The following is a 63854-nucleotide window of genomic DNA, read 5'->3' as shown; positions in this document are numbered from 1 at the left end:
GCAAGTCCTGAGAGTCCTTGTGAGTGCTAGCTCCATGTGACCTGACCCTTCTGTGAAGGCCTAAAGTGTTCACCGTGTCCCCGTCTCTGAGACACTTCTCAGTCACAGGAATATAAATACCCTTGTTCATTGCCTTGGTCCCTCACCATCCCTGCTTGCCCTAGACTGGGCTCCAGGCACTGGCTCAGAGTCCTTCACTCCACAATCTTCTGCTTCAAGGACATCCTCACTGACCTAAGCTCACTCGGTTTTCATGTTGAGATCCAAGGCCCATGGCACCTCACCCCACATTTACCCAGGAACAATGGCCCAGTATTGGGTAACTGGGTTCTGGCAATGACTTTGCAACTTCTTTGAGTAAGAATTAACTGTCAGCCCAGCCAGTCTTCTATTGGGTACACATGTCCCAGGACATCTGTAGAGACAAGCCCATACACATTGAAGAGCGTACTCAAAACACTGTGAGTGGTTTTGCAATTTTAAAAGGCATTTATTTCTAAAGGATGTATGTGTTTCCTAGCACCGTGTAGCCTGTATGGAGGGTAGAGAGGGATGAGAGGGGCCTCCGCCTTTCTAAGAGAATGAGCCCAGAGGCCAACAGGCGCACATGGGGATCAGAGGGGGACTTGCAGGAGTCATTTCTCTCCTTCCAACGCGTAGGGGTTTGTAGATCAAACCAAGGTTGTCAGACTGGGCATGGCCTTCTCTTCTTAGCCATGCAGCCTGCCCCTGTGTGACTTTTAAAAAATAATTCAGTTTCAAAGTTCCTTAGTGTCAGAGATGACAGCATCATGTCACGATGTCAAAAGGTTGGGCACACCTGAGCTGACACATGCTTGCTTAGCCTAGGCCCCCTCTTACTAGCACAGCTTCTTGGAAGCACAGCTACTGCCTTCATCTGTCTGTCTGTCCGCCTGTCTATCCCCTATCTAGCTGTCATGTCCTGCTTCAATGCAAGCCCGAGGAGGCCTTGCCTATGCTAGGTGGTGTTTTGTCTACACCTCCCCACCCCCACTCTGCCCCGCCCCCATCCTCGGTCCTTGTCTCTGTATGCAGAGGGTGAGGATAGATTGATTCCCATGGTCGTTGGACTTCGTGGCTTCACTATCATCTCTGCCCACACCTTTGTAAACAGCGCCTTTCAGAGATCCCTTCTAAGGGCACCATCCCGGAATCCCGGCTAATGCTGGCAGGGTGTGGAGAAGATGAGCCCTTTTCTTTCTAGTGTATACGTAACAAACATAAGCATAGGCCATTTCTTCCCACCGGTCTCCAGTGACACATTACCTCCCCTCTCAGTGACACAGAAGCTCCCCTCCCAGCTAGCCGGCAGGACAGTCCTAGCCCTGAGACAGTGCTCTGACCCACAGCAGAATCCTTGGGGGCTCACTAGAAATGCAAGCAGCTGGGCGCCCTACCTCTGCTGTCTCTGAACAAAACCCTGAGATCTGTTCACATAAACCTTCCAGGTGATTCTTACCTACCCTCAAAACTGAGGACCACTTCCTGTGCGATTGGGCAGGCAGGAGAGGGCGAGGCCCCCAGCAGTTGCTCCGGACCCTTCCAGGGCCTCCTTCACCCCTACTGCCTGGCCTTTGTTTCTCTAGGCTGAGCCACAGTTAGGGACACATCAGAGGTTGAGTGCTGGATCCTTTGCCCTGACTGAGTGTGGCTGCTGCTCTGTCCACAGAGCATAGTAGTGCCTATAAGAAAGCACGGCTTGGCACTGAATTGTCAGGTCTCTCTGAGTTCAGACACAGGAGGAGAACAACATGAAGGGCAGCAGGACATACCACTCTAAGACACGCTGCTTTGGCCCACTGATGATTTTGAGACGGAAGCACTTGAGAAGAAAGCAGTCACTGGAGCACCTCTGCCTTCCCTAGGATCTCCCCCCAGCCCATCTCTCCTCCTCCCTCTCCTCTCCTTCCCTCCCCCCCCCTCTGCCTTCCCTGGGAGCACTCTGCCTGCTCCCCTCTCCTAAAGTAGGATATAAATGTTCCTCTGTCTCTCGCGCCATGATAATCATCCAAGCCCCAGGACTGAAGGAGTGGCCTTACGATCAATTTGCATGAACAATGTAAAGTAACCCTTCCTCTCCTGCCCACATATATTCCCTGTCTACATTGGACCACCTCTGGAGGCCCAAACACCTTTTCCTTTGTGTAGTTTCTTCTCTGCAATCCTTTTCCTTTTATTGAAATGTTTATACTAACTTTCACCTCTCTGTGAAGCCCTGCGTGAATAAAAGCATTATACTGATAAAGCGGACACCTTTTCATCTAATTATTGTCAATTTAACTTTGAGAAACTCGGCCACTAAACCAACAGGTTGGGGACAAGATTTTATCTTTCCCTATACTCTGAAAGAAGGAGGAATTTCTGTCTGCATTACGAACCTCCACCTCAGGGTGTCTATTGCTCTTACAAAGCCTTTCTTAGCTTTGTGACTTCAAAATGTGGGTTTGAGATGGATTAATAAGGCACACATAATACAACGTTAAAAAAAAAAAAGATAAACCAACTGGTGAGATTACCAAACAGGTGAAGGTGCTTTCCCCAGTAAACCTTTTTTTTTTCTTTTTTTTGGAGCTGGGGACTGAACCCAGGGTCTTGCGCTTGCTAGGCAAGTGCTCTACCACTGAGCTAAATCCCCAACCCCCCAGTAAACCTTAATTCCATTCCTGGAACCTATGGGAATTTGGACAGAATTAACTTCTCAGACCTGTTGTGTCACACACACACACACACACACACACACACACACACACACACACACGTACACATATATAAACACTCTCACACACACACGTGAACCTTTTCCTTCATATAGATCCACACCAAAATTTACTTTAAAAGAAAAGGGGACATAACATTTGACCGCAACATTTGATCTAAAGTTATACCTAAGGCAGTATTACTTAACAAGTCACCTAAAGTAGCTTATCAACAAACTAGGGGAGGTCTTTCTTCCATAGTGAGAAACTCGGCTCTGTTAAGGGCAGTCTGACTTTTGGAAGAAGCTTTGTATTACTGAGATAGGCCTGGCCTCAAACTTACTGTGTAAGCCAGAACCGAGTTGAATTTGTGATCTTTCTGCTTCCTCTAAACGAAGTTTTATGCGATGGTGGGGACTGACTCAGTGCCTCCTGCGTTCTAGTAATTGTGACTCACAGTCAACTGACAGGCTTTGGCTATAAAGGGGTTTCTTTAAAATACATGTGAGGCAAGGAGTGGAGGCAGAGACCCTCCTACTTTTACAGACTGCTCACGGACATGTGGTTTCCCCCAGTCTTTCCTTCTCACCCTTCTGCCCCTCATCCTCACCTTTTCTAAGTTGTGTTTGTTTGAGACAGGGTCTCACTCTGTAGAGCATTAGTCTCACTCCCAGCCTGTCCTTGAACTAAACAATTCTCCTGCAACAGTCTCTCCAGAGCCGGATTACTGCCACCGTTACCCGCTCTTTTCTTTTTCTATTCTCTGACTCAAGATATATACATATATGTGTATATATACCAACACCTATATATACGTATGTATATATGTATCAACACGTACACACACATATATATGTATATGTCTTGAACTGATGTAATTGTCAATTTGTAACATATCAGAATAGATTGACAACGCATTCAGCTGAACAAGAATAGGCTAATAGAAGCAGGTAGAACAATGGGAGGAGGAACATGAGTCTTTAGTGGGAAAATGATCAAGACAGTTCATAAAGTGTTGTATAATTGCTAAGGCCAAGCCTGGGACTTGGCCTTGAGCTTCAGAGCAGAGGGAACACGGAAGGAACAAAACAATTATAAGATTCATTCTGTGCACAAATTAGAAACACCCCAGAGGTTTTGCTTAACATCAGCACCACAGAGAGACAGCTGACACATGTCCCAAGGGACCTGCAAGAGGGGACAGGTTAGGCCAGGTCACCCTGCTCTGGGTTTGGTGTTTCCTCCTCACCCCTGTGTGGATGGACTTGATGATCAGCAGCTCTGGGATTGTCGGGTCCCAAACCCTAACTTTCCTTCCCTGAGTCCACAAGATGGACATAGATGAAGGGTTTGAGATCACCCTGACCTCAAGAGTTTTCTGAGGCGATGCTCACAATGAAGAGCCTCTCCAATTATGACTGCACCTTAGGTAACCTGAGAAGCACCACAACATTATGATCGTGTAGGTGCCACTCAGATGGACACTTCTGTGCGTCCTTACATGGATGGCCCCCAGTTCTGTACACATGGGCAATACTAGTTGGATTCAGTGGGAGTACACTTTTTTTTTTTAATTAGAATGAGACATGAAATAGGGAGGAGCCGTGAGAAGGGATGTGAGAGCAGTCGGAAGGGAGGATGTGTGGTATGGTTGAAATATACTCTATGCGTACGTGAAGTTCTCAGTGAGTAAATTAAAATATCATATTAAAAATTTAAAAATAGGGGTTAGGGATTTAGCTCAGTGGTAGAGCGCTTGCCTAGGAAGCGCAAGGCCCTGGGTTCGGTCCCCAGCTCCGAAAAAAAGAAAAGGAAAAAAAAAAATTTAAAAATAAACCGGGCAGTGGTGGTGCACGACTTTAATCCCAGCTCTTGGGAGGCAGAGGCAGATGGATCTCTGTGAGTTCAAGTCCAGTCCAGAACAGCCAAGCCTGCATTTGCACAGAGAAAGCCTGACTCAAAAAAACCATAGATAGATAGATAGATAGATAGATAGATAGATAGATAGATAGATAGATGGATGATAATCCTGTCGTGTTACAACAGGCTTACTTGAGAGCCACACATATTATAAAAAAAATAGGTCAGTTTTCGGACCTTCAGCACCTTGGATTCTTATGGAAGTTCTTATGCTAACAAGTATTAGTTTAAATATAGTCTAGTTGAATCCTGTATAAACCCACCTGCATTCTAATACCCAATGAAAATGGAGTCAAATATTCTCCCATGTTCTAAGATCACACACGTCATTGTCTCAGCCAGGCAGAGTGAAGTAACCCAGAATTTCGGGTTATCCGTGAAGGGACATGGGTTTCACACGTCAGTAAATGGTCAATATTTAGTGGCCACCAATGAACCCCTTTTTAGCTTGCTTCCCCAAATATGAGTAATTTTCAATCCACATGTGTGCCTCACCATGTGCACATTGATCTCTGTGCTGGAAATGCACATGCGTGAGCTCCAGCAGCTGACTTGTGGGTTTACTGAAGTGTGGAGCTCTAAACCATTTCACCAGTGAACACAGCAAACCACAGTGCTCCAGCCTGGAAGCAGGACAAAGCCCTGTCAAGATCTCTCCTCTGTAAAATCAGTGGATCACTGTGTCTGCGAATCCACTGCACGAAGAGGCCCTGGAGCTGTCGTTTGTCATAGAGAATCTCTGGGCCCAGGATACTTGAGAGGGAGAGTGCAGACTGACAGCCTCCTCAGGTGCCCGATGCAAGGTCAAGTATAATTCTCCAAGGCACTCAGCTATCAGAACTTTCCTATTCCCACTGTGCATAAGACTAGACGGAGCCCAGTCCCCATGGTCTACATTCTGTCCACCTGAGTGGCGCCTTGGTAGTCTGGAGGCTGTAAAGTTTCTCAGGTTATCCAAAGTGCCGTCATAATTGGAAATGCTCACCATTGAGAATGTTGGTCCAGAAACAAAGCACCCAGCTCAAAGTCAGGGTGATCCAAGCCTTTGTCTAGGCCCTTGCTTGTGGACACTGGGTTTGTAGAAAGTTAGGGTTTGGGCCCCCGAGGTATGGATCATCAAGTCCACCCACAGACTGGTGAGGAGGAAACACCAAACCCAGAACAGGGAGACTTGGGCTAACCTGTCCCCAGTTGCAGGAAGTGTCAGAAATCCCTCTGTAGTGCCGATGTTTCTAAGTTGTGCAGAGAAACAGAGGGACACAACTCTACAGAAAACCAACTCCCTGTCTCCTTTCAGCCCTCAACTGACAATAGTTCTTCAGCCAGGGGTGGGAGCTTGTATGCCCCTCCTCCATCCTGAAGCATGGATTTTATTAACCAAGAACATTAGACAGTTTATTGAAACCTTGGTAATAGAGATGTTCTTTTTTTTTTTTAATTCAAAGACAAAGCCTGATTTAGCCCACGCTGGTCTTATACTCCTGACTGAGAATGACCTTGAACTTCTAACTCTCCTGCTTCTATCCACCTAGGACTGGAATTACTGGCATGCATCACCACTAGTTGGAAATATCACTTTTCAACTAGCAACCAAGCCGTGACCTTGTTTATATAAAATGTCTGTGGTTAGTGCACACAGACCATACCGAGATAAGTGAAGTGGACATAGAGGGCAGCCGGGTCAAGGGCTAGGCTGGGGCTTGACTTTATTGCTGGCCTGGAACTCAATGTTTTCCTTGGCCAAGTCAGTCCTCTCCCCAGACCCTGCTTCTAGCCTGTAAAATGTGGGCCAGATGGTTATCTCTAATGTCCGTTCTCTCTCACACAGGCTTGGGGTGTCTGATTACAAACCAAATTCAGCAGTCAACAACTTCGAAACACTAAGGGGCATTTTTGGGGTGTGTATGTGTGGCAGAAAGAGGTCGTTTAGCTCAGTGGTTAGGAGTTTAGACTGAACATAAAAACCAAACAACTTACATGTCCTGTATCCACATGGAAATCTGGAAAACAAACAGCAACGAATGAGCAGCTGACAAATTCCATCGACAAGCCTTTCCTTCTACTGCTCCTTAGACCCGTGCTTGAGTTTCCTCTGATAACTCTAAAACCTAATAAGGCCTCTCCCTGGGCCAAGCATATACAAACCATCACATTCTACTTCCTGGCCCCCATAGACTTGTTTAAACACATGAGTCTATGGGGGCCACACCTAAACATAGCATAATGTAAAATACATTTAGTCCAACTTCCAGAGTCCCCATAGTCTAGAGCAATCTCAACAATGTTAAAAGTCCAAAGTTCTAAGTCTCTTCTGTGATTCATCCAATCATTTTATTGTGATTCCCCAAAGCAAGACAGGAACCAGCTGGGCAAACTCCAAACTCTGCATCTCCATGTCTGATGACAAAGTCTTTAGATCTCCAACTCCCTTTTCATCTTTGTTGACTGCAACAAACGTCTTTCTCCTGGGCTGGTTCCACTCCCTGTTAGCAGCTTTCCTCAGGAGATATCCTATGGCTCTGGTATCTCTAACATCTTGGGGTGTCCAGGGCAGCTTCAATGTTACAGCTTCTTGTTCTAGTGTCTGGGATCTACACATGAACTTCTGGCCTCCTCCACAGGGCTGGCGTCACTTCTCCAGCTCTGCCCTCTGTAGCCCTCTAGGCTCTGGTTGATCCACTCCACTGCTGCTGCTGTCCTTGGTGACCGTCCCATGGTACTGGCATCTCCAATGCACTGGGGTTTTCCGTTGCAACTAGGCTTCACCCATATCCTTTCATAGGCTCTCTTCATGATGCCAAGACTCAATTCCTTTGTATGACCATTTCAGTTCTGGGCCGTCAACTACAACTGAGGCTGCACCTTCACCAATGGCCTTTCCTGGCCTCTCACAGTGCCCAGCCTTAGTTGCTCTTCATGACCCCTTCATGTCTTCAAACCAGGATCACCTGGGTGACTTTTACACATTACCAAGTATATCTGCAGCATGAGGTACAACCTTGGTTATCTCTGGAACACAGCTTCTTTGTGCTCTCAGAAAACATTTCCCAGATTTCCCCTCAGTGATGCTGGTCTCTTCTTAATCACTGCTAATGTCTTAGCTCCAGCTGACCAGCATCAATTGTCCCAGTAGTCTCCTTCTATTTATCACTCTAAAGCCAGAGCCACATGGCCAAAGCTGCCGTGTTCTGCTGCTTGCTGGGGCTGGAACATCACCCCCACCCTTATTCTATCACCAGCTTTCTGTTTTCTGACTCCCTCTCTGCCTAAGCTTGGCTTTCCTGGAACTTGCTCTGTAGATTGACCTTGAGCTCAGAGATCTTCATGGCTCTGTCTTCTGTAATGCTGGGATCAAAGGCCTGTTCCACCATGCCTGGATTTAAGCTTTTCTTCACCTAAGGCCTGCTTTGTCCCAGGCTGGCCTTGAACTTACAGCTCTGTTTGAATTTATTTCCTGAGAATAAAGGTGTATACCACCATACCTGGATCTAAATTTAGCTTGGGTGAGATCCCACCTTCCTTTAATTCTATTTAATATCCATGAACACAGGATTCAGCTCCATTCTACTTCCTGGTCCCCCTTTAATATCTAAACCATATATTTTATATATTTCCTCCCTAAGCTTGCTATGCTTGTTCAAAACGCTCTTCATGAGACTTAACCAGAGAACAAAGTCTCTGCTGAGCTTTTTTGAAACTTCCTTTGTCAATGCAATTAGCATAAATCTTTTTACCTTAGCCTCAGGTAGACTCTGCAGGCAAGGGCAAAAAGCCACATTCTTCACCAAAATACCACAAAAACAGTCTCTAGACCACATACTGAAATTCTTCTCCTTTGAAACCTCTTGGGCTAGGTCTACACAGTCCTGATCACTGACAACAACAAAGTTTTCCATATTCCTACCGGGATGGCCCATTAAGCCCCACTTACAGCATTCCATCACCTTCCGAATCCAAAGCCCCCAAATCCACATTCTTCCAAGCAAAAGCATGGTCAGGCCTATCATGGCAATACCCCAGTCCCTGATACCAACTTCTGTCTCAGGGTTTTACTGCTGTGAGCAGACGCCATGACCAAGGCAACTCTTACAAGGACAACATTTAGTTGGGGCTGGCTTACAGGTTCAGAGGTTCAGTTCATTATCATCAAGGCAGGAGTATGGCAGCCTCCAGGCAGGCATGGTGCAGGAGGAGCTGAGAGTTCTACATCTTCATCTGAAGGCTGCTAGCAGAATACTGACTTCCAGGCAGCTAGGATGAGGGTCTTGTAGCCCACACCCACAGTGACACACCTACTCCAACAAGGTCACACCTCTAAATAGTGCCACTCCCTGGGCCAAGCATATACAAACCATCGCATGGCCATACACTCAATGTCTAGAGACCACAAAGGTGTGTGCACGGCCCTACAGTGACTGCCGGGGCTCAGGTCATGCTGGGGAGAGGAGAATTTGTTTCCTCATTTTTCAGCTCCAGGAGGTTAGTTGTGTGGCCTGTGGCTTCAAGGGACCTACCCTCTGCTTCTATTCCTCACTCTCCTGCCTCCTGCTTCTCTTATAAGAACTCTCATGTCCCCTACCCTGGGGAATCCAGGATAAGCTCCACATCCAGGTCCTAGGTACCTAGTTAGAAATCAGCAGGCAAAGGTTTTGGCGATGGGCCCCTCCCTCATAATTCCCAGGTATAAACCTGAAGGCTGGTGCATAAGAGGACACACACGCAATCATGAACTCACACCCAGAAGGAGCTCAAAGCCTGGCAGCTAGCTATCTGCCATTATCTCTTGGAGCTTAAATCTTTTATAAGATTGCTATAGAGCTGGAGGCCTTCTGATAAATAACAGAGATAACTCAGTCCCCTCTCAGATACGAGTCAACTGGAGCAGGCCTGCCAAAGACTTGCACAGGACAAAGACATCCCCCCCTCCCCCCAGGAAAAGTCTTTAGTATAGTGTCATGCTGGCCTAGAATGTGCTACCTGATGGTCTCTTTAGAAGCTGCCCACTCCCACCATTTATTCCACAATCACTCACATGTCTTGTCAGTACGACACTGTGTCCCTCATTTGAATTCTTTTCACAGCCAGAGAAGGCCCAGGGAGCTAAAGTTACTTCAGACAGACCTGGGAGAAGATCCCGGTGATATCTGCTTTTTCTTCCTAGTTTCAATTGGGTTTCCTTTGTCTTCACTGTGGCAAAGCGTGGATTTCTGTTCCTTGTATTGAGATCACGCGATTTCCTGCTCCTGTCAGGAAACTCAGAGTCTCCCTCGTTGGGTGCACTTCTATGCTTGGCTGCTGTTCTCCCTTGCTTTCTTATTTTAGAGATTATGCCTTAGGCTCCTTGCTTCTGCTCCAGTTATATTTCTGTGTCCTTCAATATCCACACTAACTCTACCGTAAGTCATGTGTTGTTCTCTTTCTCTCTTCTTTTCTTGTCCCTTTTTTTTTTTTTGTTCTTTGTTTTGTTTTGTTTTGTTTGTCGAAACAAGGTTTTTCTGTGCAGCCCTGGCTGTCCTGAAGCTCACTGTGTAGACCAGTCTGGCCTCAAAATCACAGAGATCTGGCTGCCTCTGCTTCCCAAGTGCTGGATTAAAGGTGTGCACCACCACTGCCTGGCTCATCTAAAGGGGACACTGGTGACTTATGCTCATGTAATAGTTCCTGGGTGTCCCTATGGCCATGTGATAAGGTCATTGTGGTGGATTACATTCGTAAATACTGGATTAAAGAGCTATGGCTAGGCCTCAGATGGTGAGTCCTTTTGTCTTTGAGGTACACTTACTCGGTATAAAGCACCACTACCTGGATCCTGAGAGGAGCTTAGAGATTCCTCCCCCTACAGGGGAGGGTCTGATGCTAACGTCCTGTTCCCTATTGGTTCTTCATTTGTCTGTAAAGAAAGCCTTGGGCAGAAGGTAGGGGTGGGGCTTTCAGGTCCGGGAGGCAGGAGAGGGACACCGGAAGAAGAGTTTTCTGCCTTGCTTTAGAGGAAGAAGAATGAAACAATCACATGAAGTCTGTGGCAGGGGTGCGGGTGAGGGTGGTGTGAGGGTGGGAGGAACTAGGGCCTGTGGCCACTAAAACATGCAGGCGGCCAAGGGTGGTTGGCAGGGGCTAGGTGGGCCTAGCCACTAAGTTTAGGGCAAGCAGAGAGACGGAGGTAATAAATTGCTAAGGGCACACTTTTCCAGGCGGAAGATGTCTGTGCCCAGTAATTGTGCCAAGAAGGCAAGTTGTAAAGGAACAGAGTGTGTGTCTTTTATCCATGGGTTCAAGGGTCTCTGGCGGGGCTGGTGACAGCAAAGGTGGTAACATTTAAAACTACACACGACATTCCCCTGTGGTCACCTGCTGCCAGCACATCATGACCAGGACATGTGGCTTTTCTTTTTGGGGGGGTTTCCTGTATATCTCTCCAGAGGAAATTCATAGGATCTATCTAAGAGAAGCAATTGTACCTTTACTGTGTACTAACGAAACAAAAGGATGAGGGCGGATGTGAAACTTGGTTTCAGTCAGCCAAAGAAATTCTGGAGTCAGGCAAGTCACATTACACCTGACTTCCAGACTCCTGATCGAAGGGGGAGGGGTGGTCCCACCGTTCACTGGTGGTTCGATGAGGCTCAAATGGAAGGATGTGTTCTCCGTGAGCATCTTGTACTCTTTCTCTACAAGATGGCAAACTCCCCACGAATCCCCATTTATTCCTCTCCAGAATACATCTGTCATAATAGCAACCGTAAGAACTGGAAGTTAACCTGACCTGAGACTTTCAGTTTTGTTTATCTCTTCTGTAAAAGCTTGGGTACGCATTCTAGAGCAAACAACCCAGATTCTCTCAGCGAACGAAAGCTAACCATTTAAGTAAGAGCAGTATGACCTGACAGCCTCTCCCAGCTAGAGCTGGCTCCTAAAGCGGTCAGATGTGCTCGTGGTTAGGGGTTTTTATTTGTTTGTTTTTTTTTTTTTTTTTTTTTTTTTGGTCGTAAGAGAAAACCAAAACACTGGGGATTTTAGAGCAGAAACACATTTTTGGTTAAAAACATAAAAATGCTTTTGGTTTAATATATGATAAAATATAGTTTTGTCCTATACAAGAAGAAGAATGTTCCAGGACGGAAGTAGAGAGTGGAGAGGTCAACACTAAGAGGCTGTTCCAAGAAGGCTTATAGAGATTAAGACTTAAGGAGACTGTGATGGAGTTGGCGCTAATTAAAAGTTATTAAAATGTTCCCGAGGCCAGCCGTGTGGTGGTGACGCACGCTTTTGATCCCAGCACTCAGGGTACAGAGACAGGCAGATCTCTGAGTTTGAGTCTGGCCTGATCTACGGAGTGAGTTCCGGGACAGCCAGTCTCAGAGGGGGATGGGTTTCCTGAAGCCATGGGGTGGGGAGAGAGCTCATAGGAAAAATGCTTGCTTTGTGCTAGTGAGGGCTTGAGTTCAAATCCCCAGAACTCACATAAAAACCGGACACTGTATGCAACACACTCCTGTAATCCTAGTAGACCTACAGCAAGACGGGAGGTTGGGACAGCGAATCCCTGAGGTCCACAATTGGGTGAGCATTAGTTAAAATGGAATCAATCAACCTGGGGCCTGTGCATGTTCGCACCCAAGCCTCACCAGTCTCAGCGCTCGCACTTTAGGGCAGCTCAGCATTTGCAAACTCCTAATTTTCAAGCAGTGTCAAGCAGTGCTGTAAAATTGGTCTTCAAGTCAAGGTAGACCTTAGAGAGCAGGGCTGTGGTTCTAAGAACAGAACAGGCAGGTTGGTGGAGCTCTGGAAGAGTTCTCACCTGGCATCCGTAAAGCCCTCGCTTGGGTCCCAGTGCCTCCTGTGCACACAAGTCTAAGAGAAATCACAATAGTGCTTCTTGGGGGTGAGAGCAGAGGCCACCTTCCAACATCCCCGTTGTCCACCCCTTGGGCTTCTGGGCTTCTTGGTGGTTGAGAGCTGCCAAAGGGGGGCTTACTCTGCAGTGAGTGGGTTCCGGACTCTGGAGGGAAGCACTGGCCGGCGGGCCCTGCTTCATGGGAAATGCGCCCTCCCAACTCTGCCCTTGACCGTCTGGAGTTCCCTGCACAATCAACCTTCAGCGCCAGCCATGCCAAACAGGAATAACAACTATTCCGCCTGGGAGTACAGGTGAAATGTGACATCTCCCGAGGTAGAGAATAGAGGAGTTTCCATCAACACAAGTCCCCCCTCCTTCCAGAGAGGGGGCGGCCATCCTATCAAGCAAAGTGATTAACTTTGAAGTAAAGGGATGGCAGAGTCCCCAGGACAGTGGCTGATTACTTTGGAGGATAACAGAGTAAATAAAGCTCATCCCTACCCATGGGAGCAGGGGTTCATCCGGTCCCTGGGAAATACAGTAATTACTCACTTGTGGGTAGAGTTTGCAGCGTTCCACAGGAGAATCAAGTCTCTGTGACCACAGGCTGTCTTGAGAGCCTCAAACCACCACTCCATACACACTTCATTGTGCTTCTACCTGTTCTTAATGATGATGTGGATAAAGACTGCTGTTATCTGCATTTTGGTCCCTTGTCTCTCCTACCTTTTCGACTGTTCTACTCTACTGCTTGCTTCACACAAGTGTGGCAAAGTAGAGGTGTAAATGTCACCATAGGGGCAAAGGCAGCAGGATTGAGAATTTGAAGCCAGACCAGACTATTTTGTGAGTTCCAGGCTAGCCTGGGCTATGTCATGAGTTTTCGTCTTAACAAAACAAAACAAAACACAATCAAAAAAGCTCAGCGTCTTTCTTCCCTGCCTTTAGCTTCATGGGAGTTCTATGTCCGTCACCACCAAAAAGCATGGCTTGGACCTGTTCAGGCCAGTTTCAGAGTACAACATGGCTCCTCTGTGTTTCCTGAACAAAGGTTTTGAGGGCCCGAGCAACAGAATTCTACCCATTCCCTCCCTCCTTCTGGAACTACCCTTAGGTAGCAGTGGTCTGATTGCTTCAGGCCCCTTGAGATGAGATGGCTTGGTGGGTCACGGCTCTTGCTGCCAAGTTTGATGATCTGGGTTTGATTCCCAGAAGCAGGAGGAGAGAATCATCTCCCATGAGCAGTTCCTTTGACCTCCACACCTTTGCTGTGGCCCACATGCAACCACACACATCCTGTGCACACAATAAATTGGTAAGCCTTTAAAAATAAATGCGGTTTTTAAAGAGGCCAGGACAGACACCAGTGTTTGCTGTTAGGGGAAATCGAAGAAAGCCAGGCTGAGTTGCTCCCTCCCTCTGTGAAGAGGGCCCCTGGCAGGAATAACAGGACGCTGCCAGCCACTCGAGAGGAGAAGGCTGAGAGAAGCTGAGAGGAGCCCACAGTCCTGAAGAGATTGACCAATCGACTGATCAGGGGTTTGTCCCGTGAGAGAGAAGACAGACATTACCGAAATAACTCTTCTCACGTTTCCCTGCTTGCTTCTGTCTTCCTCTTAACCCCAAGCCTAATAAAATTCCTTTTGGAGAGCATAGATAATTGTTGGATTCTCAGGGCTGGTTAGGTCAGGGACATGAAAAGTATAAAAATAAACAATGAATTTTAAAGATATTTTTAGGACCACAAAAAGCTAAAGAACCCCGAACATTGATTGACAAGAAGTACCAAGCTCCAGGTTCTAGGTCAAGTCTAAATGTCAAAGACCCTGTGCTGTGCCAAGAAAGGGACAAAGACAGGTAAGGACAGCCCTTGTTCCCGTTGACAGGAAGTCCATATAAGCCACCAGTGGGGTCAGGACGCTTCGTGGGCTCTGGAGGAAATCTAAAGGCTGGCATGCCCAATGTGATGTTTTGCATATGTTTGGCGCAGGGAGTGGCACTATTAGAAGGTGTGGCCTTGTTGGAGGAAGTGTGTCACTGTGGGGTGGGCTTGGAGACCCTCCTCCTAGCTGCCTGAGGATGCACAGTCCGTTCCTGGCTTCCTACGGATGAAGATATAGAACTCTCAGCTTCTCCCTCAACATGCCTACCTGGATGCGGCCATGCTTCTGCCTTGAGCCTTGATGATACTAGACAGAACCTCTGAACCTGTCAGCCAGCCTCAATTAAATGTTGTCCTTTATAAAACTTACATTGGTCATGGTGTCTGTTCACAGCAATAAGACCCTAACTGAGACACCAAGGAAGCCCTAATTTGTGATAGGCTATCAGAAAGAATGTGGTATTATTGATGTTATCTCTGGAAGAGCTGGGCTGACACTGGACAAGTATTTATGTACCTGTATGGCTTCCTGAAAGACAGATGGAGTTGAATAACCCATCCGTAAATGAATAAAAAGCCTCTTCAGGGGCAGGCCAAGACTTCTCAATACTCTCTCGAGGTGAACAGTGACAATTTCTCACAAAGATCAAATTTGGTCTCTCATGTGAGGAAGCGTGGACTCCCTACCCACCTCATGTCTGAATCTAAGCGGACGACTGAGCTGAGGACTCTAGGAGGAAGCTTTGGTACTATCCTACCTGTGTTTTTTCTTTTCTTTTCTTTTTTTTTTTTCGGAGCTGGGGACCGAACCCAGGGCCTTGCGCTTGCTAGGCAAGCACTCTACCACTGAGCTAAATCCCCAACCCCCCATCTGTGTTTTTTCTTTTCTTTTCTTTTTTTTTTTTTTTTTTTGGTAGGTATATATATATTTTTTTTATTATTATTAACTTGAGTATTTCTTATATACATTTCGAGTGTTATTCCCTTTCCCGGTTTCCGGGCAAACATCCCCCTCCCCCCTCCCCTTCCTTATGGGTGTTCCCCTCCCAACCCTCCCCCCATTGCTGCACTCTCCCCAACAGTCTAGTTCACTGGGGGCTCAGTCTTAGCAGGACCCAGGGCTTCCCCTTCCACTGGTGCTCTTACTAGGATATTCATTGCTACCTATGAGGTCAGAGTCCAGGGTCAGTCCATGTATAGTCTTTGGGTAGTGGCTTAGTCCCTGAAAGCTCTGGTTGGTTCTTTTCTTTTCTTTTTTTTTTCGAGCTGGGGACCCAACCCAGGGCCTTCAAGCTTGCTAGGCAAGCGCTCTACCACTGAGCTAAATCCCAACTCCCCTATCTGTGTTTTTTAACATGGGGTGTCCGACTTGTAGCAATTTTCCTTGATGCTGGAATGGGTATGTAGCTTTGGCTAGGGGCTGCCTCTTGGCCATGGTTTAGTTTAACCCCTATGGCTGCAGGGTTAGCCCCTGGTAGACAATAACCTTAGCTTCCATAGCTGCCTGTTAGGCCTCGTAGAGTGCATATGTCCAGAAAAGAGAGTTTTGGTCCACCTCAAGCTGGACCATAGGATTTCTGACAGTTAAGTAAATACTAGCTCTCCTCAGGAACTTGTGAAACAGCTTCCAATCCAGATGGTGCCATTTGCCTTGTCTCTGGCAGAAGGCACATACAATTCTCCATTGGCACACTCCTGTGGTTGTAGATGGGGTGGGGTGTGGGCTGTGGGGACAAGAACCGGGGGTGAACCACAACCCAGAGAACCACCTAGATCAGTGATAGCTGGTTATTGTTCCGTAGAATGTGGACTTACAGGAGTTGAATCTCCTGTTTTCCCAGCGTAGGGCTGAACCTGAGATGTGCATGTGGAAGTTTTGCTTTGCTAATGTCGTTGCCCAACTCATTTCAAAGAGAGCTCACTGCATGAGTCAAACACAGCAGAGTTACCAACTCGACGCCACTCACGTGCTGCCTGCCCACAGCTCCGGCACCCTCACCTTTAAGCCCTGAAAGATATACTCGATAAAAAATAAAATATTGCTCAGCCTGACCGTCAGGTTATAGACCGGATTCTTATCTCTAGACTGGGGAGAAAGCGAACTGATCAGATCACCATCTTCCGTGTAAGGGCATGTGCAATCGAGTCAAAAGCATCCCCACCTCTAATCGCTAGGACATCTGGAGTCTGACATTTGTTCCGGTGCCTGGGTCTGGGTTCGTAGCAGCAACAAATGCTTCGAGATGGTTTTGTCCCTCACCCAACTGGTTATACATACAGGGAATGCACTGGGATGCTTTGTGAGCTATATATAGCTGACAGACAGACAAACAGACAGACAGACACACACACACACACACACACACCCCTAGACTTTACGCTAGGGATAGGTAGATGAATTTATTCCTTCTGCCACAAATTCCTGAGGAATGTTGGCTTCTCTCTAACCTCCAGAAATCCTTCCAGAGTTATCTTAAGCTGAGCTTAGACTCAATTTTGGATCAAGTCAGTGGGTCTACCCTTCTGGGGGGAAATGGGGTGCCCCTTGGACCTGACAATGCTTTGTTCTGCTTCCTAAACAAAGCACAGTTTCTTTGCTGATGGGATTGCACTTCGGGATGACAATAAAAACAGACCCCCATTTATCATTCAGGCTTTTGCTTCTAATTCTCTAACCTTGGTGTCTCGGCCTAGCCGGAGCCCCACAACAATTACACTGACACCTAGTGAAGACTTACTGGTGTCTGGGAAGACAATGGTTCTAAAAACTGTAGGCTGTTATAGGTGTGTTCCAATTCCCTGTAATCCCAGCATGCAGGAGGAGTCTGAGGCAGAAGGATGGATTGTTCAAAGCCAAGTGGGGCTACAGAGAGAGAGTCTGCCTCAAAAGGAGAAAAACAACCACAGCCCTTCAGGCTCTGAATAAGCCACGTCCGTTGCTTTCTCTAAAGAATCAACTTCTGGGGCTGCAAAGGTGACTCAGGGAACTGCTGCTCTCCTGAGGCCCACAAGGCAGCTGACCTAGGGTACCCTGTGCTATTTTCTGGCCTCCTCGGGCATGAAGGCATACACACAGTGCCCAGACATACCTGCAGTCAAAACACCCATACTCATAGAGTGAAACGGAAGAAAAAGAATCGGCGTCCCGGCTGCTTGTTTTCCTTAAAAAGCAGAAGTCAGACTTCCCAACAGTACCTGGAGCTGCTGGAGAAGAGGCTTCAGCTACCGAAATGCAAGGGGCTTAGTAACATCAGTGGACGGCAGAGGTAGTTTTACTGAGCCTGAACTTGGGGAGTCGTCTGTCTCTGGAGCTCAGAAATCTTAAAATTCTATTTCCCACAGCCATCTGTGGGTCATGTGTAGCACATACATTCTGCTTGTTTTTATTTAGGGAGGGGCGTCCTATAGCACAGCCTGGCCTTGAACTCATGGGCAAGCCCAGGCTGACCATAAGTTGTTTACCCTCTTCCCTCTTCCTCCTGAATGCTAGGATCATAAGGCGTGCACCAGGGCCAGGTTTATGCAGTTCTGGTGGATCGAATCCAGGGTTTTGTACCTGCTAGGCAAATATACTACCACTGAGTTATTTATTTTTAATATCGAGATATTTTATATATAATCTATATTATTAATATCTAGATATCTAGTTATTAAAAATATCTAGATATTTCCGTATCTAGATCGTTGTGGGTTTTGTTTTTTTTTTTTTTTACGTTTTATGGAGTGTGAGGAAGTACATACCACAGCCCACAAATTCAGATCAGAGGATATCTTGTGGGAGTTGGTTCTCTCCTACCACACGGATTAAAGTCAGTGTTAGGGTTTAAATCTCCGCTCGAGCCCGGAAGAAGAGGAGAAGAGAGGAAAGGAGGCCGGGCATGGGCACGTCGGGGGAAGTGGGGGCGGGATGGGGAGAGAAGGGACAGGGACGAGCAAACAAGAGCGAAGAGAGCAAGAGGGAGAGGAGGGGGCAAGCAGCCCCCTTTATAGTCAGGCATAGCTGGCTGTTGCCAGGCAACTGACTATGGGGCGGAGCATACCTTGCTGTTCCCAGGTAGCTGTCGGGGGTGGAGCTTAGACAGAATAGCAACAGTCAGGTCATCATGCTTAGTGGCAAGTATTTTACTCCCTGAAACTGTGGGTTGGGGTGGAAGCCAAGAAAACTCACTTCAGAGATAGAAGTTTAAAAATGAAAGCTTTGTTTCCTTCTCCAGCAGGGAGGCGGCCAGTTCGGGACTTGAACCCTGTCCTGGAAGGGAGATTGTGTAACATTTATATAGGAGGGAGCACAAAACAAGGGGAGCAGGGTGGGCTGTTGCATTGACCAATCATATTTTGACACAAAGAGGTAAAGTAAGCAAGGCGGTTAACATCGGTGACTGGGCCTTATCCGGGTCATGGGGTTTCAGGGTCCTTGAGTCAGCTTTTGCAGTCAGGTCCTCTCCTGGACTCTGGTCCAGAATCTAGAAATGATAAGGGAACAAAGACGTGGGCAAGCTACACACAATTAAGTCAAGCCAGGCAACACATTCACTATTTGCGTCCCTTGGTTTAGATAACGGCACCTTCCCCCTTTACGGGTAAACAGACAAGCATGAAACACCCGAAGAAGCAGGACCGGCGTTGGTTCCGGGGTCTGGGAACGTGGACGCAGTTTGGCCCAGTCAGCGTGATGGAACTTGTCCCTGAGATGGCTGGACTCCAGAAACTGTCTCTTAATAAAACAAACATCATATCAAGACCTAGATTTCCATTTTTTTTTTCTTTTTGAAGGTGAAACCTACCTCGCTCGCACCCAATTAATCATATTAAAAGTGACCATTTGGAACGTTTCCATATTCTTCAAGCCTGGCACATCTATCTGGTTCCAAAAGCATTTTGTCATCTGAAAAACCCCTCAGACGTGTTAAGCAGTCCTTTCTGTCCTCTCTGCCTGCCAGTGCACCTCTGTGCCTTGCTCTGGGTGCCTCAGGGCCTCAGGGAAATGAAGACAGCGGGCTCTGGCTGTCTTCACCAGCGTCGTGTTTTCAAGGCCACAAGAGCAGGTAGTCACAGTTCAGTTGTCCTAAAGACAGGCTTTTATTGTGAATACGGTTTTGTCTTGCTCGTTTGTTTGTTGTGTGAGGAAGTACACACCACAGCTCACAAATAGAGATCAGAGGATATCTTGTGGGAGTTGGTTCTCTCCTACCACACGGCTGCCAGGGATTAAAGTCAGTGTTAGGGTTTAAATCTCCCCCTCACTCCAGGTTTCTCTGTGTAGCCCTGGCTATCCTGAAACTCACTCTGTAGACCAGGCTGGGCTTGAATTCAGAGCTCTACCTGCCTCTGCCTCCCCTGTGTTGGGATTGAAGGTGTACTCCACGCCACCACTCCTGGCTCTGAATACGGTTTGGTTTTGTTTTTTTAATTGAAGAAATTGAGACTTTATTCTTGGTACTTCTGGGTTTTTGCTTATCAATTACTGACGTAGAAAAAGGAACCGAGGCTTGAGATGACAGAGGAAAAGAGGTTTTACATCTTTATCCGGCTTTTCACCGAGGTGATAATGAGGAGGTGGAAGAAGTAAAGTGAGTGTGTGGGGAGGATTAAACTAGGCCATTAGAAATATTTAACAAGGAAAGATACATCTCGTTCCAAGTCACCTTTCCACAGATGTAGACTAGGTTGCTGTATAAAGACATAGTCATGCTTTTTGTCTGTTTCTTCTTTTTTTTTAATGTGTATGGATGCTTTGCTTGTACGTATGTTTGTGTGCTGTGTTTATGCTTGGTGCAAGAGGAGGCCAGGACAAGATGTCGGGTCCTCTGGATCTGGGGTTACAAGCAGTTGTAAGCAGCCCAAATGTGGGTGCTAGGAATAGAACTCAGATCGTCTGGAGGAGCCACAAGCTCTCTTAACCCCTGGACCCTCTCTCCAGAAGCCTAACCTTTTATCCACCTAGCCAACTACAGAGGGTTAACTGGATGACGGGAAAGCCGGTCTCTTCCCATTTTCATAATCCCATGCAGATGAAGGTCCACCCACTATGTAAATCCTGAAGTTAACCTGTAAGCCTAAGGATCTCATAACTCCCTGGAATGCTGGGAGTTGTAGTTCTTGGAAAATAACAAAGCCTCCTGGGAAAATATGGTTGCTTGTAACCCCCTTCAGAACATGTACTGAGGTGACTCAGCTAGGGATTGCAGGTAGTGGTCCTGGCCGAAGCCCATCCTGGTCAGTATTTAATTAAAAGGTTGCTTCAAAATTGACTCAAATGAGGGAACTAGTTTTTCCTCTGTGAATCTCAGGATTAATGCCTCCCCCAGAAGAATACCAATAGATATAATGAACTTTGGTCATGAATGTGGTCAAGGGTCTTAGAAAAATCCTATTAGCCTTAATTCTCCCGTGGGGGAAATGGCAGCACAGCCTGGGGAGGTAATGAATTCTCAGAAGTTCCTCAACATAGATGTGAATACAGTTCAAGTGACTCTGTTTTGCACACGTGTGGCAAGGTGCTCCAAGTTCTCCAGGCATAGAGGGTGGGCAGAAAGGGAAGAAGTCACACTTTAGGCTCGACATTCATGGAGCTCAAGGAGGGCCACTTTCTTCCAGCACAGTTGGCCTCTACGAACTCTTAGACATGTGGCCCAGTCTTGGAAGACAGTTGAGGACACCATGGCTGACCGTTTTAGTTTAAGTAAGTGGCACAATCTGCAGACCCCCACCTGCCCCTGAGTCTAATGCAGTGTGTGAGACACGGGACCCTACCAGGTCGTTCTCCTGTTCCTGCTTCTGGTAGCTCACTCTGGGAGAGACTTTCATGCAAGGTCTGTTGTTGCTGCCTCCTTCTTGGGAACATCTTGGAAACCCAGCAGCTGCAGAGGCTATTTTGGGTCCAGCTTGATCTAGAGAAGGTCATTGCTCACAGGGCAAGTGAGATTTGCCCAGGACAGATTTTGTGAGATTATGGGGAGCCTGGTATTCTGGGCGAGCACTTGTAGATGTGCTGAGCTCTGGCAAGAGCACACGTCATGAATATTTAAGTAGACTTGAACAGTCCGTTTTCAACACGGAGCAAATTCGGTTAAGTCAGTGTTCTCAGCCTCCAAACTGCCGAGTCATGCACTCCTGGTGTCAAGTCACCTGCCTGGCCTAAGGAAGCCCCTGGAAAAATACAAACAAGCGACGGCCACGTGGCCCTCAGATAAACGCCCCAAGGTGTTTATTTTGCTGGGTTCCTTTCTAATAGACTAGGAGGGATCGAAGAGAAGAACCTAGAATCTAGAGGCAATTAAAGTCACTAATTCTCTCAGGCCAAGGGCAGAATTTAAAGAAGTGAAAAGGCCCTCAAATTATTTTATTGGTTCAGCAAGGAGTTATTGACATTTTAAACTTTTTAGTTTAGAAATGTGCTTGGGCCCTGGGATGGTGGGGGATTTGCTTAATGTGGATCATGGTTTGATCCTAACACTGCCAGAATCAAAAAAGAGAAAAGGACAGGAAAAGAGAGAGAAGGCTGGGCCAGGTGTCTCCACCTGTAATTTCAGCATCAGGAGCCAGAGGCAGGAAGAGTGTTGTGAAGACAAGGGTGGCCTGCATACCCAGACCTTACCTTAAACAACAGAACAAAGAGAGAGAGAGAGAGAGAGAGAGAGAGAGAGAGAGAGAGAGAGAGAGAGAGAGAGAGAGAGAGAGAGAGAGAGAGAGACAGAGAGAGAGAGAGAGAGAGAGAGAGAGAAGACAAACAGAAATACTTGACTACTACAAGCCAGTTAGCCTTTTGATGATTTTATTCCTTACTAGATCCCATCCATGCTGTAATTAATTATAAGCTATCTTCCTGAGAATCGAGAGGACAGTGCTCCCCCTAAGCTTCTGAACACAGAACCCGAGAGAAGATGGAAAATAGAGAAGGGAAAAGCAGCAAGAGTGAACCGTTTATTGTACCGGGGCGGGAGTGCTCCCACCACTGTTCTGATGTCTACTCTTTCTCTCTGAATGTTTGCAATGTGAACATTCCTTCCCGACAGACTTGGCCACATTGTTTCAAATTTACGCATTCCAGACTCTTGACTACTCTGACTTACTTGACCTTTCTTTTCTCTTTTACATGCGAAATCACTTTTCTATTTTAAATGTTTTGCAGTGCTGGGCCCTCTCTCTACCTTTCTTTCCCTCTCCCCTCCCACCTTTTCTTCCTTGGAGACAGGTTTCTCTCTGTAGCCCAGGCTGGCCTGAAAGTTACTATATAGGAACATGAGATAATCCCACACGGGATTATCATCCTAATGAAACTGCCGTACAGGACTCATTTCTCAAAGAAGGCAAGTTTTCACAGATCTCTATCAAAAACTGTGAGTTTTTGTTTGTTTAAGGCTCCTGGTATATCTTGAATAATTACTTTTCCTGAGAGTTATTCCAAAATATATCTTACCAGTACCAGGGCCATGTAAGTTCTACTAATGAAACTTGTAAGTGCCCATTATTTAAAAAAATAACCATCTCGGGGTTGGGGATTTAGCTCAGTGGTAGAGCGCTTGCCTAGCAATCACAAGGCCCTGGGTTCGGTCCCCAGCTCCGAAAAAAGAAAAAAAAAATAACCGTCTCAATGTAAGTTACATTTCTACATCCATTCCTTTGATACTAAGCATGGACAGCACATACATATTTACCTTAAACTCTTTCTTCCTGATCTCATCCACAACACATACAGGTAAGACCTGTGAACCTTTGGGTTTAATTCTGTCCTATCACTTGCCTTCTATGGCCTCTTCCGCGCGCGCATGTGTGTGTGTGTGTGTGTATGTGTGTGTGTGTGTGTGTGTGTGTGTGCCTTTCTTTCTCAGACCGGGTCTCACAGTGCACTTGGAGCTCACTGAAAGCTCAGCCAGTGCCAGCAAGCCCCAGCAAGTCCCACTGCCACAGGGATTAGAGGCCACTCTGTGCCTGCCTGTTGGTGGCTTCTGCAGGGCTAAGCTCAGGTCCCAAGCCATCTCCTAAACCCTCTCTTTTTTTTTTTTTTTTTCTTTTTTTGGTGACTGTTTTTGATGTGTACAAGTTTTTAATTTTGTGAAGTCAGAATGTGATGTCCCTGTTTTGTGTCACGTTTCTTCTTGGGTTAGAATCTCTGTGCATGTCAAGCTTTAGTCTTTAGAATCCTGTTCATCTGTATTGTCTCACTTGGCCTTCCTTATCTGAGCTGATGTCACTTCCTTCTAACTTTGTCTGATTTAAAAAGTTGCTGGGCCGGGGACGTGACTCAGTGGGTAGAGAGCTTACATAAAAGGTTCAAAGCCTCAGGGTTGCATAAAACAGGCAAGATGGCACATGCACCGTCCTTTTGGACGCTATGGATGGGGGGAGTCAGAGTTCAAGGTCACAGCTGGCTAGTTTGACAGCTGTCTGGCATACAAGAGACAGAGTAGAGAACCAAATCCATGATACATCAGTCCAACTTCTGGTACCCTTCTGCCGCAGACAGCCAGGCTCCTGCCTGCATTTGGGAATCCTCTTTGGTTTTCTTTCTTTCTTTCTTTTTTTTTTTTTAAAGATTTATTCATTTATTATATATAAGTACACTGTAGCTGTCTTCAGATACACCAGAAGAGGGCGTCAGATCCCATTACAGATGGTTGTGAGCCACCATGTGGTTGCTGGGATTTGAACTCAGGACCTCTGGAAGAGCAGTTAATGTTCTTAACCACTGAGCTATCTCTCCAGCCCCCTCTTTGATTTTCTAATCCTTTTCACTCACTCAGTTTCTTAGCTTTGATGTCAGCTTCTGTCTTTTACAACTGGTTTGGACTGGCTTGGCACCTTCCTGGCGTTTAACAGTGAGGTAACATAAGGTAATGGCATTCTTTTGTCAGCTTGCCCTCCTCACAGGAAGCAGGCCAGTGAACTGTGCTGCTCTCCTCAGGCAATGCCGGCTCTGAGAGAGCCCGTGTGGAGCAGCGAGTCACCTGTGTGACAGTGCGCAGGTCTGCCCTCCTCTGTCTCGAAAGTTACTGGGCAACAAGAAAAAGAGAGCAAGAAAGAAGGGCTTTGGACCATCTCTGTGCTTGTTGGTCAGGCCTAACTCTGTTCCCCACAAGGACATAGAAGAAAAAACTTGTCTGCCAAGAGAGATGAACTGACTCAGGCCTAGTGATCAACTGTGGGTTCCCAAGCCAGGTAAGGGATGGTGGAGCATTGCCCAGATCCCAGACATCTCTCAGAGAGCACAGCAGGAGTGGGGTTTCTCCCTACCCAATCAGGCTTGGGCCTACTCAACTCCATAAAGACAAAGGCCTCATCATGATAAAGGCAGTCAGGCTTCTGTTTCCCGGCCAGAGAACTGGCTTCTCAGAACTCCTGTGAGGGCGGTCTGCTAATCTAGCCGATAGATTGGAAGGCCCCTGACCCTAGTGTAGCATTTCCTATCTTGTCATTTTGTCCTTCCTGCCCCACTGACTCCAGCTATAGAGGCTAGCCCCACTATCTTACAAACGAGCTGTCCTCTGAACGGTCTCCCAGGTTGGGTCATTCAGACCCACCGTACTCACGGCAGCCTGAGGCCTTGCTTCCCAGCTCCTTCCCATCCTAAGACTGCTGGTGCCCGATGGCCAGTGAAGAACAGAGAAGTCACAATCAACAGCCTATGGGTTAGGGTCGGCAGCATAGCTGGCTGGCATGGCTTATCCTCACCATCATTCAACATGCGGTTTTTCACTCGCTGGAGTCTTTCTCCACAGAAACAAAACCACAGGTCAAAGTAGCCTCTGGTACTCCACAGGCCAGATGTCACTGAAGTCAAAGCTGTTGACTCCAGCTAGCCCTGTATCCTCCGTATAGCTGTGTAGGGGTGGGCTAGCTTTGTGTAAAGGATAGGGATGGTCAGTCCAAATCTAGGTTCAGGGTTTGTTTCCTTCATTCATTTTTTTTTTTTAATTTAGTTAACTTAAGGTTGAGGCTGGGGCCTTGGGGTATGACTGGACAATTGTTCTAGGTGTGGTTTCTGTGCTGCTCTATCTCACACTACCTCAGAGTCCTTGCTAAAGCCAGGAGGCTTTCCGCATGCTGGCGTCTGGCTGCTGCTGCCTCCTGATCCCTTCCCATGCCTTTCCGGGTTCATGCTGTGTTAGCCACAGCCTTTCTCAGCATTGCTTCTGAAGACTGCTCATTGCCCTCTGCCTGGAACATTCTCTCCCGAGGTGTCTTAGTTATGGTTTCTATTGCTGTAATGATACACCAATTGGAACTTGGGGAAGAAAGGGTTTGTTCCAACTTACAGTTCCACAGCATCCCCCATCAGTGGGAGAAGTCAGAGCAGGAGTGCAGGGCAGGAATGTGGAGGGAGGAGATGCTGCAGAGGTCATGGGGGGGTGCTGCTTATAGTCTTGCTCCTTATGGCTTGCCTAGCCCCTGCTTTCTATTACAACCCCAGGGCCGTTAATGCATGGGACTGAACATGGTGGTCTGGGTCCTCCTATTCTATCTGTCAAGAAAATGACCACTGGGGATTAGCTTTCCCAGAAGCTAATCTGGTGGGAGTATTTTCTCAATTGAGGTTCCCTCTTCCAAGTGGATTCTAGCTTGATTCAAGTGGACATGAAACTAGCCAGCACACAAGGCTTCTATAGCCTTTGATCATGTGATAGCAGAACCTCCCTGTATCTTGATATCTTGATATCAAAGTCAGCAGATACAGCTGCTGACTTTGACAGTTTTCTTTTTCCAAAGGTGATGAGGTCTAGACTTTGGGAAAAGCAGGCAGCAGAAATGTCTGATTTTTTTTTTTTTTTAACTATTTATTTATTCTACGTAAGTACACTGTAGCTGTCTTCAGACACCAGAAGAGGGCATCAGATCCCAGTACAGATGGTTGTGAGCCACCATGTGGTTGCTGGGAATTGAACCCAGGACCTCTGGAAGAAGAGTCAGTGCTCTTAACCACTGAGCTGTCTTACCAGTCCAAAATTTCTGATTCTTATAGAAGTTAATATAGATTTTTATTCTCCTGTTATCTTAGTCAGGGTTTCTGTTCCTGCAGAAAACATCATGACCAAGAAGCAAGTTGGGAGAAAAGGGTTTATTCAGCTGACACTTCCATGTTTGCTGTTCATCACCAAAGGAAGTCAGGACTGGAACTCACACGGGGCAGGAACTTGGAGGCAGGAGCTGCTGTGGTAAATATTAAAAAAGGGACCTTTGTCCTTCGATTGCGCTGCCACTGTAGGGCCATATGGAACTAACTGTAATTTATCTCTGGTTAGTATCTCTCCCAGTGGCTCTCTGCTAAGCTGTAAACTCTCTTGCTCCAGCTACCTGGTAAAATCAGGGCTGTGGAAGTCCAGCATGGGGCTGGCCTACTGTGGCTCCCTGTCATGGACTCTGTTCACACTCCCCGCAAACTGCTCCCTGGTGGTTAAAATATAAACTCCCAACTACCCTGTGAAATCATGACTCAAGAGGCTGTAATTTATCAATCAGATTTATATGTTAAATTCTCAATCCACAATACAGCCACACAATAAACTCGCAAACAATTGATAAAGATATAAACCACCCATCTAGATAAGATAAATTAACCTATAGAAATCCACCCCTTAGGAAATATTCACAACGACCTGTATCTGTGTAGAGGTGAATGGGGAGGATTGTTCAGTCTGCCTCCATGTTCCTTCTCCCTCTCCTTCTAAAACTTTGTTCCCTCCTACCCTTCCTTCTTGTCCAGTGACAGGCCTCATTTTATCTTGTGTCTGCCTCACCTACATAAGGACATCAACCTATAAGGAGCTGATGCAGAGGCCATGGAGGGGGTGCTACTCTTGCTTCCCCTGACTTGCTCAGCTTGTTTTTTTTATAGAACACAGGACTACCGGCCGAGGGATGGCAACACCCACAATTGGTCCTTCCCCCTTGATCACTGGCTGAGAAAATGCCTTACAGCTGGGTCTCATGGAGGCATTTCCTCAAGGGAGGCTCCTTTCTCTGTGATAACTCCAGCCTGTGTCACGTTGACACACAAAACTGGCCAGTACACCTATTCGATAAGCACATAGTGAGTGAGGACCAGAGACTGGGCTAAGCACTATGGGTAAGGTGGAAAATTAATAAGAGAGACATTGTGTTTGGTCTCAGCGCTTACACTAGAAAGGATCTTATAGAATTGAAGTTCCATGTGTCTAGACATGGCTGTGTTTTCACACTCTCAGGACACATTGACTGAATGGTATATGTTCTGCCGGGTCCTAGGAGACACGAGTCAAAAGCTGAGTAAAACTAGACAGGGCTCTTGTCTTCATGGAGCCTCCATTGGAGTGAGGGAACTTGCTTGAGGAAGTACCACTTCCATTGGAATTTGAAGGGAGTAAGTTTGGTAATGGAAGGAGGGAACAAGTGCCCTGGGTGATCCAAATAGTATATGAGCTGACACTGTGAAGGAAGATGGCGGACTGGAAGTCTTTAGGAGAGGCCAGTGTGGCTGCAGGAACATCCTGCGTCTGATGGGTCTGAAAGGTAGGCAGGGCGTCGTGTATCTGTCACAGGCCCTCAGTCAAATTCTTGCAGTGTGTTTCCTCAGTGGGTTTCTAGGTTAATGCCTTAGAGCACTTCAGACATCGCATGCTTGGGGCACGAACCTTGAATCTAAGAGGCTCATGGAAACAGCAAGCAGAAACAAGGCTGGTCATTTGCCGGCACGGCTGCTAAAACCGACGGCCAGCTTCTTGCCACTTACTGTGGTAGTGAAGGAAGACTAAGTTCTCACTTGTTATTTGTTTTGAAGACATTTAAACATTTTTGTTTGTGTTATTGCGTGTTACTGGTGGGTTGCTTACTGTTACGATGAAACACCGTGGCCAAAGCAACTCTGGGAGGAAAGGGTTTATTTGGTCCACACTTACACTCAAACAGGGCAAGAACCTGGAGGCAGGAGCCCATACGGAGGCGATGGGGGTGGGGATGTGCTGGGCTGCTCCTCATGACTACTAGTTCAACCTGCTTTTTTATAGAACCCAGAAACAAACAGCTCAGGGGTGTCTCCACCCACCAAGGGCTGGGTCCTCCCCCACCAATCACTAATTAGGAAAATACCCTACAGCTAGGTCATATGAAATTATTTTCTCAATTGAGGTTCCTTCCTTTAAGATAACTGTAGCTCGGGGTTGGGGGCTTAGCTCAGTGGTAGAGCGCTTGCCTAGCAAGCACAAGGCCCTGGGTTCGGTCCCCAGCTTCGAAATAAAGAAAAGAAAAAAAATAGCTTGTGTGTCAAGTTGACATAGGACTAGCCAGCACAAGTGGTTCATATGACGTGTTTGCATGCGTGTTTGTAAGAATTGTGTGTTTGTAAGGGCACATGCCTGTGTGTTTAGGTCAGTAGACACCTTGTGGGAGTTGGTTCTCCCCTTCTATCATGGCACCTGGAATCGAGGTGGTCAGGCTTTGGGGAGGAGCTGGGGACAAGCACGTTTACCTTCTGATCCATCTTGCTGGCCCAAGAATGTCTTTTCAGAACCTTTCTTTCTAGTGCCCTGTGCTGTCTTGGGAGCTCACTCGTTCTTCGGTTGCTGCCTTTATGCTCTTCAGTATTAAATAGGAACAAAGATATTTCCTTTTCAAAGTCTGCACTTAGCTGCGTGACTCAGCAGCTATTCATTAAATTATAGGTATTTTTTTTTTTTTTGGTTCTTTTTTTTTTTTTCGGAGCTGGGGACCAACCCAGGGCCTTGCGCTTCCTAGGCAAGCGCCTACCACTGAGCTAAATCCCCAACCCCTAATTATAGGTATTTTTGTCTGTTAAGTGAAGACAGCACTAGCCCTGGTTATTGAGTTCTGTGTTTCTCTTTTTCCTTTCCTTCCTCCTTTTCCCACTCAACTTTTGTAGCCCTGGCTGGCCTGGAACTCGCTATGTAGACCAGGCAGGACTCTAATATATGTAAATCCAGTTTGTTCCTCCTGAGTGCTGGGATAAAAACATGCTTTTATTTTTATTTATTTATTTATTTATTTATTTATTTATTTATTTATTTATTATTACTTATTCATTATTTTTTAAAGACAGAATCTTCGTTATGTATTCCACTCTGGGCACAAAATAGGGATCCTCGGGGTTGGGGATTTAGCTCAGTGGTAGAGAGCCCTGGGTTCGGTCCCCAGCTCCGAAAAAAAGAAAAAAGAAAAAAAAAAAGAAAAAAAAATAGGGATCCTCCTGTGGCCATCCTTCCTAGTGCCAGGATTACAGCTTTGTTCATCCAGTCCTGGTTGTGAAGTCTTACTTATTGTTTTGGTAGTCAGAATTCTACTTTTCCTACTATTCATCAGCCCAGCGCAGGATAATTGTCTCGTGTGTTCTGTTAAAGCGGCCTTGCATTTTTCTCTTGTTTGGGGCTGCTCATTTCTAGGTTTACGGGTGTTTTCCCCTTTGACAGTCTGCTGGCACCAGGCTGGGTGTCAGCCTGTGCCACCAAAGATTTCAGACTGAAGCACCGGGGAACAGCTAGGCGGACCAGCCAATCAGAAGAAATTTGGCCCTCTGCAGTTTCCGTCCGCTCACTAGGAGGCGCTGCGGAGGCCTCGGTGGCCCGGACTGTCGCGGGCTGGGGCGGTTGGTGGTGGCAGCTGCCGCCATGGAGTGGAGCTCGGAGTCGGCGGCCGTGCGGCGGCACCGCGGCACCGCGGAGCGGCGGGAGGGTCAGGCGGCCGCGTCGCACCAGCAGAGAGAGGCCTCAGCTCAGGAGGATGCGAGGGGCGGCGGGAGGATGCGGGGGAGGACGGAGAGCGGCGGCGAGAGCCGGGGTGCGAAGACCGCGCTGTCCGAGGCGCGCACGGCGCTGGCGCTCGCACTCTACCTGCTCGCTCTGCGGGCGCTCGTGCAGCTGTCGCTGCAGCGGCTGGTGCTGAGCCGGACCACGGGGCTCCAGGGCGAGTTCGATGCGCGCCAAGCCAGGTACGGTCGATCGGCCGGGCCGCGAGTCCTCTGCGGCCCCGGGCGAGTGAGCCCGGGGTGGGGGAGCGCCGGGTCGGTGAGTCCCGCGCGGGTGAGCTGGGAGCCACTGTGCCCTGGCGAGGGAGTCAGGCGCCGCGGTATGCAGAGTCCCGGGGTCCTTGGGCGTACGTCGGTGGGAAGTGGGATGGTCCCGAGCGTCCTTTTGGGGTCTGAATTGCCGGTACCGGGGACTTGCCAGTCTCCCTCTTTCGCTTTCTCGGGGTGGCCAGATCAATTGAGTCTGCTTTATCATCCACTCTGTTCCTCCTGCAGATGATTGGTTGTTCACACGCTTTAGTCATCCATTCTCTTTTTCTCGAGCAACTTCCACTTTTTAACTTTGGTTAGTTCTCTGCTTTTAAAATGAGATGGAGAGTGAGGTGTTTGTGCCAGGCTGCATTACCAAGTCTTTCTGGGACGCTGGGAAGGAGTAATGTAGTGTGTGTGCTACCTTTCTAAGCACCACAGCCCTCAAATCTGAAAGCGGAGGAGGGAGACTCGGTACACCCGCTCAGAATTATGCCTATAATTTCTGAAGGTCTCAGATGAGGTCTGTGGCTCTTCTGTACTACGGATTGTATAGGTTCAACATTTTTAAAAATTATTTATTTATTAATTTTTCGAGACAAAGTTTTTCAGTGTAGCCCTGACTGGAACTCGCTCTGTAGACCAAGTTGGCCTCTAACTCACAGAAATCCTTCTGCCTCTGCCTCTCAGGTGCTGGGATTGAAGGTCTGCACCTCCACTGCTAGCCAAGGGTTCAACATTCTTTTTTGAAAGATGACCTCAGGTGCACTTGGAAATATGAGCTCTTTGATACTGTAACTTGCATCCTAAATCATGAATCCTAAGCTAGTAGGAAATTTTTAATGACCTATTTTGTTTTAAAATTGCTTCTTTGGATGATTTTACATAGAGGTTTTTGGATGGCACCTGTTGTATCCCTTCCTGTCCCACCCCTCCCCCACTGGTATCCCACTGGGTTAGTTTTGGCCTAAACTGAAGTTATTAGGTTTAGTGTGTTCGGTGAGAGGCTTGGGTAAACTTTCAGAAGTTTACCACGCCCACTTGATGGCATCTCATGGTTATACGAATGGTTTCAGCCACTTAGACCCAGTCAGGGACAATCCGTAACCATCGGTAGGAGTCAGGCCGGTGAAGCCCTGTCATCCTGCCTTCAGCAGTCACACCTACTGAATGTAGGCTCTGGTCTTGGTACTGACTTGGTATGGTGTCAAGGGAGAAAAGTTTGAAAGTATTAGTTCCTGGAACCCAGTATAAAATGATGACGCTTCCAGATCATTTTCTTGAGGTGTCTGATTTTTTTTTTTTTTAAAACACCTTTTTAGTTCCAAATCTCAAGAGTTAGAGGTAGGGGGTCTCGGTGAGTTCAAGGCCAGCCTAGTCTGTATAGTGAGAGCCAGGGCAGCTAGAGATCATGCCTCAAGGTGGAGGGGAGGCACAGTGGTTTTTGTTTTTTTTTTTCCCCAAGAAGTCAGAAGAGTTAAACTTTCTGAAGCACAGTGGAGAGGTGTTCCAAGCTGTGCTGGTGTTAAGTTTTCGGGCGTTTGTCATCATCATCCTTTGACTGTTTCCAGGGTTTATCTGGAACACATAACGGCCATCGGCCCCAGGACTACAGGAAGCGCAGAAAATGAAATCCTGACGGTCCAGTACCTTTTGGAGCAGATCCAGCTGATAGAAGAGCAGAGCAACAGCCTCCACAGAATCTCGGTAGATGTACAGCGGCCTACCGGCTCCTTTAGCATTGACTTCTTGGGGGGCTTTACGAGCTACTACGACAACATCACTAATGTCGTGGTGAAGCTGGAGCCCCAAGACGGAGCCAAGTACGCTGTCCTGGCTAACTGTCACTTTGACTCAGTGGCAAATTCACCAGGTATGTACTTGTATTTAGTCATTTAAAGTCACAAAGATTCAGCCCAGAAAGCTTATTAACCTAGCCCCGTGTAAGGACCATTCTTCTTTGACCAGCGTTTTCTTATTGTGATAGATGGGAAGCTAATTCAGTCCAGTGTAGAATGTAACGATTTAATATCCCCTAAGTTCATTATTGTTACTACTGCTACTGTAATTATTAAACAGTGGCACACAAGTCCCATGACAATACACGAGGTGTTTTCAGTACACTGAAGTACCCTCAGTTTATCAATGTGTCTGTCCACTCGTAAGTGCTTACACACTCACAGGGGTGGCAATAGGCTTTGGGGGTACTGGGTAAAGATCCCTGTATTTAAGAAATACATGGATTAGAGGATATTAGTTCTAGTAGTTTCTGTCTACTTGGAAAGTTAAAACTATGGTCCACTGAAGGTGTGACATACCAGTAGAATACTTAATATTGTCTCTGAATAGACACTGGCAAGAGAGAAAACTTGATGTTCAAGACAAGGTCTGACACAGTACCTATCTGTCAAATTAATGAGAATCCCCTAAATTGAATGTTTTAAAAATAAGATTTCTCAGAAACATGATTTGTATACTCTGGGTCTCTTTGTCCTTTCAGTGGCACAAAAAAGTGCAGTGTGCATTGTCAGAGGCAGTGGTTGGACTGGGGTTGGGGATTTAGCTCAGTGGTAGAGCGCTTGCCTAGCAAGCGCAAGGCCCCGGGTTCGGTCCTCAGCTCCGGAAAAAAAAACAAAAAAACTTCTTTCAGTTGTTTGATAGGTATTGGTTGAAGTGCATATAGCCAAAACTCACACCAGAAGAGGCAGTAAGCTTCCACATAAGTCTCAAAGAAAAGCATTACAATCAACAGTGTTAGCTTGGAGATGGTCGGTTAGCCTGAAAGTTGGAGATCAAGTTCTCCCAGAATGTAGAGTTACTGATGTAGTTGTGGACCACAGGAATTCTTTCTTGCTTTAAAAAAATATGTATTTATTCCATGCTTGATATCTCTCTCTCTCTCTCTCTCTCTCTCTCTGTGCGCGTGTGTGTGTGTGTGTGTGTGTGTGTCTGCGTGTCTGCGTGTCTGTGTGTCTGTGTGTCTGTGTGTCCGAATGCCTATGTGCATGTTTTAGAGCACTTGGAGGCCAGAAAAGGGTGTCAGATTCCTTGGTGTTGATTGGTTATCTGTGAATGGCTGTGGCTGTTGTAGGTGCTAGCATCCAAACTCTGGTCCCCTCATCTGCTGAGTCATCTCTCCAGCTCTAAGGATTCTTTTTTATTTTGAGATGGCGATGTTTTTATAAAGTATTACAGACTAAAACAAAATCACTTTTGAAATTATATATGAAGTGTGCTCATTGTATTAAATTCTAAAATCTTTTACCATGTACATACATTTCTATGACTCATAATTTTTTTTATAAAGACAGACTGGAGTCCATCTAAACTACTGATATCCATGATCTCTAAAATTTCTTCTCTATGTGCTCATATAAACTTTCACAAATAAAATATGAAAAATACCCAGCTAATATAGGCAGCTGAGAATAGAAAGTGGCATTTTACAGTGGCATCCTGAGATGTACACTTAGGAAGACTCCTCTGACTGGGTACTCCTGAGAGACACAAAGCTGGGTGGGCGCTGGCCTCATGACTAGGAGGATGTATCTGAGTCCTGGGCCTTCTGTTGGCATATTGCCCAACTTAATCTAGCTTTTGTTTCTTAACTGTTAAATGGAAAACTAATAGCTAATTTCCTAGTAGTGTTGCTCAAAGATTCAGTATAAGTTAAGGTTTAGGCTGATGTCTCTCAGAGAAAGTCTCCCTTTGGTGGTGGTACTGCTGGTAACAATCCTTCTGGATTGCTTGAATGGCCCAATGTAACTATGTAGAGTCCAGAGGATATGAACTAGCATTGACTTGAGGGAATGATATTGTGATGAGACATTTCTTTGCATTTAGAATATTTGCTTATTTGGACATCAGTATCCACACATTCATTTAAAACGAGGCAGATATGCCTTAACAATGCCAGGGACCCTAGACAAAGTCACCTTGTGCTCACTATTAATATGCTTACATTTGGGGTTGGGGATTTAGCTCAGTGGTAGAGCGCTTGCCTAGGAAGCGCAAGGCCCTGGGTTCAGTCCCCAGCTCCGAAAAAAAAAGAACCAAAAAAAAAAAAAGATGCTTACATTCTGGAGGGGGTCACATAAATGATGTAGTTGTCTACAAGCACTATATTAGAAAGACTGGGTAGATAGGTCTCAGTCAAATGTAGATCTCTTGCCTTTCATAATTCTTAGGTGGGATGGATCCTTGTAAGCGAAGATAGTAAAGAGAAAACCAGACAGGTCATTGCCGTGTGTGCACAGATGTATCTGTGTGATACCAAGGGGAAAATGAATCATTTCAAAGAGGGGGTTCATCTCTCTGCCTGGGACATTGTCTTCATCAAAGAACAATACTTTTTCTGAAAAGGGACAAACCAAAGGGAGAGAACCAGGTGGGGTGTAGCTCAGTGGGTAGAGCCATCGCCTAGCATGTGCCAGTACCAAGATCTGTTCTTAGTGCTGCAGAACTGCAGAACAGACAAACCAACCTGGAGGAAATCCCTAACCAAAGCAAAAACTCTCACAAGACAGAAAAAGGAGAAAGGACGCAGACTCTGGACAGCGAGTTGTGGGAAACATGAGTGGGAAGTCTAGTTGGGAAAGCTGTCAGACTGCTCTTCAGGGCCTGTGCCTGTCTTTGGAGATTAACCTTTGTCCTTCCGGGGAGGCAGGGAACACCCACATAGATTTTATGATCTGATTTTAGGCAAATGGGGGGGGGAGCAGAAACACCAAAGGGTCTTATATTACAGTAACATATTTTTTAAAGGTTTTATTTATCTTATGTATGTGAGTACACTGTTGCTGTCTTCAGACACACCAGAAGAGGGTGTCAGATCCCATTACAGATGGTTGTGAGCCCATGTGGTTACTGGGATTTGAACTCAGGACCTTTGAAAGAGCAGTCAGTGCTCTTAACCACTGAGCTATCTCTCCAGCCCAAAGTAACATATTTTGAATGGCATTTTCTGCTGCTGTTTTCATAGAGCCAGGTGTATAGATTATATGTGGAGTCCACTAATGAAAATAATCTTTGAAGAGCCATTAGAATTTTTTAAGCCTACTACCCCTCTTCCCCTTTTTTTAGAGACTGGATCTCATGTAGCACAGGCCTTGAACTAGCCTCATGGTGCTTTGTAGCTGAGGGTGAGCTTGAATCTTCTGATCTGAGTGTGCCACTATGCATGGTTTAAACAACTAAAAAGATTTTTGTTTTTCTTAGATTGACCCTATAACTTCCTGCATGCTAAGCAAATTTCTAGTTTAGAAATAATTTTTACCTAAAATTTTATAATACTCATACTGTTGGTGTGAAGGAAGTATCTATCAATAGTAAGCGAAGAGAAGCTTTTCACTCATGCTCCAAATAGTTGTCACCCGAATCCTCTCTGTGGATGACCTCTTTGAAGCATGAGTACTTTTTTGTGCATGCACGCCGTGCTGGGTGAGGAACACGACACCTGTCCATGCTCTGCACTGAGCTGTGCTCCAGCCTCAGGAGTGTTGTTGAGACGTCCTGAGCTGTGTAGGCTGGCCTGAGTCTCATCAGCACTTCTGTTTTAGTCACTTAAGGGCTGCATCACAGGCCTGCAGAGCTGTGTTTATTTCTATGTGTATTATTTTAAAGTTCTCAGCAGCATACCTGGACCCAGGAATTGATGCCAATTAGAAGTAATGTTAGCTACAGAAGGACCTGGTTTATCTTCTCAGGTCTGCTGTGTGGTGTCAGGTCTTTGGTAAAAGAGACATCTGAGTTATTTTGGGGTGGCTTCACTTTCAGGGTAATTCTAAATGGGAAGGGATGTCAGTTTGTCACTGAGCCTTCTCCCTGTCCTCTGACTGTCACTTTCTCAAAGGCCTTTTGACCCTTTTCTGTTCTTTTCTAAGACTCTGGTACCCTTAGAGTAGGGAGGATGAGTGGGAGGTTTAACCTGTTAGTCAGCTGCATAAAGGTAAGTGCTGTTACTTTCACTTCTCTGAATAAAGAGAAGTGTTACTGTTTTGTTTTTCACTTTAAAATAACAGCCTCAAATTGACAAGAAAATGTTTATTTCATGTGTTCTGAGAAGGGGCACATTATACTCCCTGCTCTAGCAGTGCCCAGGTAACCGTTAACTTTGTTTCACTTTCGCTAATGACTAAACAGTCCAGTAATCACCAAGGCTAGTGTGGTTCATGTTGTTTCTTTTTGGGCAGAAGTGGGGTTTAGACTTCAACAGAGCCTCCCCTAGGTTTTCAGACAGAAGGAGGAAAGCTAATGGAGGATGTTTCCCAGGTGCGGCGATGGTGCTGTGAAATCTGTGCAAAAGGCCTGTGGGGCGGAGTCATCAGTCTGCTTTCTAGACCTGGAAATAGTGAACGAAGTGACAGAGATAAAATTCACCCTACATCCTTCCTGCTCCTGAGTCCTCACTGAACACTGTGATACTCTGTGTCTCCCCTCCCCCACTCCCCGGAAGTGCTACTGCCTGAGTTATGGTCACGTTGTGTTTCCTTACTCTAAACACCCAGTAAGCTTCCTATTGTGAAAAGAATCAGATGAGTAGAAAACAGAATCGTGTCCTGAACTCCAGGGTGCCTCCCTCTGCTCACCTTGTCTCCACCTCAGCCCTTCTACTTGGTTCTCTCCAGGTGCCTCTTGGCTGCACTGCTTCCTCTGTAGTTCACTGTGCACTGGTGAAGCACGAGGATCCCCTCAAACACGCTAACAAGCTCATGAGATGCCTCACTTAGAAAATTTAGCAATAATACTGTCATCAAATAGCCAGTCCCTTTAACTACCTCTCATGGTGCCTTTAAGATCAGCACTTGGGGCCCTGCAAGTCAGCCCCCTTTAAGGGTGCCTGCCACCAAGGTTGCCTGCTTGCCAGAGTTTGGACCCACAAGACAGAATGAAACCCTGCACTGTCCTCTGACTTCCATATGTGCACTGTGGTATGTGTGCCTCCCAACCCCCGGCACACAAGATAAACACATAAAAATGTTACAGCAACAGATTGCATTCAAACAATCAGAGTGCTAGGGTCCTTTTCATAATCTTTAATTAATATGATTTTCTGATGTAGAGGCTGGAGTATCTGACTGCTGTACTTTTCAGTGCTGGGACAAGCACAGTTCACTCTTCTGTGTCCTACCATTCATTCAGGTGCCTTTGTACTTTTCCATTACTTGATCCCTTTGGAAAAACCTTAAAGCATGCAGTGTTACTCCCTCTGTAAATGTGGGGTGCTGCAGTGTTTATGATTTTGAAAGAACACTGCAGAGAAGAGGAAGCCACGAGTACCAGAAGTACCCAGAGGATGGGGGATGAGGCTAAATTCCAGTTGGCCTTAGGCTCCATCTGGCTAATTGATGCCACAGCTATTGAGTATGTACTGAACGCATGGTTCCACCAATCACATCATCAAGGAGACCAGGCAAGGATCTTGCAGGGCTTGTCTTTGTTGAGCATAGTTGTCACCCTGTGATGACAGAGTTATGCTTCTGGTCACACAGCTATCATGCTGCTGCTCTGAGGAGAAACTCCCTCCCAAAGCAGTAACGAAAAGCACTGAAACTCTGAGAAGTGCCTCTGTTTTTCTGACCCAAGGTGCCAGTGATGATGCCGTTAGCTGTGCAGTGATGCTCGAAGTCCTCCGGGTCATGGCAGCCTCTCCAGAACCCCTGCAGCATGCTGTGGTGTTCCTCTTTAATGGTGCAGAGGAAAATGTCTTGCAAGTAAGGTTTTATTGTTTTACGTATTTGGGTTGAATTATGATGAGAGTAATAATGATTGGTAACAATGTGTTTTATTAGTAATAGGAATAGTATCATAGAAATAATATGCAAAGTAAACACTGTACCTAGTAGTGGTTTAAAAACACCCATGCGTGTAGAGTGCTCCGTATGTTAAAGCTCAGCTGAGAACTGCCTACCTCCTAGGATGTGATCTTTTGTTTGTTTTCACTCTGGTCTTTGAAGCAGGGTCGTGCTGTGTCTCCAAGGCTGGCCTGGCATCTGTGATACTTCTCACTCCGAATTCTGAGTGTTGCTGTAACCAGAAAAGTCCTCTTCTGACCCCTTTTACCCCTTGAGGTCAGAGAGATGAGAAGGTGCAGAGCACTGATGCTGACCTTCTGGGTTATCTCGCCTCTTTTTCCTTCTAAACTTTTGCATATTCTCACAGTGACTTTCTGCTTGGCAAACTGAACACCACCATTTTGTATAGGAAGAGAGCTTGAGAGTCTGTGTCTCAGAAATGGTTTTTTGCCCTCATAGTCCCTGTCTTTTCAGATAGCCATTCTGCGTGCAGATAAGCAAAATAAAAACGTAGTTTAACCTACATTTGTTTTCTTTCCTCATTAAGGCAAGCCATGGTTTTATTACTCAACATCCCTGGGCCAGTTTGATTCAAGCATTTATTAACCTGGAGGCTGCAGGTGTCGGAGGGAAAGAACTTGTGTTCCAAACAGGTATGTGAGGCTGTGCACTGAGCAGTTCAGTTCGACAGTGGAAAGTTTTTCAGTGTACGCAATGAGCAATCTCTTGGATGAGGTTGATTTTTAAGGCATGAATGTGTATGGCAATGTGTACGTTGGTATGGGTGTACATGTATGTGCGTGTGCATGTATCTGCACTGTGTGCTTGTGTGCATGCTTATCGTAGCCGGAGGTGTTAACATCAGGTGTCTTCCTCAATACATCCTACCATTCAGCTAGTCTGGCTGGCCACCGAGTCCCATCCTGACGTGGACAGCATGTGGCTCCTGGGTAGTACGTTGTATATGCAGGCCACACTAAGTTATTTAGTTCTCAAGCGTGAGCACACGCTCCTGCGCTGCCACTCTGTGGATGAAGAATAGAGGTGAGGGTTTATCGTGCGAGGTTTTAGAGTTGGTAAGTGACAGCGGACTGGAACGAGCGACTCAGGCTCAGAGCCGGGTCACAGAGAGTAACTATTGGAATATATGCTGCTTGGTCGGCCGATTTATTTTTCTGGGAAGTGAGACCTCAGTTGAGGAACTGCCTCCGTCCGATTGGCGTGGGCATGTCTGTGGGCACTTTCTTGATTGGTGGTGGGTATGGAAGGGCCCAGCCCACTGTGGAAGTTCACTCCCCACAGGGAGTCCTGAGTTTGTAAGAAGGCTGAGCAAACCATGGAGAGCAGCCGCCCCCATGGCCTGTGCTTCACATTCAGCCTCCAGGCTCCTGACTAGAGCCCCTATCCTGGCTTTTGTGATGGACTCTGTAACCTGTAAGCCAAAGGAGCCCACTGCTCTCCAAGTTCCCTTTGGCCAGCGTTTTATCACCACAGCAGAGAAACAAATAAGGACATAATACAATGTGATTATTATTAATTATGGATGATTAGGGTATCAGGGCTTTAAAATGATAGAATTAAAATGAGAAAATTTACTCACAGTTTAAGAAATTTAATTTCGTCACTGAATTATTTGAATGCAAAAAAAAAAAAAAAAATCCAGCAAGTACATAGCCAGAGAGAGTTTTAATTTTAGGGCCGTGCATTCCTGAAGATAACAGGGTAACCACTAAACATCGTGCACTCCCCATCCTAGCAGAGTCCAAGTGCACAGACGTGCTCTGTGGGGCCTGCTCAGACCTGACTTGGAAGGCCCCCCTTCTGTCCTGCCCTGCTACACACAAAGCTTTGGTCACAAGCTGCCTCTGTTGTTGTGTGAGTCAAGGCAGTCTCAGCTCGCATCCCTGGCTGCCCTTGAATCAGATCCCTCTGCCTCTGCCTTTAGAGTGCTGGGATTACAGCCACGCCGGCCTGACTTGCTGGGAGTCTTAACTGTGAGTAGTGTTTTGGGTGAGAGGGGCTGGAGGATGTGAGTGAGTCGATAGGAACTTCTTCTGTAGTCTTAAAGACATTCTATTATTTAAGTTTTGAAATTACAATAAGTGCTGTTTTATAACCTGAACAGCATCATATCTCAATTCTCTCAAACTTCAAACTTTACATTTATTTTATTTCAGTTACACCTTTAAGAAATTCAGGGTTGCCAGTTTGATGGTATAAACCCCAGCATGCAGTAGACAGAGACAGCGGATCTCTGAACTCTAGGTCTGCTAAGGCTACATAGGGACACCTCAACACCACACACACACACACTCGCACACATGCACACGTACACACAGAGTTAGAATTAAAATGCTCATTTGTGTCCAGATATAGAATCATTTTGAAATTCCATATTGCTGGAGATTTTATTTTATCTAAACCCACATACATTTAGTAAGGACTTGGGCCTAATCAAAGCCAACAAGACTTTTCATCTCTCAAAGTTTTCTCCTTTCTCTTTAATCAGTGAGAAACAGCTGGACTCTAATGTATGTAGGGATTGGTAGCTGCTATCCTCTCGGGCCCCGTTTTCTTGGATTTCATGCAGGAGGAACACAGGCACCAAATCAGAAAGGGGCAACAGAGAAGCTAAGCGAGGACACCGAGGACTGGTGTGAAGCCCCAGGCTCGCTGCAGCAGCAGTGTCCCGGGTACCCTGTCAGGAGTGCACTGTGAACTTGGTGCTGCCATCCCCATGCCTTTAATTTATGCAGCACCTGTCCTGTCCTCTGCTACCCGGGTGAAGTTCAAACGACTGCGGCTGTGTTTCTCTGCATGTCTTAGTACAGTCTACACACAGAGTTTGGAGAGATGAGGCACAGCTCAGCTCAGTGTTCACCTTCGCTGGCTCTGATTAGGCCCAGGTCTTTCCTCCTCACTAAAGGAATGTGGTTTTAGATAAAAACATCTCCAGCAATGTGGAATTTCAAAATGAAAGTTAGCACCAGTCACAGGTAGGTGGGTGTCTGCTGTGGGACTAGGTCAGGGTGGCTGTGGCAGTGGTCGGGGGAGGAGAGTCAAGAGCTAGTGAGCGTCCCAGCCAGTGTGAACCTAGTGCAGCGCTGATCCCTGCCCTGCCTGCCCTGCGGTTCTCTGTGCTGGTAAATAGTTCCCGGAGTACCTCCTTCAGTGTATGTGCAATTTAAACATCTTACTCATTCTAAAACCTGCTTATTTTAAGACACTCCCCTGGAAGAAACTCATAACAGACTTGCTGAGAATATCCTTCTCATCTGAATTTTACACCATTCTTTGTGTCTTGTTTTGAGCTTATCTTACTGGTTTAAGGATGTGCCTGAGAGGGTGCTGGAGAGATGGCTCAGTGGTTAAGAGCACTGACTGCTCTTCCTGAGGTCCTGAGTTCAAATCCCAGCAACCATATGGTGGCTCACAACCATCTGTAATAGGATCTGATGCCCTCTTCTGGTGCGTCTGAAGACAGCTACAGTTTACTTTTATAGAATAAATACTAGAGTTAGAGGTGTCTGTGAGCCCCTGACATGGGTGCTGGGAACTGAGCTCAATCTTGATAATTGAGCAGCAAAGCTCTAACCACTGAGCAGCTCTGCATCTCCTAGAACATTCATCATCTTTCCTAAAGGAATCCCTGCACTCCCCAGTCAGCTGTCGTCAGTGTGAATTTCCTCAGTGCAGCCAACCACATGTGGTCTGTGGAAACAGAGCTGTCCGACTAACCCTGTATTGTGTTGTTTTGTTTCGTTTCAGGCCCTGAAAATCCTTGGCTGGTTCAGGCCTATGTCTCAGCAGCTAAACACCCCTTTGCTTCTGTGGTGGCCCAGGAGGTTTTTCAGAGTGGGATCATTCCTTCTGACACCGACTTCCGAATCTACAGGGATTTTGGGAACATTCCAGGTATTTTGTCTGTGGTCACCTGGTGTTGTGTCACAAAAACAAACTTTATTTCTTTTTTAAGATTGATTTATTTTATGTGAGTACACTGTAGCTGTCTTCAGACACACCGGAAGAGGGCATCAGATCCCACTATAGATGGTTGTGAGCCACCATGTGGTTGCTGGGATTTGAACTCAGGACATCTGGAAGAGCAGTCAGCACTCTTAACCATTGAGCCATCTCTCCAGCCCCAAACTTTATTTCTTGAAAGTTGTAATAGCTTCTGAGAGGACACTATATGTGAGATATTTTTCTTCTGACTCACTGTCTTAGTTAGGGTTTTCCTGCTGTGAACAGACACCATGACCAAGGCAACTCTTATAAGGACGACATTTAATTGGGCCTGGCTTACAGGTTCAGAGTTTCATTCCATTATCAACGTGGGAACCTGGCAGTGTCTAGGCAGGCATAGTAGAGGAGGAGCTGAGAGTTCTATGTCTAGAAGAAGACTGGCTCCTCTGGCAGCTAGGACAAGCCCCTACCCAGAGTGACACATTTCGTCCAACAAGGCCACACCTCCTAGTAGTGCCACTCCCTGGGCCAAGCGTATTCAAACTACCACACTCCAGGAAGTCGAGTTCTTGCTGCTATCGTTTCAAAGCCCTATGTAATGTAAATGGTTGCCTTCTCTGTGGTGTTGCTGTGCACAGTGTGGGAGAGGAGAGACCTGGTTAACCTCATTCTCCAGATGCCAGGATCCTCAGGGTTTTGACTCCTATGCTGCTGTCTTGCTTTTCCAATTCCTTTGATGATTTTTAAAGTTTATTTGGAATTTAAATTTGGCTCTTAACTGCCTAAATTCCGTTATGAAAACTTTCTCCCCCTAATGTATGACTTAAAACTTAAAATGGTTCCTTAATTACTATGTTTTAAATTATTGACCATAGTTATAGATTTTTAAAATTTAATTTATTTATTCACCTTGCATCCCAGTATCAACCCCTCCTCCCCCCAGCCCCGTGGTTCTGGATTTTGTAAGAACAGAAAAGGCTTTATGTCATTCATGAATATGACCAACATCAGTCAACCTCTTGTTTTGACATTTTGTCTTTTAGAATGTAATATGTCAGACCGGGCCTAACACAAGTCTGATCTTTAAAGTAAGATGACTTTTTCCATTGTCTGTCTTAGGAATAGACTTAGCCTTTATTGAAAATGGGTACATCTATCACACCAAGTATGACACAGCGGACAGAATTCTCATAGATTCCATTCAGAGAGCAGGTTGGTATTTACAGGTTTGGTTTGATATACAGTGATGAACTATTAAGGATGATCTATAACGTATGTTCTGTAGTCTGTGTGGGAGAGAGAGAGACAGTATGTGGCCGAATGAGTTACAGACTTGGAAAGATGAGGGCTTGAATTTTAGTCTTTGATGTCTGAGTTAGCCATTACTTACAAAGAGTGGCCCAGGGCTGTGGGAGGATTCGGATTCACTGAGACGTTAGAAGGCTGCAGTAGGACTGTTGAAGAGTAAAGAACACAGACGGTGAATGCTATTAGCTCTGGTAGCATCAGGACCAGGGTTTGTGCACCGGATGAAAGTAGAGAGTGGCACATGGACCCCTTGTAGGTTGGTGGGGACAGATGAGGCACTTATATAGCACAGAGCATTACAGCTTCCCAGAGGTCTGGGGGCATTGGGGGCGGCCCTTCTGAGGCTTAGGGAGTTCATAGGGATTTGGGCTATGGAGAGGTAAAAGCACAGCAGAGAGCAGGAGGGACCCAGGGAGCAGGGGATGGGTAGTGTGCTGTGCTGTCAGACTAGAATGGAGGCAGTACTTTCAGAAATAGATGGGGATAAGGTTGAAATATATGGGGCAAGGAAGCTAGATGGCTTTAAAAATTATCAAGGATTTGGAGGTAGAGAGCTTGTCTAATGTGTGCAAGGTCCTGCAGCCCATTCCTAGCATTGAAAGATGGTTGAGTAGAAGGTTCAGCAGGTAAAGGTCTTGCTGCCAAACCGACCCACATGGTGGAAGGACAGAACCAACTCCAGAAAGTTGTCCTCTGGCCTCTGCACATGTGCAGTGGTGTGCAGCACCTAGTAAATAAAAATGTGATGTACAACGTGTAAACACAGAAAGCACCTAAAGGAATAAGGAATCCCTGACGCTCTCATTAACGTGAAGTCATTACTGAACTTACTAAGGTGGTCTTAGGTGTTGTGGGCTGGCAATGTAGTGTGCAGTAGAGAGAGGAGTTCGTTTCTGACAGTCGTTTATACAGACGAAGACCAGCCTTGACTGGTGCTAACAAAAGACGTGCTGGGAAACAGCTACATTTTGAATATTTGGAGTGTTTCTCATCTAGGGTGTGTGTGTGTGTGTGTGTGTGTGTGTGTGTGTGTGTGTGTGTGACTTTCCTCTCTTCACGTCCACGGTTATGTCAAAAGTCTGGAGTTTCTTACTTTACTGAGGTCTCCCATTCTCCCTTACTGTGGAGGGTATTAGCCAGCCTACAAGTGCTCTCTACGTGTCGGCTCCCCACCTCTGCTTCAGATGCTGGGTTACAGACCTACACCACCACACATGGCTCACCTCAAAAACATTTTTTTTTCTGATGTAGGATTTCAGTCTGTAGCCCAGATGTTGCGACCTTCCTGCTCCTTCCTAACTGTGCCTTTCGTTGTTATTTGTTCTGGTTTGTTTTCCTGATGTACTGGGGTCAAACCTAGGCCTGGTGTGTGCATTCCAGGAAAGCACTGTATCACTGGCCCCAGGCCAGCTGTCCGCTAGCTTTAGGGAAACTTTTATTTTTAAGACAAGGTCTTGTTGTATAGCTCAGGCCAGCTTTGAACTTGCTATAGGCTGGCCTTGGGCTCATGATCCTCCTGTCTTCGCTTCTCCTTCCTAATCATTTTTCTAAACTTTACTTATTTTTATGTGCACTGCTGTCTTGCCTGTGTGCATGTCTGTGTGAGTGCCAGATCCTCTGGAACTGGAGTTAGAGGTATTGTGAGCTGCCATGTGGATGCCTGGAATTGAACCCAAGACCTCTAGGGCAGCAGCCAGTGCTCTTAACCACTAAGCCACTTCCCTCATCCCCCTAATAATTCTTAACATGCTTTAACAACTTCATGAGAGCTGTGGTTTTTTTTCTTGTTTTACCACTGATTTTCTGGTGTCAGTGTCTCGCATGGTTATAATGTATCTATCTACCCAAGGGTAAGGCTTTGGGGTTGCGCATTTGGTCTTAGGGGATAGCAGGATGAGAGGGCCAAGGCTGAGCTTCTAAGTGGGAAGGAAGGACAGCAAGAGCGGGACGTTATCTGGGAAATAAGGCAAACAAGGGGAGAGCAGTGGGAGGTAGGAAGAGGTGTCCACTCACGTTCACCCCAGGTACTTCACGTTCAGACAGCACCTGATCTACTTCTCTTCATGTGGCTGTATGTGGAAGTCACATTGGAGCAGCTTACTAGACCTTGTTATTTTTCTTCATAAAAGGTGACAACATTTTAGCAGTTCTTAAATACCTAGCTACGTCTGACATGCTGGCTTCTTCGTCTGAGTACCGACATGGAAGCATGGTCTTCTTCGATGTGCTTGGCCTGCTGGTCATTGCGTACCCTTCTCGTGTTGGCTCCATAATAAACTACATGGTGGTAATGGCTGTTGTTCTTTATCTGGGAAGAAAACTGCTGCGGCCCAAACACAGGAGTAAGTCTTTCCCTTTAAAGGGTGGGTTCTGGAATTGGGGTGGGATTGGCTGAGGAGACTGTAGCCACTGTTTTTGTTTCTTCAAGGAAGCATATCTTAGGAGACAATTACATATTTACATTTTTGATAAATATTGAGTCAGAATGCTCGTTATCCTTTGAGGGTTGGGAAGATGACAGTTTCTATGCACTCACCCTGAAACCGGCAAAATCAGCTGGATCGTCTGCCTTGACCAAACTAAGGGAAGACAGGCAGGGCCATGTAAGAAGGCAGGGCCATGTAAGGCCAAGCCCTGTTATGTAGTGTGAAGCCCTGTGCCCTGCAGAGATGGGCAGGAGGCTGTTCCATGTGCTCCTTGGGCTGCGTCCATTGAACATTCAACAGCCGTGTTCATGCAGTCTCTTGTTATGGTGTGAAATCACTAACAATACTGAAATGGAACTTCAGTACTGGAAGATGTTTGCTTTTCAAAAATAAAAAAAAGCTGCTACAATTGTTTCTTTCCTTACTAATAATAAATTTTAATTTCTTGAAATTCAGTAAATTTTATACTCTGATCAAGTCTGTAACCTTTGTTAAAACTAGAATTTATGGGCTGGAGAGATGGCTCAGTGGTTAAGAGCACTGGCTGCTCTTCCAGAGTCCTGAGTTCAATTCCCAGCAACCACATGGTGGCTCACAACCATTCGTAATGAGATCTGATGCCCTCTTCTGGTGTGTCTGAAGACAGTGACAGGGTACTTATATATAATAAATGAATAAATCTTTAAAAAACAAACAAACTAGAATTTATACAACCAAAAAGAAAAAAAGGCTTGTAGAGATTGACTTTTTATTTTTTAAAAAATATCTATTTTGTGTGTGTGGGTATGGGCACGTGTTCATTTATGGAGGTCAGAGATCAGCTTGTGAGAATTGGCTCTCTCCTTCCACCACGCAGGTCCTGGGGATCAGACCGAGCTCATCACTATGGCCTGCTGAGCTCTCCTGCCAGTCCTATAAACTGACTGTTAGTGAGAAGTCTCAGGAGGTCTTCTGTGCTACGGCCTGCAGCACACAGCCCTGAGACAGACACAGTTCTGCTTCTCTTCTGCGTGAAATGTTGAGAGTTTAAATTGTCATTTATTACAATATAAGTGTTCAGCAGCAATTGAAATAATTCTTTATTACCAGTCATTTCCCTGTCATTACTTCCCAGTGTCATTACCTTTAAAAGCATTTAACATGTATTTATTTATCTACTTGCTTGTGTGTGTGCCTGTGTGAAGTCAGTAGACAGCTGCTGTCCTCGGGCTCTGGGGATTGAACTCAGGCTGCCATGCTGGATGTTAAGTGCGTTTGCCTGCCGGACCATCTTGCCAGCCCTATGCTACTGTCTTTTAGCAAGAGTTTATATGCAACTGCGTCTTTTAAAATTCTTGCTAATACTTTGATAAATGAAGCATTCTAAAAGTAACGATTACTACTGGTTTCCTTAGTAAGGAGGGCATCTGAATTCCTGTGAGACATCTCTTAATTGTTCATATCCTCGGCTCTCAATGTGTTCCTTGAATATCATCCTTTATTCTTACCCCATTCTTGTGTTTGGCCATTCTCTAAAACTATATTTAAACATTTTCATTATTTAGTAATTTTTTTGTTTTAATATTTGCCCCTTTAGCTGGTTTTGTTCTAACTGGTTTTGTATTTGATTTGATGAAGATGATGACATTAACTTTTTGTTCTCTTCATTAGATGCTAATTATGTGAGAGACTTCTTGTGCGGACTTGGCATCACTTTCATTAGCTGGTTCACCAGCCTTGTTACAGTTCTCATTATAGCAGTGTTCGTCTCCCTCATTGGACAGTCGCTCTCATGGTATAACTACTTTTATATCGCCGTTTGCCTGTATGGAACTGCAACAGTCGCCAAAATAATACTCATTCATACTCTTGCAAAAAGATTTTACTATGTGGTAAGTGGCTGATTATTTATTGTTTTCTTTTGCTGCTTTCATGAACTGAAGACAAACAAGTGAAATTATTGTGTATGGTTCTTCAGAGTTGTGAGAAACTGTTCGGCTGGCTGTAGACAGTCCTGCCATAGTTGTGTTAATTTCCTGGACTTTTCTTATTATTCATATGAAACCTGAATATATGTGCACACTGTGCTGTTTTCAGATCAGTTTTAACACATCTATATCCCAAGACCCTTTGTTTTAATGGTTTAAACTTGACACTGAAGCTTTGCTCTCTGTACTTACCTCACATTGCCATATCTGCCCCGGGGTAATGGTGAAAATATATTTCGAGGAATAATAATGAATATGGTCTCAGAGAAACTACAGATGTCTAATGAGCAGCTCTGCTACCTGTGCCTCTGGCTGTGTGTCTACATAATTTCAAAAATAACAAAATGACATAAGATGCAAGACACAAAAAATAAAATCCAAATAAAATAGGACAACGGGTTTGAGGCTCTGTGAAAAAAAAAAAAAAAGAAGTGGGGTGCAGAATTCAAGTGAAGTTGCAAAGCTGTTTTGAGCAGTGTTTAGAATGGTGGTGGCCGTGAGGCTTGCTCGCATGGTTCTCTGCCTCTACTGTTGTTCTAGAACTTTGTTTCCATGCACCAACCTGTACCAGTTCACTTAGTTGTAAGTGTGACTGTCAGTGCTCTCCTCTGGACTGTACGGCTGTCGGGGTGTGATTGCTGACTTCACAGCTGCATCCCTGTATTAGGCCATGTCTGATGTAACTTCTTTCCTGAAAGAATAGTGCATATAAAATCTTCTCATTGTTTTTTCCTTCACTTTGTCTTTTTATTCTTGATGTTATATCATTCCCCCTTTCTGTTATACCTTCTAATCCCTCATATATACCTCTCCTTGCTCTTTCAAATTCATAGCCTCTGCTGCCATTGTTGTTAAACATGTATGTATACATGTAGATATTCATAAATATCACCTTTAGTCTATATAACAGTATTCATATTTCTGCTTTAGGGCTGACCATCTGGTGTTGGATAATGGATTATGCTCTCTCTGGGGAAGAGTATTTCTCCCTCTCTTAGTGTTTCTTAGTTACCTGTAGTTCTTTGTGTAGGATTGAGGCCTTGTGGTCTTTCCCTACCTACGTTACCATGTCTGTTGTCCTTGTGCAGCTAATACTGAAGCAGTCATGGTGGTGATTCTGGATGTAGCATCTGACAGTATTGGGAGACACTGTCATAGCAGACTCCTTTATCTTCCCGAGGCTCTAGAGTTGTTTGCAGATGGATTCATTGAGACTGGGATCCACACGTTTCTATTTTGATTGGTTGTGGTTTTCTATAATGGTCTCCATCTGTTGCAAAGTTTCTTTGATGCAGGGTAAGGACTATAGTTCTGTGTGGATATAAGGACCAATATTTAGTATGTAGTTAGTGGTAATCCTGGTTTGGTAAAGTGGTGGTTGAAGGTCCTCCAAGATCCATGACATAACAAGCCCTGGTAGGTGGCTAGGTTCCCTGAACCAGGCATTGTTTCCCTCCTGTTGAGTAGGTCGTAAGTCCGATTTGAGAGCTTGCTTCCCACCCAACTGTGAGAGCCACTACTGTACCTTAGGGTTTTCTTGCCCTGCAGGTCATTGTGGTTCATGGGCATCGTAGTTGGGTAGGCAGGACTACGGGGTGCTTCCTCCCTTGGGAATCTTGCATGCTGTAGTCTAGTACCATGAGTCCTCAGGCAGGAGGCACTCAGATCTAGCTTACAAGCATTGGGTCCCTGTGTCTGCATGGCGTCTTCAGCAATAGGGACTTCTTGAGAGGGGCAGCTGAGGGCAACTAACAATAGCCTTTAATGTTTTGGGAGTGAGTCTCTTGGGCAACCCCGATTAAAGACTTATATCATCTGGTGTGGTTTTGTACATTTTGTCTAGCTTTTCCCAAACTTCTGTCTTTGGTGCTCTTGCTTTCCCACTGACATTAGGAGACACAGTGAAGGGCATCAGCGACCATTTGTTTCCTCTGCAGCAAATGCTTAGCTATAAACATCTTTGTGTGGGTTGTTACTGTGTCATTCTTGATGGCTGCAGGCCTAGAACAGTCAAGGGGAAAGAGCGCACCTTGCTTTTTCTACACTGGTCTCTCACAGGCTGTGGCTTGCTTATAAGAGCTACGTTTGCTGGCTGATTCCCAAGGACCTACCTTTTCTGCCTACCCGAGTGGGATTAGCAGTGAGTGCCAGTGTACCCAGCTTATATATGTGGGCTCTGCATATCCAGTACTTTACTAGCTCCTAAGGCCCCCTGCCCCTTTCTTTGTATTTTGCTTTTGCTTTTACTTTTGAGACAGGGTTTCACTAAATTTCCTCAAGCTGGCCCTGAACTCACCCTGAATCCCAGGTGGCTCTTGACCATGTGTTCCCTGTTTCCTGGGTAGCTGGGATTGCAGGCCTCTACCACCAGCAGCCTTGTTGGCTGAGTGCTCCCAAGAGAATGTGATCTCTTCCTCTGAGCGCAGCTTCATCTGGTGAGGTGTAAGGACTGATGTGCTTCAGAAGTCAAGCAGCTAAAAGAGTTCTGGGAGGATGCAGGGGCCAGAGACAGGGCCTGCACTGACTGAGCCTTTGTTTATGGAGATGGTGGCTCCGAAAGGGCTTTAGAAACAAGATAGAAAACAGGCTACTGATCAGTCAACAAAGTAGGACTGCTTCTGCACAAGACCCGTTTGAGCCACAGTCAAAGTAAAAGCCCAGTGTGGTGAGGACAAGACGAGAAAACCCTTAGGAAGCAAAAAGTGGGTCAAGGTGAAATTTGAGATTGGAGGTTGGCCCTAAAATCAGTTAAGCCACCATTAACCTTTTGTCAGCAGGACAGAGGTGAGTAGTTTTATGATTTTAGTAAGGAAACTCTGGCAACTCTATAGGAAAAGGATCAGTAGAGGTGGATGAAAATAGATTTGAGGAGTATTATTTCACTAGTACACTTTGGCACTTACTGTCAAGTATGTTCAGTCATTTTAGTGTTCCTTAGTCCTTAGAGTAAGGACTAAGCTCTTTGAGTGCATTCAGTTTCAGATTGAATTACTGTGACTATTATGATTTTGAATTTTCTTAGACAGTCTCAGAGACTACGTTCCCAAATTTGGGTAAGAATCTTGCACTGTAGCCTGACTTCAAACTTCAGGTTGTCCTACCTCAGCTTCTGAAGTGCTGGGATTACCAAAAGGCACCACCTTATCAAGCCTACAGATTGAGTTCTGAGAATTATTTTCTTTTTTAAGACCATGCCTCTAATACTGGGTTGAACATCTAAGTATTTAACCAGTCAAACCTGTTTGCCAGTGAACTTTAAAGTAGGATCTCTAAAGACAAAGCTCTCTGGGGAAGTAGAGATGAGAGTGAGAGAAAGAAGTTTAAAGGCAGCCATTCCCTCCTTGGTGTGTGTGCACTGTAATTATGACTTTGAGGCGTGCACATGTTAAAATGCTTAGAGTTCCTTGGGCAGCTTTCTTCTGAAATAGTATAAGGTGCGTGCCCTTGGGCTTCACATCTTTAAAAGGAACCTCACAGTTTGTAAGTTAGTGTCAAGAACATAAAGGTGGCCCAGCAGCAGGGGTGATGAAGTGGGAATAGGAGAGGAAAGCCACATGTCCGCCATGGCCGTTGCTGTGATGGTGTGGTTTGATGGGCAGCTCTGTGGGCTGCAGCAGCTGGTCATGTCCTGCATGCACCACTGCTCTAGACTGCTTCAACAGTGTCCGGAAGTTGCAGCAGCAGAACATGGGGTGGGTGTTTTTAGGGTCTTATGACAGGAAGAGCGGAGTTGCCTCTGCTTCCTTATCATGTTGATTGCCCCATCCTGTGCAGCAGTTGGACTTCATCAGTTTGAAGGGTTGACCCTGCTGAAAATAAGACACATTGGCCTTGAGATAGAAAGTGCAACAAGGTCTTTCTGAATGTCAGTGAGTGAGACTGTACCTCTCTTTCTTTCAGAACGCCAGCGACCTGTATCTGGGAGAATTGTTCTTTGACACCTCACTGTTTGTGCACTGTGGTTTTCTTGTTGCTTTAACTGCTCAGGGCTTCTGCTCTGCATTCATGAGTGCTGTCTGGGTAGCTTTTCCATTGCTCACAAAGCTTTGTGTGTACAAGGACTTCAAGAAGCACGGTAGGGTAATTTTGTTTGTTTGTTTTTGATTAAAAATGGGGAATATGTAAGAAAGGCAAGGCTCCCAGAAGATTACTTGACCAAATTATCTTTCTAAATTGTTTTAATTTTTTTATGCCATGCAAGTATCTTATACTGTATACTCCATCCCATTCTCACATTCCTGAACACATGCTACTATATTGCTTTAACATTATTTGTATTTTATTCTCCCCGATGAAATGTCTGATTGCACAAGATCACATGTACCAAAGGGACTGGAGTCCCATCTGACCCAGTTTCTGTCAAGTGCCAAAGCAGGTAAACACTGAAGGTGAGCTTGCCTCACAGCCCAGAATTCCATAGTCGTTTTCTTTCTTCTCCCCTAGGTGCCAAAGGAAGATTTATTGCTCTTTACTTATTGGGGATGTTCATCCCGTATCTTTATGGACTATACCTCATCTGGGCTGTATTTGAGATGTTTACTCCTATCCTTGGAAGAAGCGGTTCGGAAATCCCTCCTGATGTTGTGCTAGCATCCATTTTGGCTGTCTGTGTGATGATTCTCTCCTCCTATTTTGTAAGGAAAAATGGACTGTTTTTTTTATATATATGATGACAGCTGTACTGGATTCTGTGAAATTATGTTGCTCATACTTTATTAAGAAATTTAAACAAAAGGGGTGGGGTCACTGCTTGTGCATAGTCAATTTAATATGCCAAGAAAATGTAGAGTGATGTGGTGGTCCAGCACTCAGGAGGTAGAGACAGAGGCTCTCTATAAGTTCCAGACCAGCCAGGGCTCCATGGTGAGACCGTGTTTTGTTGTTTCTGTTTTAATGTTAACACATACAAATACACACACACACAAACACACACACACACACACACACACACACACACACACACACACACACACACACACACACACACACACACACACACAGAGCCTTCCTAGATGGTTTCCCTCTTTTCCTCCTCACTCTGGCTTAGATCTATGGGTTACCAGGGTGGCCTTGACTTGTGGTACTCCTCATGCCCCAACCTCCCAAGTGCTGGGAACATCATACTAGCATCTAAATCCTCTTTTCAAATAGCCTTCCATCCTAGCAGATATGAATGTATAGAACAAACTTTGTAGATTGAGATGTACTGTTCCCAAGCTTTCAGAATAGATCCTATATTTTGAAGTTAGTAAGAGGCCAATTCACGGTAGTTTAGGGTGTGTGTGTGTGTGTGTGTGTGTGTGTGTGTGTGTGTGTGTGTGTGCGGGGGTGTGAGATCTAAGTGTTTTCATTATCATTTTACTGTCAGATCAACATTCATGAGTTTGCCCCTTGGGGTAATATCCAAACACGCTTCTGTCTCTGAGTCTTTCAGTAGATGTCCAGGTATGGAGTCTTACCTTTGCCTGCCTGTGTGCTTCTTTTCCCATGGGACACCTTAAAGGAATGGAAAGATGGTTGGTCAGTATGGCCAGACCCCTCAGGAGAAGTTCTTTTGGCATGATGTCTGAGGTTGATGGTGAGCCTCTCTAGATCTGAGGCCAGGGGACCAAGTAGAGAGAGGGATTGGAGTTCTTTACAGCTTAGGTTTCATGGATAGGATAGTGAGCCTTTCTCTATCACTGTAGTAAAGGGCGTTCCTCGTGGAGATAGGTTCTGAGGATCTAGGGAGGTAAGAGGGTCACCACAGTTACAGTGCATGCCATGTATGGCATCCATAGCCGTTCCCTCCCTCACCTGTCAGGAGTGCCCGGCATACATGGCTTCACATATGTAGCCATATAAAATAACTCTAATGCAAGTGCTTGCTGATGGCTACACTAGTGTTCAAAGGAACCTGACATATCAACTGGCAACCAGATTGAGAAGAGTGCTCACCTCACATGCATGAGCCTAGGCTCAGCTCCCCAATACTGAAAGAACCTAACCCCTAGACAAACAACAAAACCTACACGGTCATTATTCCCTTCTGTTGTTTACAGAGGTGATGGAATGCTGATGTTTCTTGCTTACTTCTTTTAGTTTTATTATTAGTCCTTCAACCCTGTATTTCTGTATTTGTTAAGTGTAGTTGCTTTTCTTTCACTGTGGCAAAATACCTGATAAAAATAGGAAAGAAAAAACTTACTTTGGGTCATGGTTCCTGAGGGCACTGCCATCATGGTGGGAAAGGCATGGTGGTGCTTCTGGTGGCAGGAATCTGTGGCAGGTCTGAGGGGGACCATGACAAGAAGCCAGGGATACCAGACCCGAGGACTTGCCACCAGTGACCTACTTCCTTCACGTAGACTCTGCCACGTTAATCTCCAGTTGTCCCACATAGTTCCTACAGCTGAGTGTTTAAACACAAAAGCTCGAGGAGAATATTTCACACTCAAACCATGATAGATGGGTTTGCTGTTGTGAGGATGAAGAGAGATTAGAGGCCTGGGCTCGGTGACACCTAACTAATCCTAGCTCTTGGGAGGCTGGGGCAGAAAGATCATGAGTTTGGAGCCAACCTTGATTACATATTGTGATGCTGCCCCCAAAAGCAAACAATACAGCCCTGGAGGAGAGAGTAGAGTTCTGTCCTCTGTAGATGGGAGTCTGGTCTAAAGTAGCTGTATTATGAATTAGGTTTTCATTATTCTACTAGAGAGCAGTGGTCCTCAACCTTCCTAATGCTGTGACCCTTTAATACAGTTCCTCATACATCCATAAAATATTGTTGCTATCGCACAACTATAATTTTGCTAGTTACCAATCATAATGTAAATACCTGGATGCGAACCTTGCAACTGAGCCATTCGTGTCTACTGTTCCAAGCTCAGATTCATTGTTTAATATTTACAATGATTAACTCAAAAGGACAGTACTGTTTCACATTGTAGTTTTCCTCAAATGCATCTTCTAGAGGGTCCATCTAAAAGACTAGTCTGTAAATTTCCAGCTCTTACTAGCATGTTTCAGAATACTAGAGGTGGAATCTGAATTATATTGAAACACATGCTTAGGCATAAAAACTTACCGTTGAGAGTTTGGCAGCTTTAATGCCATGCTTGGATTCAGTTCCATGATGTTTGCTGTGCAGGGCTGGCCATTGCTGGCCATTGAGGCACACAGGGCAGTGGCTTGGCTGCTAACAGGTTCTGGTCCTTTTTCCTCTGAAGCTTGAACACAGGATCACTGTGCTTTGGTTCCAGTCTCCCTTTGCTTTCTGGCCTGCTGTCAGGAAATGCTGTCCTGGCCTGCTGAGGCCATCTGTCATTTTCTAGGCATTCACTTAGGATGGACACAGTTGGGGAATTGCTGTTTTATTCACTGTTTTTCACTGTATATTACACAGGTTCCTAGCTTTTCTTTACTGTGTTCTAGACAATACCTACTAAAAATAGCATGTGAAACACCTCTCTACCAATGCTATGAGTTCACACTTTGCTTCTGTGCTTGTGTTTAGATTACCTTCATCTACCTTGTGAACAGCACGAAGAAAACCATTCTGACTCTAATACTGGTGTGTGCAGTCACATTCCTCCTTGTGTGCAGTGGGGCCTTTTTCCCATACAGCTCCAATCCTGACAGTCCAAAGCCGAAGAGAGTGTTTCTTCAGGTAAGGGAGGTTCTTCAGAAGCAGTGAGATTTACGATGAGACTTGCTTTGTGGGTTTCGAGCTTTACCAGTGAATAGAAAAACTGACTTTTCTGCTGTTGACATAGTTTAGTTGGTCTAGATTTCTTTGTGTATAAAGTTGCAAGGAACACTGATCATCAGTGGGCATTCTTAGTACCCAGACACACTTTCCATTATATATGAATGTATATTAAATATGCATGTGCATAATCTGGAAGCCATGAACATTTAGAACTACAAATAGCATAAGTATTTGGAAGCTGATTAAAAGTGGGCATCGATTCTCTGGAGCTAGAGTTAAGGTTGCTGTGAGCCACCTGACGTGGGTGCTGGGAACTGAACCAGAGTCTCCTGGAACAGCAGAAGTTCTTTTTTTTTTTTTTTTTTTTTTTTTAAGATTTATTCATTTATTATATATAAGTCCACTGTAACTGTCTTCAGATACACCAGACGAGGGCATCAGATCTCTTTACAGATGGTTGTGAGCCACCATGTGGTTGCTGGGAATTGAACTCAGGACCTCTGGAAGAGCAGTCGGTGCTCTTAACCACTGAGTCATCTCTCCAGCCCACAGCAGAAGTTCTTAACCACTGAAACATCCCTCCAGCTCCTGTTTTGGTTTTGAGACATTCTCTTCCAGTATTGCCTAGACCTGCCTTCAATTCCTGGGCTCAAATGACTCTCCACTTGAGCCTTGTGAGTAATTGAGATTACAAACACACACACTGTGCCTGATCAAGTCCTTTCTTTTTTCTTTTCTTTTTTTTTTTTTTTTTCCGGAGCTGGGACCGAACCCAGGGCCTTGCGCTTGCTAGGCAAGCGCTCTACCACTGAGCTAAATCCCAACCCCAAGTCCTATGTTTTAAGTATGCATTCAGCTGCAGTTGTGAATTACAATAAAAGTCATTTGCATGTCTGTCATCTAGGAAAAGGAGAAAACCCATTAACAGTAACTTAATAAGTTTCCTCTTTATTTCCCTGTTTCTAATCAAGTCTTGGAATGGTCTTTTTCTCTTTATTAAACTGGGGTAGGGATGTGGGTGACTAGCTGAACAGTTTTCTTATTGGTCTTGTTCTTTTCAGCACGTGAGTAGAACTTTTCATAACTTAGAAGGAAGCGTAGTAAAAAGAGACTCTGGAATATGGATCAATGGGTTTGATTATACTGGAATGTCTCATATAACACCGCACATTCCGGAGATCAATGATACAATCCGAGCTCACTGTGAGGAGAACGCCCCGCTCTGTGGCTTCCCTTGGTATCTCCCAGTGCACTTTCTCATAAGGTTGGTCCATACTTTTTCTTAAGTTGGGGGTTAGTTCCCAGATTCTATCACCGTCAGGATTCAGTGAAACTTATCTTAAGTCAGTCAAGTACTGTTTGTAACATTTCTGTATTACTACAATATTCCCATTTCTTTAGTCAGATAATGAACTCAGGAGAATAGTTTGCTATTTTAAACTTAAGTCTCTCTTCAAGAACCTTTAGTTTTAGTAGTTAGACAGGGTGATGCTCCTGATGAGTATAATACAACAATAGCTGCCACTCCCTCCCAGCCTGAGATACTGAGACAGCTGGCAACATCAGCATTCATCACAGGAAATGGGATATGCAGTGGACTTGCTAGGCAGTTCCTGTTTTTTTTTTTTTTTTTCCCCGGAGCTGAGGACCGAACCCAGGGCCTTGTGCTTTCTAGGCAAGCTCTCTACCACTGAGCTAAATTCCCAGCCCCCAGTTCCTGTTTTTAAAAGGATTTATCACTTACGTGCACAGTGTGTGTGCCTTGTGCCTGTGGAGTTCAGAAGAGAGTGCTGAGATCTCTGGCTTGGCTGTGAGCACCATGTGGACAGATGCTCAGAACTGAACCTAGGTCCTCTGTTGAGAGTAGCCTGGGCTCTTTCAGTGCTGAGCCATCCCTCCAGCCCTCAATTTTTTAATCTTAATGTTGAGAAGGATTTGTTAACAGCCTGGCCAGCCCAGGAGCCGGCCCCATTTGTCATTTCATCAGGCATTTCTCAGACCCCTTTGGGTGTTCTGAACTGCTCTGTGAGTTACAGATTTACTGTTTAACTAACAGTATCCTAAATATTCACACTATCTTTCCAATAGGAAAAACTGGTATCTTCCAGCTCCAGAAATTTCCCCAAGAAATCCTGCTCATTTCAGACTTGTATCCAAAGAGAAGATGCCTTGGGATTCAATAAAGTTGACCTTTGAAGCAACAGGTGAGCCACTTTCCTTCTCACATCATTTCCTAAACTTTTCAGTTGGCTACCAGATATGTTTTCCCATGCAACATATCAGAGAAACAGTTATTTATCGATTGACTGATTGGGGTGTCTAACTCCAGAGCCAAGGTTGGCCTTTGATCATGGTCTTCCTGTCACAGCCTGCTGAGTGCTGGAACCATGAACTGTCACACCTTGTACCTTAGAGTATTTCTAATAGCAGCTGAAAGTTACTTTAAGAAAATCTAATATATTTTATTGCTTAGAACAGTTTTAGAATCAAAAAAATATTGGGCAGAAAGTAGTTTAAAGCTTATCAGGGTCGGTCATTTTTCTCGTAAAGCCCAGCTTTTGTTTACTCTTCTTTGAGTTCTGTTATAGATTATGCCTTTTGTTCTACTTGTTTAAGTCACTCTTCCTTACCTTGTCTACTAAAGTATAAGCTTAAATTACCCCACTTAGATTGTTATTCCTAATATATGCATTCAGTGCTATGAATTTCCTTTTGAATACTGCTTAGGCAGTATTCAATTTTTACACTTGTCACTTTTATACCTGAGAAATTTATATTTGGCTCTGGGGCTATAAAATAGGTGTACAAATCAAACACTTACTAATAAATCAGAGAAATTTATTTTAACATAGTTCTTTGATGTACATATGATACTGGTTATTAAAGACAAAAGGATATCTCATACACTGATAAGATGGACGTGCTCATTCCTTTTTTACATAAGGAATGACAACCGAGAACTGCCTATTAGAGGTGTTAGAGTGCCTTCTGTATTTCAAAAGCTTATCATCACTTCCACTGTATAGTCAGTGGTGCTGAGTACATTTGAACTGTATCTGAGTAAATATGTAGTACAAAATGGCAGAAGAATGTTTACAACTACTTCAGAAACTGTAAAATGTTTTCCTAATCCCAAGACAAAATTCATTTTACAATTTTAAATGAAACTTGTCAGGAATTCAGACAGCAAGTCTGAAAGTTAAAGTCTAACACATTCTAGTCCAAAGATACTCAGATTTGGTATTTACATGCTGATGAATGGAGGTAAAAAACATTAAGTGCATGACTATTATGTTTCTGTAAGAGGATAAACTTTTGTATGGACAGTATAAATACTAATTCATAGCCCAATGACTATTGAATCTGAGCCAGTGTGTTTCAGGCAGCATTTGGTGGCATTCCTATTAAGAGCACCTGGTGCTATGTCACATGGCTGTCCTGGAACTTGTTCTGTAGATCACACTGGCCTGGAAGTCAGAGATCGGCCTCTGCCTCCCCACTGCTGGAACTAAAGGCATGTACACCACTGCCCAGCTCAGTTATGACTTTCTTTAAAAAAAAGATGTATTTATTATATTTATGAGTACACTGTAGCTGTCTTCAGACACACCAGAAGAGGGTATCAGATCCCATTACAAATGGTTGTGAGTCACCATGGGGGTGCTGGGAATTGAACTCAGGACCTCTGGAAGAACAGCCAATGCTCTTAACAACTGAACCATCTCTCCAGCACGATTTTCTTTTCTTGCTATATTCTGTTTGCCTTTCCATGTTTAAAACTAATAACTCTTGTGGATCCCTATCAGTGTTCTCCCTATGAGTCTTGTCCTAGGATTTCCCCCCCAGTACTGCCAGCTGATTTACTGTTACTTCCCACCTTTAGAAAACACAATGAAGTCCTGCTGCTTGCAGAATGACTGGACATTTTTTTTTTTTTTTAAGATCTATTAATTCTATGTACATGAGTATGCTGTAGCTGTCTTCAAACACATCAGAAGAGGGCATCAGATCTCATTACAGACAGTTGTGAGCCACCATGTGGTTGCTGGGACCTCTTATCCGAGGAGCCGTTTCTCCAACCTAATGACTGGACTTCTTAGCAGGGAATTTTGGGTCTTTTGTATAAAGCTAATAGGCAGTGTGGAAATGTGATGGTTAACTTTGTATCTATTTGGTTAGACTGTAGTACTTTGACATCTTCTGATAACAGGTAAATAGTGGATTTGAGTCTGATTGATCAGTTACCCTCCTCCAAATACTGAGAGTCTTAAGGAACTCACTACAGGCAGATTTCTTTTAAACTCATCCTACAATCTGTTCTGGTGGTAGGGCTGGGCTGGAGATGAGGTAAATTACATTAGCAGTTACCAAGTTACCTTTCTCATTTAGATTCTGCCCTTTCTGTTCTCTCATTACTTAACCTCATTGCTAGATACTGAAAGTCCAAACTGTTAAACCTCCTTGAGCTTTGTGGAGAACCTCTCTACAGTCATCCCACAGAAGCTTAACAGTACTGCTTGACACTGCTGATTGACTTAAATGTTCCTCTTACAGGACCAAGCCATATGTCTTTCTATGTTCGAACCCACAAAGGATCAACGCTTTCTCAGTGGTCTCTTGGCAACGGCATTCCAGTCACAAGTAGAGGAGGGGACTACTTTGTGTTTTACTCCCATGGACTCCAGGCTTCTGCGTGGCAGTTCTGGATAGAAGTGCAGGTGGGAATTTCCCAGGCTCCCAGACAGTATGTAACAACCTTGGCGTTCAGTGTTCTGACTTCAGAGAACTAATTGACTTTTCTCCAGCAGGTCTCAGAGGAACAGCCAGAAGGAATGGTCACTGTGGCCATTGCTGCCCACTATCTATCAGGGGAAAACAAGAGATCATCTCAGCTGGATGCTCTGAAGGAGAAGTTCCCAGATTGGTCATTTCCCTCGGCGTGGGTTTCCACCTATAGTCTCTTTGTGTTTTAATCGTGTGGATGGGCGTTGAGTACATGCCCCCTGGACATTCCATGGGCTAGTTCCTCTCGCATGGTACATAGATGTTGTAATACATGTCAATGAATTTTACTGAGCTTATGTTCAAAGAGCTTTTGGGATAACACTCTTCAGGGCCAAGTACTGTATGGGTTAAACTTAGGAACAGTGATGCCTGGCCATTATGTCAGTTGAAAATTCCTGTTTTCTGACACTTAAGCACATGTGGATACTGCCAATCATGTCATTTGTATGATGTAAGCAGCATACCACTTGAGTAGTTTTCCTGTGAGGATGAAGAAAGATGTAGGCTCTGAGACCACTGTTAATGAAGTAGGCAAGTCCACCTGACAGTGGATGGTGGGTAAGATGCCATTCACTGGAGTAGTGCCTCTCTCTGCACTACAACTGCAAGTCACTGGAAAGTAAATGCCGCCGAGGTGGAAGGAAGCCTTCAGCACCTTAGATGCTCGAGCGCTGTTTCTTCGGTGTTGTTCAGTGTTTGTCTGCTTTGAAGCCTAAAGCCTGACTCCTGAGTAGCATTCAGTGTCTGTTTTCCTCCCAAACATGTTCCTGTCATTTATCTGGGGAAGAGAACATTTCTTCAGCTACAGCTCTTCTCACATGTCATGGGTTGTTTCATTTGTGCAAGCACAGAACTAAACTTCTTCCCTGCACACGGAGTTGCCTGCATAGCTGCTGAGGAGGAAGAGGAGGAGCGCTGGGAGGACTGTGCATTTTGTAATATTTATTCTTTGTTTTACAGGGAGTCTGTCATACAAGGTTAATCCTTTAGAACAAAACTTTTATTGCTGCACTGGGTTTTCTGTTTGCTAGCAGGTGATTACGGCCTTGTAGCTCTCTGTAGTGAGACCTGGATGTCCTGATGTTGAGGTTGGAGCTTGTACAGGTGTGGACAACTCTACCTGCAGTTGCTATTTCCAGGTCCTGCAGAGGGCAGCAGGAGCCCTCATGGTGCTTTTCCTTTTGAAGACAGGGATGTAGCTTGTCAGGTCTGTCACGGCAGTGGCTCTTGTGACTTTTCTAGTTCCATTGGTGATAGAGGATGAGGCGAACAGTAAATTATGCTAATTTCTTTTACAGTAGTAAATGTAAAAAGAATATTTGAGTTAGTCAACAAGCATGACCCAAAATATAGTTGAAAGAAAAGCCATAGAAAGGCAAAACCAAAACAAACAATATCCTTGTCAGGTGAGAACAGGAAGGCGTCTCAGAGTGGCCCTCAGAATGGTCAGCAAGAGCATAGTTAAGTGTGCACTGCAGGAGAAGAGCTGAAAATTGCTTGTGTGGTATGTGTCAGTTTCTTAATCATGTTCCTTGTATTGCCTGCCTAATCTCTAACGCCTTAAAAACCTGGGCCCATGGACATGTAGGGCTGCAGCTGGAGCTGAATGGTAGCGTGCTGACTGTCACGCGTGGTGATACTGTAAAGTGAAGTCATTTTTTTGCTGGACTCACAGAAATCTTATCTCAACAGTGCTTCAAGTATCCAGCTCCCGCAGTGTAAGTCTTGTCTGTCAGGCAGTACTTAAGGCTTGACGGTCCAGCTTTATGTCCAGCTTGTAAAGAACCACAGCTGAGGGAAATAAGTAACAGTACTAATAGCTCAATGAATTTCAAAAGACAGGCGTATGTTCTGTGCCTGGGTTCATCTGAAATTGATTACTAGACATTATGGGGGAGGGGTGCAACATGTCATGCTGAGGCAGGACACAAAAGCCAAGATATCCTCTGACTTCTGTCCTTTGAGCAGGTGCCTTTTCAGTATAATCAATCATGGTTTTCTGTCTGTCTTTGGGTTGTTTCTCTATGCAAATGATTTTGATTTTCTCTTAAGATTATTATGCAGCCACTAACAAAAGGTTCAGTTTCAGGGCATGCTTTAAGGCCAGAAATGGTCAAGTAATTACATACAGTATTCATGGCTTTTAAAAAGCACACTGTCATTATCAGTAGCTCCTTCCCCTTTTGAAGATTACCTGACCACTTGTGTCGTTCTCTTCTCAAAAGACAGTTCCAGGTCTAAGTAATGCATCCCCCAATGAGTATAAACTCAAGCAGCACATTAGGAAGAAGCATAAAGAACTGACTTTACAGTTCTTAATTTTTTTAAGGGAGATTGTTCTATACAGCATTTCCAGTTTAGCAGCTATAACTAAATGTCTAAGATCCCCCACCCTGTCTTGCTGTGAAGGAGGTGAGACCACAAGCCAGCCTAGGTGACTCAGGAAGCTGTTGGAAGAACATGTCTGTCCATCTCTTTTCCACTTCTTTATTGACTTGTTGAAGGTTAATTGTTGCCTTACAATGTTACTGAAATAAACTTTTTAACATACTGGTTGGAAAAAATGGATCTTTTACAGCTGCTTTTTATTGTATCCTAATATTTCCAGGCTATTTTATATCCCTAGTCTGTCTGTCTGTCTGTCTGTCTGTCTGTCTGTCTGTCTGTCTATCTATCTATCTATCTATCTATCTATCTATCTATCATCTTTAAAATGACCTATATGGCTTTCATATGACTGCTATTTTAATAAGTGGCAGAAGCAAAGAATTCAAGATAGAAATGCTCACTTCACTTGGAATCTTTTTACCTGGAGTGAAATTGTGCACCTGAATTTCAGAGAAATAAAAAGAACCTGTTTAGCAAATGGTAAAATCCTGAGGGGTTGGGGATTTAGCTCAGTGGTAGAGCGCTTGCCTAGCAAGCACAAGGCCCTGGGTTCAGTCCCCAGCTCTGAAAAAAAGAAAAGGAAAAAAAAAATCCTGAGTATATTTAGGTTTAAATTTTCTTCACTGGGAGAGGAAATCACAAAAGGAAACCTTTTTAAAACTGTGGCTAGGGATGAGAGCGAGCAAAGAAGCTACATTGCAGCCTGTGGTCACAGGGAAGGCTGACACCAGGGCCAAGCCCACAGCATTTCTCTAAGCGCTTAGTTTCTGAGGAGATTCTGTCCCAGCAGTTCAAGGTGAAACATCAATTTTTATTCTTTTCATTTTAGGGCCAATAAAGTCATAATGCACATATGCCTCAGTATATTGAACTTAAAAATATGATTGCAAAATTTATTAAGAATTTATTTAATCCAGTATCCTGACCAAATGGGATCAGTGAAATGGACCAAACAATGAACGATCTTATGACCATCTCAGAAGGCGGTTTCTTCTGAGAAAGAGGCTGTTTTTATCTCCAAATGACCTGTTTGGATATCAGCAAGAAATTTAACTGTATATATTGACTTTCAAGTAGTTATGCTGAGCCAAAACAATACAGCAAAACAAAACTTTAAAAAAGTATAAAGAACCAAAGACTAATTTCATAACCTTGCTGAGTTTCTTGCTTTGCGGCTTCCTAGTTCTACTAGT

At 45.2% G+C, this 63854-nt stretch overlaps 1 protein-coding gene and 1 long non-coding RNA gene across 3 annotated transcripts in view; both read left to right on the top strand.

The window, feature by feature from the left end:
• Nucleotides 1-458, top strand: part of LOC116891076 — a 1562-nt gene extending 1104 nt beyond the window's left edge. The window contains exon 3 of the long non-coding RNA XR_004386810.1: nt 1-458. This exon is cut by the window's left edge and continues 295 nt beyond it. This is a non-coding gene — a long non-coding RNA (uncharacterized LOC116891076).
• A 29435-nt stretch (nt 459-29893) lies between these two features.
• Nucleotides 29894-62837, top strand: Ermp1 (endoplasmic reticulum metallopeptidase 1). Of its 2 annotated transcripts, none has more exons than XM_032891781.1 (15): nt 29894-30269; nt 31907-32208; nt 37920-38047; nt 38676-38781; nt 41897-42043; nt 43214-43306; nt 45532-45744; nt 47479-47699; nt 51696-51870; nt 52239-52429; nt 55294-55446; nt 56550-56752; nt 57577-57692; nt 60043-60206; nt 60294-62837. In XM_032891781.1, the coding sequence occupies exons 1-15, from the start codon at nt 29950-29952 to the stop codon at nt 60459-60461; spliced, it is 2700 nt and encodes an 899-aa protein (XP_032747672.1). In that variant the 5' UTR covers nt 29894-29949; the 3' UTR covers nt 60462-62837. The 2 variants fall into 2 exon arrangements, with proteins under 2 accessions (XP_032747672.1, XP_032747673.1); XM_032891782.1 differs by having other exon boundaries at nt 29895-30269; nt 60297-62837.
• Nucleotides 62838-63854: the final 1017 nt, after the last annotated feature.

The sequence above is a fragment of the Rattus rattus genome, chromosome 2 (genome assembly GCF_011064425.1).
Source record: "Rattus rattus isolate New Zealand chromosome 2, Rrattus_CSIRO_v1, whole genome shotgun sequence".
In the NCBI taxonomy this organism is placed as follows: Eukaryota; Metazoa; Chordata; class Mammalia; order Rodentia; family Muridae; genus Rattus; species Rattus rattus.
This window is presented reverse-complemented; position numbering and strand designations above follow the sequence as displayed.

Bases quoted from the DNA above. Each gene is read 5' to 3' on its own strand.
- Ermp1 (XM_032891781.1), top strand. From the start codon at position 29,950: ATGGAGTGGAGCTCGGAGTCGGCGGCCGTGCGGCGGCACCGCGGCACC. The intron at 30,270-31,906 runs GTACGGTCGATC...GACTGTTTCCAG, and splicing joins TTCGATGCGCGCCAAGCCAG to GGTTTATCTGGAACACATAA. The intron at 38,782-41,896 runs GTATGTGAGGCT...GTTTCGTTTCAG, and splicing joins AGAACTTGTGTTCCAAACAG to GCCCTGAAAATCCTTGGCTG.